The 72,089-nt window shown below is 39.5% G+C and overlaps 1 protein-coding gene across 1 annotated transcript; it reads left to right on the plus strand.

The window, feature by feature from the left end:
• The first annotated feature begins 9,637 nt into the window (after nucleotides 1–9,637).
• PLPPR5 (phospholipid phosphatase related 5) lies at nucleotides 9,638–53,167 on the plus strand. The gene is made up of 6 exons (XM_058808696.1): nucleotides 9,638–9,872; nucleotides 30,348–30,480; nucleotides 32,708–32,958; nucleotides 41,737–41,913; nucleotides 43,390–43,509; nucleotides 51,946–53,167. The coding sequence occupies exons 1-6, from the start codon at nucleotides 9,642–9,644 to the stop codon at nucleotides 51,976–51,978; spliced, it is 945 nt and encodes a 314-aa protein (XP_058664679.1). The 5' UTR covers nucleotides 9,638–9,641; the 3' UTR covers nucleotides 51,979–53,167.
• Nucleotides 53,168–72,089: the final 18,922 nt, after the last annotated feature.

Below are 72,089 nucleotides of genomic sequence, written 5' to 3' on the forward strand. Positions count from 1 at the left end.
CAGGCAGTGCAGGAAGGGCCACCTCCCCCTCTCTGCTCATCCTCCCCTGCTGGCCCTGACTGATTGGGGTAACCTATGCAAGAAGCAGGTACCATCTCCCCTGCTTTTCACAGCGCCTCTTTTATTTATAAGAAATTGATCAAAGCGCAAAAAGGTGAGAAGATAAAGTGTCCAGGACAGTAGGATCCAAGTCAGCTATGCTCTGATGGAAACTAATTCATAAATGGTTTTTTACTGGAATTGTCTTGAAGCCTAAGCAAGCCTTTTGCTCTTCTCTGTAATGTAATGACTTTTTCAGCCCTCAGAAATAAAGGGAGAAGAAAATCCCTGGTACCCAGTGGATGCACTGTGTTCACCTTTCCTGCTCTCCTAGAAGGGAGGGCACAGTGATTTGTGTACCTGTAGGACATGAACATGTAGTTGAACTTTCCTTTTTTGGGGGGTTATTTTTAGTGTGCTTAAGGAATATTTTTAGACAGTGGAAGTCTTTTTTAAGAACTCGCATAGCATAACTACCCCAATTAGTTTAAAAGCTTTATTACTCTATAGTTCTTTAAAACATCCACACTGGTGGTATTTTTCTTGGAAAATGAAATGAAAAGATTGTGTAGAAGTATCTATTCATTGCATAAAACTAGTGAGATTCAGTTACTGGTGCAGAATTAAATTGCTGTGTCTCAACAGTAATGAAAAGATCTCCATCCAAGATTTTTTCTATCTTTTGGGTAGATTATATGATAAAATCTGCTCTACATCCCTATTTACATTATCCTTATTTCTGGAGCTGCTAGTTGCAATGTTATTGTAAATTGAGATATAAATTGGAGAGTGCACGATTAAAACCTGTCAGGATGATATGCATTGTTTAAAGTTGTATATAATACAACATTCCTGGCTTTCCCTAAGCTTACTATCGACTTGGGCTGAGTAATAAATGTCAAGGTGATCTAGGAAAAAGCTGATATTTTTCTCATTTCTAAGGGTTTACTTTTCCTTGTTTTGTTTTTGCTAGCTGAAAGTTTAATTGCTCTAATGGAATTAAATACTGGATATTAGGACGCCTAATAAGCTAAATAATTTACTTAAATCCAATTTGGATGCTGTCTAGTCACTGTAGAAGCAGCATTCACCATGTTCGGTATTGGCATTGCTATATGAAGAAAATTTTAAAGCCATAAAAATTATGTGACCTAAGGTAGTTGTATCTTTTTAGCAACTGTCCACTCAATTTCCTGAAGTCAATTTTTGTGCCAGCTTAGGGAAAATAGGATTCTGCAGTCCTTATGTTCTGTTCTGAGGTCTCCTAGGGATTTTAATTTCTCTAAATCAGCAGAATTCCTATAGGAGGGGGGAGAAAGACCAAACACTAATAATATTTTAATGCCTTTCTATTTCAGACCTAGTTGTGTACCACATTTACAGCTTTACCACATAGCAGTCACTTCAAAGGAAATGAGCCTTATTTGCCTGTAAAAATGATAGTTTCTGGCAATATGAAGATGTAAAAACTGCATGATGCTTTAAGGGCATAAAAGTACTCATTAGGCAGTCATAACAAAAATGATATATGAATTTTAGTTCTGATAAATATTGTTTAATGTTTGTTCAAAATAAATCCTGAAGACATTTCATGTTCCTTGGTTCTGTCCCAGTGATTCATCTTCTTCTCCCTCAATCACCTGCCAGGCCTGTGCAGAGTCAGGCAGCCCGTGCAGACTCAAACTCTCCTCACGCTGTCCTGCTGCCACATTGGTCATCAGCTGCCTGCATGAGCTGTTGAGCTGCTACCTTCTAATCCTTTTGCTCTGGCAGGAGCCTCCAGAATCCCCCACTTATTGCATTTTCTCACAAGAAACCTATAATTTCAGCTTCTGATGTTCTTGCCAACTTTGCAAATGTACCCTTGCACAAATCCCTTGCTCTCCACCTTTCTTTTTCTAATAATTTTTCCCGCATGATCACTTGCCATTTCTTTCTTTTAGTCCAGTCAGTTGTCTGTAGTTAAGCTGGCCAGCTGGATGAATAAGGCACTCAATGAGGAAGGATTTTCAGCAGCAGTGAATAAAGAGTTGTGTATTAACCAAGCAAGCATATATTTTGTTACATAATAATTTGACAGTGTTCCCTGTTATATCAGTGGTAGACATATTCTAATCTAATAATTTTCTTATCCTTTAGCCTAACAATTTGTTAAACAGAATATTTTTAAATGAGGAGAGCAATCCTATGTGAGTTAATTTAACAGGGCTTGAAAGCTTTGGCTATTAATAATTCACAGTGCCAAGTTACCACAAAGAATCTTCAAAAGCTGGTTTAACTTATTATTTTATTATTGTTATTACGTCTCTTTAGTTTTCCAACTGTTACTTTCAGTTCAGGCTTCACTTCTGAAAGCTGCAAAGGCTGCTGCCTTCTCTCAGAAGTAACTTCTTGATGCTTTAGTTACTTCCTTGCTGCCTTCATTAGTCTTTTGCTAATGCTTGACAGCTTGACAATAGAGTTTTTGCCTGGAAGGTAATTATGATGAGAAATTATAATTAGGTCAAAGGCATAATCTCTTAAAATATGTGTAGCACCTTACTGGAGCACATACATACATACAAATATATAGATATATACACACAGAGTACTGTCTCTTTAGAAAGTGCAAAATTAAGAGATATCTTTCTGCTACCACTTTAGGTAAGTGGATGGGCAGCTTCAATTCGTATCAATTAAGCAATTTACAGGAAATATTATTTTATTCTTAGATATGAATTACAATAATCAAGTGAATTGCAATAATTTCTGTGAACCACCATTAGAACAGATTGTAACAATTAAGATTAAAGACAGCAAATTGCTGTTGGAGTAAATCAAATGTAATTCCCAGAACCACAGAAAATTTTAGGTTCAAAGCAGGGCTGACCTCACTTTTTGGTAAGGTTCCTCAGAGCCTTGTAAATGAAGTTTTGAATATATCTGCAAGGACAGAAACACCTTGATAGGAGGAAAGTATCTGAATAATGATTGATGGAAACAAATGCTTCCTGCAGAAATTGTTTTGTAGGAATCCAATCATTTGGAGAAACACACAGCTTTCCGTGTGAGCATGCCTATGCCTTAAAAATGTTTGTCTTTTTAGTCTTGCTCTGAGCTTAGCCTTGTAGCCAAAAGGACAGTGTAGAGGGGATATCTGCAGAAGGTTTCTTAAAGTGCAGAGGTGTCTGTCCTGCAGGGAGTATGAAAAGTCTGGCTTTAGGAAACAAACCAGTGCAGGAAATTCCTGTGAGGTGTATCCTCAGTGGCCTGGTGATGGTGTCATTCATGGCAGAATCCCAGGGCTTACAAATGCTTTGTGTCTTTGTAGCTGACTTTTGTCACTTGGGTTTTCTGCTTTCTTGAGTTTTCTGGCTTTGCTGCATCCTCATGAACTAGCTACAAAAGAAAGGGCATTTTTCAGAGGCACGTGTGTGAAAACATGAATGTAACATGAATGTCTTTTGAATGGCTTGGTGTCAAATGAAATGTAAGACACACATTTCTTGGATCTCCATGGATCATGAATGTGGAGGGGGGATACAGGAGGGTACCAAAGAGCAGGTCTGATGAGTATGGTGAACTGGACTTAAGCATTTTTAATATTTAAATTTTTAAAAGTAATCTAAGAAAATAATTAGCACTATATCTAGTTTTTTTCAACAATTACCTGGATACTGTTTGTAATTCTGTTTGGTAAATTCTGTGGGCTTGGGGTTTTTTTTCCCTATTGTCCATTTAACCACTGCCTATATATCCTGAACTTGCTCTTTTTATGCTTTTGATTGTAATTTTATGAAGTAATGGATAATGTCCAGCTCAGGAATGGGATTTCAGGTGTAAAGCTAAAGAGAAATGTCTGGTATAATTTGTAAGAACATAAGTCCTTCTATGGCACAACTGTGTGTGAGCTTACCCAGCAGAAACAGTTACAGAGGAAGTGTGGGACTCCTGCCAGCATGAGCTGCATACATTAAACTACAACCAGAGCTGGAAGCATTCTGTGACTTTGGTGCATAATGTATTATATTAGTCCATTTGTCCTTCCCTTCTGAAAGAAAGCCAATACGTGGGTTAATTTAATCTTACGTCCAGCCTTGTGCTTGAAAGTGAAATCTTGTATACCTTCCCTGTCCAGGATACAACTGCTAGGGGCCAAGCTGGGGTAAGAAAAGAGGGAACTCTGCAAGTTTTACTCTGTAACTGCCACTGGGGAATCACCAGACATGAAAGGAAGACCACACAGTTCCATGCAGAGTCCCATGCCAAAGTGACGGTCTAATTTCTGTACACACTTTTGGATGGTTTTATGGCTCCCCTCCTTAGTATTGCAAAATATTTTATTCTCCAGTTCTGGAATTAGCAAAAGATAGTGATAGCAAGAATGCAAAGCTAAAAATTAGTCATAATTTTGTTAAAGTGTGGAACTTAAAAATGAGAGGGTGTGTTCATCCAGGTATAGACCAGCAATGCTGACCACTAATACAGCCTGTGAGTAGATAAGCACTGATTCATCGTACAAGTTTTCCTGCAAATGAACAAGGTCTCCTTCAGTTAAAACAGAAGTTCATCTCCATCTCCCTGCTAACTTCAGCTGTTGTTCATAGATCCTTGAGCAATGTCTCTATAGTACCTGTAAAAACACTGGGGACTTCTAGGGTGCATTTCCTATAGGCAGTTAAACTGGGGACGAGAGCATAAGGTACCCCAAAAAGGTCTTTATGAGCTCACCATTTCCTTCCTTCACAGTTTGGATTTTCAGCTTGATGAGAGCTTTATACTGACAACATAGAACCTTGAGGAGTGGGCAAACATTTACTTTCAGTGTATCGCCTTAATGGCAGTACAGATCCTTAGTCAATAAATTATCTTAATTAGTCTGACTATTTATAATAAAAATGTACAAAGGAGAAGGCAAACTACAGTGCAGAAAACTGTCATATTCAAATGAGTGAAATTAATTCAGTAATATGTAAAGAGAGTTTTTGAACTGGTCTGTAGAACCTTCAGGCATTGTTCAAATGTCTGAACTAATTTTAGTTTATGTACAAAACCAGCTGTACTAATACATACAGGGTAGGTCTGTGTGATTTTTCTTTTTCCCCACTTGAATACTGCACCATGAATAGGCTAGTGCTATGTCAAATACTGTGCAGTAATCTGCTATGTCAATCTTTCAAGGGATCATTGATTACCTTCGGAGGTGGCTTTTTTCATTACAAGAAATTACAAGAATTCTGGGTAAATGAGATGAGGTAGCTTATTTACATATTCTGAGGCTACTCATATGATTTTTATTGAGCCAATTATGCCAAAGATTGCCAAGTTTACAGTCAGTTTGTATAGCATTGCAGTTACCAAAAATGTGTCTATCAATGAAAATAAATTTGCAGCTGTGGTTGTAATTTTCTGAGTGGTAGGCTTTTTCCTAAATTTATCTTAGGAAAGATTAAACAATTATTATTTGAGCTTTCAAGTACCAGTGATTTATTTCATTTCACACTGATAAAATTGTGTCTGTGGTTTTTTATTATAAATAGTGGTAGATATGCTAACACAGGCTTTAATTCTGAGAATGTACAGGCTTTAGGTACATGGTGTCCCACTGGTATCCCAAGACTCTGTGATAACCTACAAAGAACTATACTTCTTAATTTGAATACAGAAAACAGTTTAAAAAAGATTAATTATATTACTGATGTAAATACTGACTAGGCAACTAATGCGCCGTGACTGCTGCTCATTATATCAAACTCAATCATTTCATTGCTGCCTTGTCCTCCTCCTCATTTGTTTCATCTCCATCTGCTCACTCTCTCATATTACTTGCATTGCATCATATGAGGTACCCAAGCTTACTGGGCAAAATGTTGTCTTCTATGAAAAATATGGTCCAGTTCTACAAAATACTGCACTATAAATACAATAGTAATGCTTATGCTGCTACTAATTTGACCATTTTTCTCCCTGTTTGAGTCTTGGAAAGTACAATTCCTATTTTGGAGCTAGTTTATCTATGTGTCAGTGAAAGTTAAGAGTAGAATTGATGACATCTCACTACAGCTCTTTAAAAGAAGGGTGCTAGTCTAAGCTAGTCATCAAAGCTCATGTCATTACTCTTAAAAGTGGTATCATAAGAGGCTGGTAATTCTTAGGATGCTATGAATGACATTTTCAGAAGATGATTCATATTGCCCTAATGTAGTAGAGCTTAGTCACCTAATGGAGTTGTCTTTGTAAACTGTATGCTAAGACCATAGGAAAAACTTAAATTTTGTGCCTAACTTGTTTGAGTCATACTGGAAGTGTTCTGGGCGAGCCCCCATTTCTGATTCTGGGACGATGCTGCTCCAGCTGCTAGAAAATTTTTTTATCTTGCATTATCATGGTCCTACAAGCATAAATTTCAGCAGTAAATGTCCTGGGTTTTAGGACTTAGATCACAGCATATCATTAAAAAATTTACTGTATCAATTAAAATGTCCTTTTAGTTGTCTCTTAAAAATACCTGTAGAGATTTTTTTTTTATTCATTCTGTCTTTTACCTACTGCTGTGCCATCAACACAGATGCAATATTCCTCTCAGAAAGGGCTGGGTTAGTGTTTCAGTGTAGCAGTGTGGAGATCTAACAGTGAAAGTCGTAGGGCTTCAAGCGTCTGACACTCTGATAAAGCATGAAAGAGGTAAACAGGAAAGATAAGATAAAAATAGTGGGATGATTTGATATCAATTCTTATTTTCCTTCCTATTGAGAAGGCTTTGTTGGGTTGGCTCTGTTTCTTTACTGCCATTTGCCAGGGCAATGTTTTATAACTAGAAAATACAATAAGCAGTGGTGATGTAAGCACATGAAAGGTTAGTGAATGGAATTGGTTTGGTTTGGAATTTGTAATTGGTTTGGAATTGGAAACACCTCTTTGTAATAAAGGTCATGATTTCAAAATATTGCAAACTAGTGTGTCTAAGGTTTCTGTTGGTCTGCTCAGCTCTACATTGTGTCTCCTGAGCTAAAAATTCACTTAAAATTAAGTAGCAAATGAAAAGAACAAGATAAACCTATGAGGAACATCAGGGGAACTCTTGCTCTGAAATCAGTGGCACTATTCCCAAGGAAGTTAATTTCCAAACATGTCTGTCAGTTACCTCAGTTTCAGCTGACAATTTAGTGTATGAATAGCCTTCTGAAACAAAAATTGTGGGTTCTGGGCTTTTCTCTGCCTTTCTTCTGTCATGCATATCACTGTGGTTGCAGAATATATTTAGTTGGTTGCATTAGTCACTGGGGATTGTGTTCTTATGCTTCTATATGTTTGATTTAATATATGTTTGCATATTCAACTCTGCAGGCAATAAACATCATGTTCATTATAATAAAAAGCTATCTCTGCTTATGCTGGATCAGCTAACTGTGGTACATTGGTACATTTATAAACAGAAGTGTATAAATGGTTTGTGATAGCAAAATGCAAGACTATTTTATCAGCTGCTTTCTGGAGAAAGATTGATTTTCCTCCATGCAAAAATTTGAAAGATATATGCCACCAGCATTTCTATGGGACATGCACTCAAACAGAACTGAAGAGCTGAGTCTTGTGCTCACTGCAGTCCAACTGTTGACTTTTGTCTTTGGATCAGGCCATACATCCTAAAATGAGGGTGTCTCTATGCAATTTCTGGGATTACAATTTTTATGTGTATGGTGATGTGTATTAGACAGTGCTAAAGAAATGGGGAAAATAGAATTTGTGCTAGGCAGAATTCACCACAAGATGTCTCATGTCTCACTACAGATTTTTCACAAAGGTAGGGAGCTATCCAGCTAAGTCTGGTGAGTGCAGTGCGAATTACATGATTTAGATTCTTCTGGAGAGTGTGTTAAAAGCACATAAAAATAGACTGGATGTGGAATCCAGACGTGACGAGTGTGTTCTTCAAGGGCTGATTAAAAATAAATGCACGGAGACTAACATCACTGAATATTGAAAAAATTCTCAAGAAAGGGAGGAAAATGAACAGTTAAAGCCAAAGTACAGCACTAGAAGGATGATTAGTCATTATAAAACAGGGTGATCTCACTCATTTGTTAATTTTTACTGCCTTTACTATGTAAGATAAGTGGACTCTATGGCTGAAGTGTCCATTAAGAGTGTTTGTAACATTTGGGGTGGAGTGTGTACCTTTAAGGAACTGTTTTATCTGCCGGCTCTGGGGATCCAGACTAGAGCCCACACATGCGTGATTCTGTACAAGCCTTGGGCACAGCTGTCTATTCTTGTGTGTATTGCTGTATATGTATTTTTAAATAGAACTCTTTTGTGTTCGTATGTGTATGACATCTCTCAGCACTGGTGCAGACTCTCCTCTTACTTTAGGATGTTACTTGAGTGAGGATAGATTCAAGGCCAGCTACCAATTTTCTTTATAGCTGTTAAAGAAAAGCTTTAAGTGTTAATTGTTTTCATAGCTACCCATATATAAAAGATTACTTCAATTCCCAGTTTTGGAAGGACTGGGGGGTCAGAGTGGGTAGTTGTGGGACTGTAGGGAACTGTAGGGAACTTCTACTGGGGCCAGAAATGAGCCAGAGCACAAGTTGATTGTATAAGTCAAATGTATTTCACATATCTGATCACCCAAACAAGTAGATATGCTCAGGATAAATGCTATATGTTGACAAGTTTTTTAATATAAATAAATACACTAAACTTATTATGTTGGGCGTATGTCAAGGAATCTAATTTTAAACTTTATTATGGACTCTTGTTAACATGTAACTACAATGTATCTCCAAAACTGCTGCCATGAAACTGCCTGGCAAGCCATAGAGCAAAAATAAAGAATGATTTTCTTGTAAAATCACAGAATCACACAAGAATACATGGAGGTGTTTAAGGAAAGACTGGATGTGGGAGTTAGTGCCATGGTTTAGTTGACGTGGTGGTGTTAGTTGGATTCAATGATCTCAGAGGTCCTTCCTAACCTGACTGAGGCTGTGCTTCTGTGATTCCATGTTGAGATCTTTCACACCCCGGCCAATGGTGGCGATCGGTGTGCCTGCCCGGGCCCGTCCGAGCTGCGGCTCTTGGCAGTGCCGGGGCCGCTTCCCGCCGGCTCCGTGAGGGGCCGAGCCGGGCCGGGCCGGGCCGGGAGTGCGCGCACCTGCGGGAGCTGCCCGTCCCTGTGCCCGCCCGTCCTACAGGTGTGCGTGTCGTCGCAGAGAGGAACCCGCGATGGCCCCCGTCCCGCAGGAGAGGAGGGGTTCCCTTACTAATCCCGGCTGTACCGCAGGAGCCGTACGGGGATCGAGCAATGCCCTTCACCGCCCGGTCCGGCGCGGCCGCTGCTCCCGGGGCGGGGCGGGGCGGGGCCGCCCCTGCCGCCGCCACGCTCCGCCCGCCCGCCGCATGAGCCGGTGCCCGCGCTGGAGCCGCTGCCGGAGCGGCGGGCCGGGTCTCCGCTGCCCTGCCCTGCTGTCCTCCTGTGCCCGGGCCGCGCTCCCCGTCGGGCTGACCGCGCTCCCGGGCGCCGCTGAGCCGCCCCCGCCCGCGGTGGATGCCGCCGGGGAGCGGGCGGAGCGCGCCGCCGGGGAGAGGGGCTGCCGCGGCCGCCGGAGCCCACGTACATGCGAGTGCCCTCTCCGCTCACCAGCATGCTTTACTTCCAGATGGTGATCATGGCAGGGACCGTGATGCTGGCTTATTACTTCGAGTACACGGACACCTTCACCGTCAACGTGCAAGGCTTCTTCTGCTACGAGGGCGCGTACCGCAAGCCCTACCCGGGCCCGGAGGACCGCAGCGCCGTGCCGCCGGTGCTCCTCTACTCGCTGACCGCAGGCGTGCCCGTGCTGGTGGTAAGCAGGGGCCGCCCGTGCCGCACTCCGGTGACTTGTTGGGCTGGACCGGGCCGGGCCGGGCGGGCCGCGGGTCCCGGCCGGAGCGGTGCCGCCGGCGGGCGGCTGCGGGCCGGGCCCGGCGGGCAGGGACCCTCCGCACTGCCGGGACTGCGGCCCGGCCCCGGGCCCCGGCGGGCAGCGCTGCCGCCCCCAGCCCCTGCCCCACCGTGCCCACCGCGCCTCTCAAGTTTATTTTTAGCACCGGTTTATGTAACTGCCAGTGCCTGTATTTCCAGCCCCGTGCGACTCCTTTTGGTAAAAAATTATCTTTTTCGAAACGACCGTCGCTTGCAGTTAGATGGGCAACCTGAGGAAAACCCGGTTTACAGCTACCACTTACTGGTGTGTCATCCGGTACTAATTAGAAAATCCCTCTGTCAGTTTTGTTTTCTAAAAGTCGACTGGTACGTGCAAGGAGCAGGGAGCAGTTTTACTTGATTTAGTTTTCTCCATATGTCACAGTTACTGATGTGTGTGCAAATGAAACCTGTGTCTCTAATTGAACATGATCTGCCGTCAATCAGTTTTAAACAGGTGTGGCTAAAAAGTGATCGATTTTCTGTGGGGATCTTTTTTCGGGAAACAGCTCAGAGAAAGCTTTTTGGAAAAGCAGTGAGATTCCTTTCAAGCTGTTGAAGGTACTCTGTGTTTCAGATATCGAGGGCATTAACATCATTCAGTGATCCCTCACCATACTAAGGAGGAAAGACCTGTAGGGGAACATTTGACTATTGGGGATGGATTATATATAGACTTACCAGGTGCATGCACAGTTACACATACAGAAAGCCCTTGTAAAGAGTTGATTTTAATCAACTGTAAGCATTAGAATAATAAAAGAATGCATTAAGAAGAGGCCTTTTGAGATAACAATTATTTTTTTTATCGCAATAATTGTTTTTCAGGAAAATGTAACAAATTAGGAGTAGAAAAAGCCTCATCAGGGTAAGGCTATGGTAATCCCAGGCACAATTTCTGCTTTTGTAGCATCATGAAATCTCAGATGGTATCAAATATAAAACCTTATGGTCAGTATCAGCCTTAGTATTGAGACTTGGTTCTCTTTTTAATTGTTTTTTTTCTCCCAAGGGATTAAATTTCTTCACCTGACAAAACATGTTGTGTAGCATTTTGGCTTTGTTGAGTTCTTTTGATTTGAGCATCAGTTATTTGACTACTTTTACCTGTTTGGTCTTTTAAACCCATAATCTGTTGAGATTCAAAAAGGGAGTTTTGCTGGTTTTTTTCTGGTGATGTTTCTCTGATGTCAGTGTGTGATGTTTGTTTTGCTTTTAATTCTGTTTCTTTTGTTTGCCTCAGGAAGTTATAAAGATTATGTCAGATATTCATGTTGAGTATCTTTTTCCTGTTTTGTGTCAGCAAGATGGATTGGTAGTTTCCATTCATTTCCTGGGTGCTAGATGATTACGTCAGAGCAATCTCCATGACATTTTGGGTTGGCAGTCTTGTAATTAGCCTTGCTAAAAAGCTAATAATAGAATTTAATGATACTTAACTGTGGTTCACCTTCCAGTCACCAGTCTTTTAGGCAGATGACATGCTTTGGGATGTCAGGACATGGAAAACCACATTGTAGATGCCTGTGTTTCAGTTTTAAAAAAGTATTTTCATTTCATTTTATTAAACAAAAAATTCAACTCCTGGGAGTCTCATGAATTCAACAACATTAAGTCTAATCATTAACTTTATTAAATAGATGGATTTTTCACTTTTTGCATAGAGTTTTTTTCTGATTTGCCTTGAGCAATCCTCGTGGAATTAGTGTTTTCCCAGGATGGCATACTCAGTTGTGCAGAGCATGTACATTGCCTTTGCTTGTTCCTTTCATTGAAAGGAGTGGTGAAAGTAAGATTTCTTCACCAAAACAACTTGTATGTTTTTAGTTGTCATAGGTTTCAGAGATCAGATTCTCTTCTATTTCATTTGTTTCTTGCTATGGCATTTTGGACGTGCACGTTCTGTGTAATTTTGTTTCTGTAGATGAAATATAAAAATGAATCATGTAACATAGCCCTATTTTGGTCTGTAAAGTCTACATGCAAATGTAGGCTAGTGAAGGAAATAGATTTCTGTGAATGCAATTTTTTCCCCACAATGAGTATTGTCCTTGAACATAGGATATTAAGTGATACAATTTATGATTTTTTAAAAATCCTTTTCTTTCCTGCTTGTTTGGTGAATGGGGTTAATGCTCTTTCTGGAGTTTTGAGGTAGAGCAACAGAACCTTTACCTTGGTGTTCATAGCAACTGAGGTTTTCTTAAGTGATTGGACTTAAACGTTTAATTGGAGCCATAGAGTGCTTGCTTCAAGTTATCTTAATGTGACTCAAGCTCCATTGCACTGAGCTTGAATGAAGTTGCTCAAAAATCATAAAAAAAAAGGTTTTATAATGATTTTCCTTTCTCTATGCCTGCTAGTAGAAAACTAAAAAAGGAAGAGTACCAGTAGCAGGATCTGTCTTGATGAGCATCTCATCAGCAGTGGGTCTCTGGCTGCTGTGAGGCTGTAATGTGGCTGCTCATCCAAAACCCCTGTGCCACATCAGAGTGTCAGGCCATGGGAGTGAGCTGAGTGTCTGCTCACAGGGCAGCCACAGCCATGTGCAAATAACAACCTGTGTCATCTGTCAGGGATGTTCTGGGAGAGCTGTGTTCATCCTGGAAATTTTCTGGTTAGTCTTTAAAATGCTGCTTCCTGCTCGTATGTTCCTACAGCCCTGGTGCAGCATTGCTGCCAGGCTTTCATTCCTGAGTCAGTCTGCCTCCCCCGAGGCATCCAGGGACAGATGCAGCTGGCTGGCAAGGCACAGGTGCTCAAAGTGTGATCTGAGAACTGCAGTCCCAGGGCTGAAGCAGAGACTGCTTGCTCTACTGGAATGCTTGACTTTTTGATGGGGTTTTCGCTTTTTTGTTTGGGTTTTTTGTGTGTTGGTTTTTTTTTGTTTCCTTGTTTTGTTGGGTTTTGTTTCTTTGTTTTGATTTTTAGTTGTTTGTTGTTGTTGAGGATTTTCTTTCGTTTTTTGTTTGTTTTTGTGATGGCTTTTTAAAAAAAAAAATCTCTTTGATTCAAGTGCTCTTGGGAAAGGGACACTGACTGAAGGAAAGAAGTTTTGTACTCTGTACTTGAGACTTTCTGGGTTTGTGTATCTACAGTCTTTGGTCAAGTAATTACCATGTGTTTACCAAATATTTAGTCAGCTGTGACTTGGTGGGCAGCTGGACTAGATGATTAATGTAGGTCTCTCCCAGCTGAACTATTCTGTTCTAAATATCTCATAGGTTGTGTGGGATCTAGTAAGGAGTCAAAGGAGTCACTTTGGCTGTAACAAATTTACTGTCTGCTAAGATGTCTCTGTTTAAAGCCCCTGCTGCTTCAGAGTTGCCTGGAGAAGCTGTGGCAGCTGGCAGGTTCAAGGCCAGGCTGGGTGGGCTTTGAGCAGCCTGTGGAAGGTGTCCCTGCCTGTGGTGGGTGGACTGGATCTAGATGCGCTTTAAGATCCCCTCTGACCCAAACCATACATGGGATTCACAGGCATTGCAGCAACTGTAGGAAACTTGCAGAGGAGTCCAGCAACCTTGCTGTAGGATGAGAAGAGCTGCGCTTTTACAACTGCAGCTTAGCATGTAATAAAATATATGGTCCCTTCAAGTGTTAAAGTTTTAGTTGTGGATGTCCTAGGTCATACCTTTCGGCACCAGTAGTGACTTGAATGAGCAGATGTCTTTGCGTAAGGAGCATTAGGCACACAAGCAGTAAAATCTTTTAAAAATGGTGGAAATTGCAATCAGAAGAGTGGAAAAGCCCTAAGTATGATATTCTATGAGGGAAGACTCTGAGACTTGGGCAGAAGCAGTGCCCCTGTGGGCTCCCTTTTTCCCCTTTGTGAATCAGATTTGGAAGAGTACTGCAGGCTCTGTGCTCCTGTCTTTTTACTGTCCATAGCACTAATACCCTGAAATCTCTGGTATACTGAGGAATTCTCAATACATGGTTTATTTTTTTTTCTTCTTTTTTTAATCTTAAAGTCAAATGTGAAGGTGACAGGAAATAGGTTCTTGATTTGAGTCTATTCAAATATGTAATAAGCAAAAACTGCTAGTTGAGGGCTCAGTGCTATTTAAGCCATTTCCCAATGTGCCAGTTCTTGCTCAGTGGGCTGGTTGCTTTTTTAAACTTGTTATGACAGATGTAGCTTGGGAAATCCACGTCAGTCTAATCCTTTAGCTTCCAGTAGAGATGTTTTCTAGAACGGTGAGGCTGGTGTCTCATGTTTTCAGAATCTATAGAGTGATCAGTTCTGCATTGTTTCTTTCTGGTAGATGTTAATAATTTTAACCTCTTTAAAATACTGTGAAGTGTACTCAAGGATTCTTTTATTCCACGTGCTAATATGGATTATTTAAAATGTCAAAACTGTTAAAACAATAAATGGTATAAAATGTCATGTATTAGACCTGAGATGTATGCTGACTGCCATATAAAAGCCAGGAGGAGATACTGACATATTTTTATTAACATATATAAACAGTTCAATTATGCAAATGGTGTTTGTTTTTATTTCCAAGTAACAAATGTATGATTACAGTACGTATCCATAAAATACACACTTCTATTTGCTTAGGTGAGTTCCTAGCATATTTGTTTCTCTGCAAACCAATTAAAGAATAATTTGTTTTAGGATAATACTTCTAATGTCATCACTGAAAAAAATATTTGCCATTTAGACATGAAGTATTGCATTGTCTCTTTTTTTTTAAGTGGACTGGTGGAATCTCTAGATTTGGCACATACCAAACAAGGAGTGGATGTCAAAAATGAGTCATTCTGCCTTGAGTTTAGCTTTAGTCAGTAACTTTTTCCTTTGAGGAGGAAATTTTGAATCCTTGCAAAGGAGAGATTGTAAAGTGAAAGATGCAATACAATTGTTCTTGTATCAAATTTACTGTACCCCAGTACTTCAGAAAAAACAAGATCAGTCTGTGAAAATTGTAAAAGAGAAGCTACCTTTTGAAGTATCTGCATAGTTTTCCGAAGTCTGCTTTCTTCTTCACTGTCTTTGGTATCTTAATAGCTCCAGGTCTGAGTAGCTCAAGAGCAGTTGAAGAATATGCAGAGACCTGAAGGAGATGCACCACTTGATTCCAGCACATAGATCTAGGTGATGTGATTGGACACTTCCCATCTCAATCTTCCTTTCTGAACCTGCTTGGACCTATTTTGCTTCTGACATCTGTGATTCTATGTGCTGTGGCATCAGGGACTGATCAAATTTTATCAGGCTGAGTACTCAAAGTGCTCCTGGCAGAGAAGCTTTTAGTTAACCCGTAGTTCACTGAAACTATTCTACTAGTGTGTTACTTAGTGCCATACATGAAAAAGGGTTCTAGATTGTGATAGCTGGGACATCAAAATTCTCAGTTGTCTGTTATAATATGAGGAAAAGCATAATCTAGAATTAAAGTCCTGAAAATATTTTCTGTGAATTTGCTGTGCCTCATGCCTGAGCTGTTTCTTCATTCCTCATCTTAGTTAGAAAAAGCCACTACCTTCACAAATGTTCCTTCAATCTACTTTAGGCTGATGATTTTTCTACTTCATGGTTGGTACTTTGGCTTCTATGGGCACCTTGATAGTATTGGAAAAAAACTAAAGCACAGAGCCATTTCACTTTTGTGAGACCCCACTGCAGCACTGCATCCAGCTCTGGGGTCCCTAGCATAAAATAATGTGGACCTGCTGGAGGGAGTCCAGGGAAGGATCACAGAGGAGATCAAGGGTCTGGAGCACATCTCCTATGAACACAGGGTGAGAGAGCTGAGGTGGTTCAGCTTGGCGAAGAGGAGGCTTTGGAAAGACCTTAGAACACCTTCCACTGCACAAAGGGGGTCTACAGAAAAGCTACAGAGGGACTTTTTACAAGGGCTCATAGTTGTAGGATGAGGGTTTAAAGTGAAGGGGTGTGGATTTAGAATAGATATTAGGAAGAAATTCTTCACTTTGAGGGTGGTTTGACACTGGAACAGGTTGCCCAGGAAAACTCCATCCCTAAAATTGTTCAAGGCCAGGTTGGATGGGACTTTGAGCAACCTGGTTGAAGGATTGGGAGCCAGATGATCTTTAAGGGTTCCTTCCAACTGAGGCCATCCTGTGATGCTCAGAATTGAACAGACTTTTCTCCTGGTCTGCTACTTGAAGAAGTAGTGACCTCTGTGCATCCTGAAGGACAATAAAGTGTTATGTCATTTCTTCCAGAAAAGAATCAAGGAAGCTTGATAAATAATGCAAGGATGAACAGTTGCCAGCAGCTGTGTTACAGGGCAAAAAAATCCCAAGGGTATTAGGAAGGTATTCAAGTTTTCAGTTTTATGTACAACTTACTGAAAAAGTTAAGGAATTGCCCAGCAAGGTATGCAGTCTATCCTAGTGCTCTTTTTCTGGGAACAGTGAACTTTTATTATGATATTTGAACATCTCATGGTGCTGTTTTTGATAAGACAGTGATAGAGCAACAGCAGATTAAAGTTTTACGTCCTGACTCATATGAATTGAGTAGACTAAGCAGCCTCTGAAATCAAATGGAAATGGTTTTGAGACACTAATTAGCTAATCAAAGAAAATAATTCTTGGATTATTGAAATAGGTTATATATTAAAAAGCTAAAGCTTTTTAGTTTTATGTGCCTTTCTCTTGCTGGCACATTTTTCAGCTGTTAAAATGTTACATGAATAAGGAATTGCCAGTAGACTTTGTTTGCTCTGTGATCACATTGTTCTTGCAGGGCTCATTTGGTCCCTGTCATCATAGTCCTGTTTTAACCTGTGTGCACAGCTGCAACTTCTTTCCATGATAGGTTTCTTCTTCCATTCCCACGTGTTTGAAGGAAAGATATAAAACCTGTTGCCTTTTGTTTTGTTTTGTTTTTTGAAATATGCAAGTGCTGGGGACTTCAGGTAGCCACTTTTTTGGGAGGAGGAGTGCTCTTGTCTGGAATGCAGGAAAGTTTAAAGCTAAGGGACAGTTTATGTCATGCTCTTCCTTTGTGAATGGATAATTGCTTTGCAACTCTACTTAAGAATAAAAAAATAAATCATGCTGTTAGGTCTGCAGTAACTTTGTGTACCAGATGTCAGTATTGGCCTGCTGGGACACATAGCAAGACAAATACATGATTTGATAGTCTGATGCTGGTTTTATCTCAGCATTAAACCACTAATCCAACAGAGCTATAACCTGGAGAAACAATTAAAAATTCAGAACCACTGTGTGTTTTCTTGGGAATTCTTCTTTATCTGCCTATCTTCCTGTTGTGCTGTGATGGCTTACATGAGTGGTGCCTGCAGAAGTTATGTTTGTACTTGCAGTGGAATGTATTTCTGCTGTGCTTAGTATGCATGTGATTTACAAACACTAACAATATCGAGGCCATATGCTTCATCCTTTGATGGGTTCTCTGGAAGTAAAGTGGCAAGCAGATGTGAACAAGGCAAGCAGGCTTCTGTTTGCAGCAGCTGAATGCCTGCTTGTCCTACAAATGATGCACTTATGTTTAAGTGAGAAGTTGTTAATCCAACTAATCCTGAGCGATTAAGGAGTTTGTATCATTGTTTATAATCTAAAATAGGAGGCTTGAAGTAATAATCAGTTTTTCAGCTAAACAATTCTTGCTCATTGTACATCATGCAGGATTGAGGAGATGGGTGTCCATATGATACATAATAAATGACAGCCAAAGTGGAATTGTAAGTAGCTTTAGCTGTGTTTTTCAGCCTTAAAAGCAGAGTGATGTTTAAAAAGCTTTATATGCTCTTGTAGCATCTCTCAGATACACTGAAGTGCATGATGGCCCAGCTTTCGTCATGCATGGTTTTTTATTTAGCAGAGATGTGTGACCTCACAGATTGCAAGTAAAAAGTCTAGCTGAAGTGGATATACCATATCTCTGGCACTCAAAAAGTTGTGCATGAGACATACTGCTCTGAGGAGGAGTATCTATTGAAAACAAAGTCCTTTGTATTTGCACATAGTGCAGTGACCATGGTGTTGGACAGTGACTAGGAAAGCAGTTCTAGCACTTGCTATCTCTAGTGGGAAAACTGCCTTTACTAAGAGCGCTTCTATTTACCTGTGGATCAGAATATATTTATTTTCTATGTAAAATGCCTGCAGTAGAAAAATGACTGTATGTATTAAGGCTTTCTAAAATCTATTAGTGTAAAAAAATTCTCAGAAGTGATTCAAAACTGACTCTTAATTTTGGATTCCACTTCCTGGAGTATGAGGCACCATAAAAAACCTTCCTGGTTATACAAGATGAAAACTCGGGTTGTGGATTCCACTTCTGCTTGCCAGTCTGGACAACTTGTTGTCTATAGTTCTGTGTGAATTGTGTAAATGTATCATAAATATCCATTGCCTGATTATTATACATTGTATATTTATATGGCAATTTCATTAACCATATGCACTTGCTAATGTACAGCCAATTATAAATGTAGTATAGCTATGTTTTAGAAATATTATTTTTCTTTCACTGCTGTTATTTCTTGCCTCTCATCCATGTCAGGTTAAAGAGTATGTATGAAGGCATTCAGAGTTTTTAGTTTTCTAAATAATAATTAAGAAAAAAGCAGCTACCAAGAACAGAAATCAGCCTAACAGTATACTGCTATCCAGATTTTTGTTCTTTCTCTATACAGCATATTGAAACACCTGCTGTTTTAGGTTGGTAGGTTCCATGCTGTCTCTAAAAAGGATTTGTCATACATTTTATTTTTTATTGTCCAAATTTTGAGTAATATTTTGGGGATTTCTTCAATCAGTGTATAGTGAAGGCTCTTTATAAATCAGTGTATATTGGCTCTTATAAATCAAGTATTGAATATTAGAATCAGTAAGAGGAACTCAGCTTCCTTGTGTAGTTATTTTGGGTAGGAATAGGTATTTCTGTGACCTGTCTGTAGCAGTTTAGGGCTCAGACATGACTGAATTAATTCTGCTTAAAGAGTTCTTAATCACGGGCCAGCTGAGCAGTAACCAATGACATGAACTTGCAGCCTGTGGGGAGCATGAGGTGAAGTATTTGAGCTTGACCTGCTTTAATCAAGACTTAGCCCAGGATGTGTTCATTTTTTGGGTTTTACAGAGTGTGTGCACGGGCTGTCCATGACAGGCTGTGCTGAGCAGGGGGAGCCTCACAGGTGTGATGGCTCGTGGCTGAGCCTGACCACAAGGGGAGGTTCAGCTCCATGCAGAACGATGTGTGGACATGCCCAAGCTTTGGCACATACTGATAATAATTTGGTCATACTTACATAGAGTGAGCTGGGTGTCCAGAGCCTCTCCACTGCTCAGGTTCTGCTTTTCCTGTTCCTGTCAGGAGTGTCCTTGGCCCTGTTGGGTGTATCAAGGCTCTGCCATGAGGCCAGGCCTGAGGCTGCTGCCATCATGCATTAAGAGTGCGCAGACATGACTCTGAGCATCCGTGGGCTCAGGGGAGCACTGGGGAGCTTGCATTAGGCTGTAGGCCATAAGCATGTTCCATGTCAATGGTGTGGGGACATTCCAGCTGTTGGGATGGGCCCCTTTGCCAAGTGCTCACGCTTGACTCAAGTCAGCGCTTCAGTCGGTCGCGGGCACTCTTTCCAGAGCACTTTTGTACGCAGATTGACCTTGGGCCATGTGAGTGGTTTGAGGACATCTGCAGCAGGCAGAATGAATGTACAGAGCTGGGCTGTGAGCTCTGTCAGGCTTTGCCTTGGTAAAGGGATCTGAACACTCAAGCAGGATGGACACGTACCCATTAAAGCCTCACTGTCAAATGGTAGTTGTGAAATTAGGCTTCTCTGTAACGCACTAGGAGATTTTGCATGAACAGTTAGACCAGAGTTAGATTGTTAATCTGTTATCTTGGTATTGTTAATGAATTATCTTGGTATTGATGGAGTTTATTCACATGCTTCAGTGCTATTTGAAATCACTGAAGGCTTTCCTGAGGTGGAGTGCTGTGTGTGAATGAGTTTGGTGCTGATAGAATCTTTTTCTGGAACCACATTCATTTTAGTAGTCAGTACTGCATCTTTACTCAGTATTTCTTTTGTTTCTGAATTGTTATTATTGTGTGATTAGGAGTAGATGGAAATCATAGAGCAGAGACTATTTCTTTAAAAAACTAAGTATGTTTACCTATGCAAGTGTGTATGCACAATATGTTGCCAGAAAATGTCACGTTTACATGGTTGACTTCTATCCGTAGTTTAGTTCACAGGTACTTTTAATCTTGAATACCAATGGCAAAAATGTAATGCCTCAAATAATTTATTAGTTTACACCAGAATACTTATATTGTTATCACTGAACGTGTGCAAACACCTTTCAGCATACTTTGAACTTCTCTTTGTAGTAATTTAAATTGCTCCAATAATGATTGCATCCAAGACTGGCTAAAAAAGCATGTGTTTGTACATTTACATAACAGTATGTATTTTATATAATGTCGTTTATTCTCTTCACAGAAAAGACCAAAAACCAGCTATTATAAAGTCAGCCTTGAAGACTGTCAGTGTCAGAGCTTCACAAGATCTAAAAATTTAAAATAGACTCATTCATCCTTAAAACACTTCTCTCACCACTTGAGCTTTTTTCAAGATACTTGATAAAGCCAGCAGCATATTTAGTATTATTTTACAGATCTGTGCAAAGGAGATGATCCTTGTTAGGGTAAACCATTATGCACTATTTCATGAGTGGAAAGAGATACAGTCACATATTGAAGAAGAGTAGCTGGGTTTACTTCAGGCAATAGACTTTGCAATTAGTTTTGAGAATAGCATTGCGTGCCTTAAAGAGCTGTTTTTATGCTCTGCTGTCTTCACAGCAAAGTATACAATCTCCCCTCTGTCTTGTAGGCATTTCCTGTACTAGGAAATTTTTGCTGAAATTTCCCACTCTTGCTACTCCTGTTTCAGCTCATTGCCTGCTGTGCCAATGAGGGCACTTGGGACTTCCTCTTAATTCAAGCACTGCATTGTGTAAACTTCTAAACAGGGTCAGACAACATAGTGTTGCCAGCTGCACATCTGCAGCCATCTGGATTTGTGGCAGGAGCAGTAAAATAGACATTGTGCAGCAGAGTTAAAAGAGTGACAAAATTGGTGCAAATCATATTTGCAGAAAACCCACCATAGAGAAACCCACCATAAAGAAAATCCACCATATTTGATCTACAGAATTTACAGAATCACTATTGAAAAGGTCCTTCCACTTGTGTTTTTATCAGATAAAGAAAAATGGGATATGTTGTTGCTGTGCAATGTTTTGTGAAAAAGCTTGCTGGCTAATTCATTCCCATTGCATTGTTGAGCAGGGGTAAGTAATTATTAAAGCTTCTGGTGGTTATAAACAGGCCTCTACCCCCACTTGTATGACATCATTAAGATTCTGTTTCTTATAAACATCAGTATCTTAATTTATTATAATGGCATTCTTAAGGAGAAATAATTGCATACTGTGAGATTGCAGCTTTCAATTCTGAAGGAGGAGATGCAGGGGGAATGGTCACCAATTGTTTTGTGTATGGGCTTGCTAGTTGGTTGAGGTGAGGCTAGAAGAGGCCCTTCTGACCTCTTTTGGGTCCTTTCTCCCTGATCAGCATCTCTAGTGACTGTTCTGGGAATAACATAATGAGTTTGCCTGGTCAGTGAAGCTTGAAAAGTTAACTTCTGTATTCTCTTTGACTGTGTTACTCAAGGTTCAGTGCAAGGTGCTGTCTCTACTTTTCTCTACTTGAAAGCTTCTGTTTGGTCACTAGAGGGGCACTAGAAGTGTGGATTAATATTGTCAAGGTTTGTTACTGCTATTTTACTGCTGGTTTTATGCTGAATGCACATATTATGTAACCTAATGTGAGACAGCTCAGAATAAGTTTTAGTTTTAGACCAAGTACTTCTATGCATGGGCTTTTAAAGTGTTTTAAATTTATTTTTAATGACACCTGGATTCTTTGCAGTAATGCTTACTATGTAAAGACATAAAGTATATTAGAAGAATGACTTATAAGTTAATGTGTTCAGGAGTGGGCATTGTATTTTTTGACCTATCTTTCTGATTTATCTGACCTGTTAAACCTCTTCCTCAAATATTTGGTACCGCTTCTCTGTAAAATTGGATTGTCTTCTTAGTTTTATTATTCTCTTGGGATAGTATTCATATCTAAGATCTATTTCCAGACTTTGGATGAGGTGTTGCTCTTAACCTAGAGTGCCATGGTTTTCATAGCTAATCCAGCTCCTGTTGAAGTTATTGAGCTTACTACGTTAGATTTCAACTAAAAAAGGGTTCCCCACCTTAATGTATTTAATTTGTTGGCAGTTATACTGTAGCCTAAGGTAATTGTAAAGGAAGAGGTGCTTATACAAAGGCCATTATTAATAGGAGTGGAGCTACTTATGTGATTACAAAGAGAGCTATTTTATTTTGAAGGTAATTTCTAATAAAAAGCTTAGAATTATTTTATTGAGATGTCTACTTAAATTTATCATTATGAATCAAATATTAGTTTATAATTATAAAGATAAGTAATAAACTAGTTGTGTGTGTGTTTTGTAGACATACATATTTTGCCACAAAAATCCAGAAAACAATTTTTGTGGAATCTTATGGGTATTAATCTTACGTACAGCATGTTTTTCTCATAGCTCTATTGAAACACAGGGTACTTAGAATGTTCCGGTGTTTGGTCCTCCATTTTCCATTGTTTGATGGCAATGGCAATTCAGTGAAAGTGGCTTTCCTTGAATTGATCTCTGGCATAATATATCTGCAAAACATTGCTGGCCTTGAGTAGAAGTGAGCTAGAAGTAAGACAGTGGGAAAAGCAAGAAATACCAATATTCTCTTTCTTCTGAACCTCTGAGAACAGTTGGCTACAGTCATATACTGAGTGTAAAACCACTACTTTGTGACTGGAATCTTTAAGAGATGCCTTTTATGTAATCAGATTTTATTCAAACAGGGATGAAAGGCCGTTTATGCTGAATTTTGCAATTGAATGTTCATCCTGGGTAGAAAAGTGCAGTTGCATAGATCACCTAAGGCTTAAAATTCAGAGTAACATTGCTGTTGGAAATGATCACTGGTACGGGTGTCAGATGCATTGGTATTGTGTTTATCAAGGAATCACGTTTTCAATAGGCACAGAAGGGTTAGAAAACCAGTGTGCCTCAGCAGACAGAACAATGTACAGTTTTCTTGGCCAGGAAGAAACAAAGGGGTTTACCAAGGTCAGATCGTAAAGAGCCACAGTGTTCTCCACATGTGTCACTCAGAGTCCAGTGGAAGACTTCCTTGATACAGCTGAGTGCAAAGATGAACATATATGAAGTTCATCTTCTAATAGAGAAAATAAATTATAGAGCTTTGAACATTTCATTTTTCCTTCACAAATGCCACAGTATTTTAAATGTTGAAGTTAAGTCCTTGAGAAAAACTAAAATTTTTTTTGTTGAGTTATTTTTCAAACTACTTAATGAAACAATTATATTTAACAACAACCTTTTTCATGTATCCATCAGCAATCAGGACACTAAAATCAGTTGAAATCTGAATGATACCTGGTCATATTACAACTCATTTTCCTAAGGAGGTGTGCTTGTGAAGTGTGCGTTCACAAACTTACATAATGGCATCCTTGGTTTTTGTTAAAAGAAAATGAGAAAAATTTAAAAACTCTAAGAATTTCCTATGATAACCATATCTGGAGTATTAGAGCCTAAAGTAACTTCACAGTTTGAGATGTGAATTTATGCCTTTAGAAGGCAGTTTTGAATTAATTTTTCTCTCTTCCCCTCACCATTTACTAGGGGTTTTTATAGATGTAGAGATTTTCTCTAGATTAACATTTTTTCTCTGGTTTTTTGATGTTACTTTTTAAAATTAGAAAAGCTTGATGCATGGGTAAGAGTTCTCATGAATGTCTCTTGTCTACTACCTATTGCAATGTGTTCAGCAAGAATACTCATGTCAGTATTGTAAAGCTGCCAGCATTTGGATAGTTTTAGAGCCAGGTGCCAGACGCTTACTTGGCCCCCAGACTGCCACATTGGCGTTCCTGAGCGTGTTCCTCACATCCTGGCCATTTCTAATTGCCTGGAGAGCTGCAGTGCGGAGCAGCTGCATGTTCTTCATCTCACAGTGGTACGAAAGATTCAGCAGCCATGAGCAGGAGCTGCAAAGGCAAACACAGCAGGTGGAGAGGGCTGAACACAGAGCTCGGTGTGCAGGGCAGCCCAGCAGGGCGGGCACACTGCCCGGGCTGTGTGCTCAGTGCTCAATCCCGGAGCATCAAGTGCCATGCAAGGCCCTGCTGTCATGTGCCACCAGTTGCCCTGTGGTGATGGCACAAGGCTTTCTCTTAGTTACTGTGGGAACAGCAGGGCCTGGTAACTCTTTCTCTAAATGACCTTTTACGTGACCAGCCTTGGCTCTGGCATTGTGTGATTTCAGCCCTGGTGCTGTTCTGCAGGGGCTTTGCCCATCGGACACCACAGATGGGCTCCAGAGGAGGTGCCATTGGCACACATGATCAGTTGCTCAGTTAAGGAAAAAAGGAAGCTCTTAAGAGACTCTGTACTTCAAAATATTTCTTTTTTTCCCTCTCATGTGGTAATGAATGAAGATAATTCAGTGAATGGTGAAGTTGTCCATGTCTCTGTGATTATGTTCTCATGTGGTTCATTTCTGGCTTCCTGCTTATAAATGCTTGGCTACTGTGTGCCTCTTGCTTTCAAATACAAGTAAAGTCTTTGTATAGAGAGCAGCCTTTACCATTGTTACATACTGAGTATGTCTACAATGTATTAAAAAGGGAAATAAAAAATATTTGTTCCTATCAAAAGTAACATTACTGTTTAGTACCATATAGCCTTACTCCACACTGTGAAGAACTAAGTAATGCAGATAATAGTGCACTATTAGATATGTAATCTTTTACTGTTATTTTTTCTTTTGTAAGTGGACATGACCAAATATATTGAATTTTAGTATTTTTCTCAAAAAAATATGGGCAGTACATATTTAAAACAAAATTTACAGGTTCAAAAAGGCTGAGTTTTTTCAAAATCTTTTTTTGAGAAAAGTAGTTTTCTTTTTTACATCTTTTCTGTTGACCTTCAGAAGCTGCTATGCAGTAGGGTCCTATATCCGCATGTTAAATGCAAGAGAGGATATTTTCTATTTAATCAATACCACACAGATTTATCTAGGATTTATTTTTTCATTTTCTGCAGAACTACTGGTCATTTGTTACTGTAGAAAATGTACTTCTCTGAAAATTGACCAGGGCATTTGCTGTCAGTTTAAGCAAGCAAGAAGCAATGAGAACAAGAAAAACACAAAGAAAATGGCCTCAAGGGGAAGCTCTGCATAATGAGCTTGAAATTGCTACTGCTGAAAATACTGTTGCTGCTTTTCCTGCCAGGGCTGTCACCTCACTCAACAATTTTAGCTTCAAGCGGAGAGCAGAGCTTTACTTTGAGCATCACTAAAGGCCAAGGTTTCTGCTGCTGGATTTCCCAAACTGAGGCCACTGTGCTCATTGGTACATGGATGGCATTTTTAAAGAGAAAATAGGCCAGGAATAGCCCATGGTCTCAAAAGTTAAAAAGACAAGGTAAAGAGCAGGAATAACAAAGAATATAGAAGCCATATTTTTAGAAGAGGTCTGCACCACACTAAGTGGGAACTCATAAATTAAATGAATAGGGAGGCCATGCAATTTAATTGATAACAATTTTCCTAGAGGTATGTAAATCATTCCCAAGAATTTTAGCTCCATTTCCATCTTGCCTGATAAGGAAGAACAAGGAAATTGATTCTAGAGAGAAAAGCAGAGCTATGGACTGCCTGAGATGCTCATTCCACCAAGGTTGTTTCTTGAAGATGGTCTCATAGAAGCCTTGGTTACTGTTCAAGTCACGTCTAAATGAGAGAAACACAATGAATGAAACAAAGTCAGAAGAGAAACTACAATGCACAGTATTGTAAAATGTTCTTAACTTGATGAGTTGAGCACATGGATGAATATTTAGTGGTCTTTTTAATGCAGTAACCACTTTTCAGTGTTACTCATCTATCTAAGTGGTTGCTGTAGTTACAGCATAACCCTGAGAATTGGCAGAGAGGGAATCGTGTATTCTGTGATATTCTCTAGCCTGTATGAAATATTTCTTGAAGATTTGTGCAGCCTAAAGTAGGTGCTGGAAAGGTCTGTGACTGTATATACAGAAATTTAATCCCAACTAGAGATTATCAACCTTACATTTCAAGATTTATCTCGTTTAAACATAGTCATGTACCTTCAGATATCTTGTAATGCAAGTGAATATTTAAGTGTCACTTAAGTCCTGGGACTTTATAGGGAGTTATGTGAAATATATGAAAATATGGGTCACAAAGTAAACCTCATTATTATTTTAAGAAGTACAGATTTATGGTCATTTATTAATACAGGTGCTGGCTGTTGTAAAGCATAGGAGACACTAGGGGAGGTTTGTTTATGGAGTCAGTTTACTGGAAAATCAACAATGTCAGAGCTGCTCTAGCTCTAATATTTGGAATGAGTCAGGCTTGACATTTTGAGTTGAAAAGAACGCAGAATTTAGAACCAAGTTAAGAATATACTGGATGGAAGGACAAATTAGATTTTTAAATTGACATGTGGTGCTAAAACTAGGCACAGCTTGCCTGGATTCAGAAAAATGACTAATACAGAGAAAACCTGGACTTGGGTGGAGGGAATCAGTGTAAGGAATATGTGCAAAATGCTGTAAGAGTCCTGAGAAGACAAGGAAAGGGACAGGTATTAGATGATTGGCAATAAATGCAAAAAATGTATTAGTAGTATAGACACGCCATGAAAATCAATCAGCTAATATATTAATATGGAGTTAAAGAGGTGAAACAGGAAGAAATATTAATTTTAGATCACATCCCTTTCAGATTCTGTTCCTGGCTGTCAAATGGATTGTCACATCACAGACAGGATATGATTGCCATGGAGATAGTTTCAAGAATTTCTGTAATTTAATTTTTGCTGGGTTAATATTATTAAATGCTTCCATAAGAGTAAATGATCATCCTTATCGCTCCGTGTTGCAACATTATGTACACTGTTTTTATCTAAGGACTCTGCAAGATGTTTATGCATATGTCCTTGAGAATACTGGAGAGCCTGCACTTGGTACTGTTAGACTTCATATGAAAATTGTTCTTTTCCTTATAATTTATAGGCTGTAGCTGTATATCAGAATGGAAGGGTAGCCTTAGGGAAGGATGGCCTTCCCTGCTTTTAAAATCTGTTAAAATATCTGTGAGCTAAGAATTTTAATACATACCTTTGGGAAATTTGTACAGTGATCTGAAGTAGTATTACCATGGTAGAACAAGGTAAAATATACTTCTAATGTCCTCTCTTTTTCAATCATATTTCTGTACCTGAACTTGTGTAATTTTGTCCAGATGTTTATGTTGTCAGAACATTCAGATTCTCCGTTGCAATCTTTCACTGCCAGCTTTGGAATATTCCAAAAACTTTTTGCCCTATGACTTAGAGAAGAAGTACACAAATAATTCTGTTGAATAAAATGTCACTTGTTGGCTGGTTACAACTGGCATATGCAGTAGAAGGGGTAATGGTTGTTCCTGTGCCAGCAGGAATACAGAAATTGCTCTTTCCAGGAATATACCAGGCATGCAAATTGCTGTAAAGTGCAGGGGGGGTATTGCTCTCCTTTTCCTCTGCCCTGTAGAGCTGATTATTGCCAGTGATGCTTGAGAGAAGAAGGGGAAGGAACTGCACTGGGAAGCATTTCTCCTGGGATTTATTGAGATTGAAAAGGATTTTTCTTCCATTTCTGAAACATCAATAGGCTGATTATTGAGATGAGCAGTGCCTGTGCTGAAGGATGGAGGAAAGAGAACAGCTTTAGCTGAGCTGCTAGTACAGAAAAATAAAGAAGCTGTATTTATTGCCAAATTCTAGAAGGATTCTCTCGAAGCATAGAGAGAATCCACGGAAGCATAGAGATGAATGCCTTGTGTGCTCAATGACTCTTAGTGCTACTGACAGCAGAGCACTGGGCCTTCTGTAGCAGAAGTTGTCTTTAGCCAAATTCCACATCCTTCTGACCCTTGCACCTATGTGCCCACCTTTGGAGTATTCTTGTTCAGCTAAGAACTTGAATGCTGCTATTCTTGGAACAGAGGGGTTTCTTCATACAGGTCACCATCAAAGACAGGAAATGTAACAGGGAAAATCTCTTGGCAGCAGCAAAGATCTAGATGCAGCCGATGAAGACATTGCTGGAAGTGAGAATCTCCTTTCCTATAACTGAACAGGCAGTTCTCTCTTTAGTAAACGCCAGCTTCCCTCCCAGGCAAGAAGACAACCTTTATTCTTAGATCAGCCGATTCAGTCTCTGCTCAGAGCTGGAGAGTTGAGCTTGCTGGCACTCTGAGTGCTCTTGCAAAAGGTTGATCACTGTATCTCACAGATGCTTCCTTTGTGCTGAATTCTGCTCTTTCCTGGAGTTTCAAAATCTGCGAAAATTTTACTGCAATCTATTGAGTTTGGCAGAAAGCATTAAAGGCAGAATCTGGCTCTATTCAGGTTGCCTAGTCCTTGAGAGGAAAGAAAAGCATACTGTGACTCACAGTAAAAGTATTAGTGTTTCTGTTCTCACCTTTATGAATCACATTAAAACTGATATTTTTGGTATGTTTTTTTCACGAGAGCTTTAGGGATCACTGGCTTGAGTTCTCCTCATAATTTGGATGATCTTGAATTCAAGGTTGAATTATTTTTTATGTATACTGATCATTTACTAATTATAGTTGAAGAAATTCTACTTCACTGGGCTGGAAATTTGCTTGCATCACAACAGAGAGAGGATATTTGTTAGTTCGGGTATTGAAATTTCTGTTTTATCTAAAAATTCCACTAGGATCTGAAGCCAGTCTAAAGTAATGGATAATGACTGTTTTGGTGACAAATTAAATATTCCTTTTTACATACCTGCGTTCAGACTTACTTTTGTTGCTTGTTCCACATTATTTATAAGTAGCACTTTCCTCAACAGTTTAGCCCAAGGGTTTCTGCATAATCTACAAACAGCTAAGTAATGTCATTAATTGCATCCTTGCTGTTGACAACAAAATGTGCGCGTGAGCCAGTGCCCGCAGATTATTTTATTTATTTTGTAGATGTGTTCAGGCCTATTGTGATATATGAAAATATTTCTATTTTCCTGTTAAGGCAAAGGTTTAGAAAAACCTCAGCAGTTAATCAGATTGATGGCATTATTGGTTGTATTTGTGGAGTATTAAGATTTCACTTTGGTAGTCTTCATTGTAGTTGATCAAAGTGTGAGGTACCTGCCAATAAGCTTTAAGTTTTTCATGTAGAGGAGTGGAAGGGCCTTGCCTGTGAGTCCCACAGGGAATCGGGGTTAGAATCCAGTGGTTATTATGACCCTTTGCTCTGCTTTTAAATTATCCCTGCCATAAAGCTTCGTATCTGCCTAAAGTCTTGGCTTTGGCTATCAAGTCTCAATCCATAATTAAAGTGAATAAATCAAAGGTCATGCTTTTTTTGTACAGGTAAATACATAACCTAGAGACAATATTTTACATTCAAAATACATTTTTTTCTCATTTGATGATTTTGTTTTTTGCCAACTATAATGTGAATGATATATAGATGTGAGAAATTTATTTTGGTGGAGTGTATATGAAACAGGCCATTCTTAATGTTAAAATATCAGTGGTGACACTTTGTTCAAGCATGAGGAACAGAGCTAAAGCCAGACTTGATAAACTTAGCTAGTAAAATGTGAATTTGAACCTTGTTAAGTACTTCCTGGCAAACCAAACCTCTGATGTGAACAGGAGTTCTGTTATGATTTTTTTTTCCCTTTCTCTCTATCATAGTGCAAAATTTAAAGCTCAACCCTGTGAAGTGCTGGGTGTCAGTGAATGCATGTGGGGAATGAAAGGTTCAGCATCTTGCAGGATTAGGCCTTTACTGTGGTCCAGATCTTGTGCATTATGTGATCTGTTGTTCTTGAACTAATAGATCTTTCTCTTTCCCCTCATCCTGAAAACTAGGTTATGTTATGTTGAATACAAATCCTGGTTGTAATAATTTATTCTCTTTTAAGGCAAATAAAGTGAAGCAAGCCATAAGGCATATTTCCCTCATAAGTAGATTAATGTACAGAACTTGATTCACTTATGCTGTCTTTTGTACTGGTTTGGTCTTGTTTCTTTCAGATGAGATGTCTTTCTCTGTAATATTAGTGTATTTTACTTGCTGTAATCTGATGCACCATTTCTCTCCCCTTTTTTCTCCTCCCCTAAGATTATCGTTGGAGAAACTGCAGTCTTTTGTCTACAGTTAGCTACAAAGGATTTTGAAAACCAAGAAAAAACAATATTAACTGGAGACTGTTGTTACATAAATCCACTGGTGCGCAGGACCATCCGATTCCTTGGTATGAGCAAAATTACTGCTTTCATTTTCTGAATGGTGAGAGTGATCAGTTATGTCTTCATTTTGACCTGGGGAGAATATTCAGATAACCATATAACATTTCATGTGCAGTCTTGACTCAGGTGCAGTTTTCCTTTTATGTAGCAAATGAAGCTTTTTGGAATTTTGGGTTAAAAAACAGTTGCAGAAACAGCAGTAAAAGTAGGAAGAACTGGGACCACTAGAGGGGAAAAACAAGCAGCAGGCCTGAAGTGGGGTGAGGTAGAGAAAGGTGATATCCTTGTGCCATATCTATAGCTGATAGTAAACACACACACTCTCCAAAGCTGAGGACATTGGAATATAAATGTGTGTTTGAAGGCAAGCCAATTTAGCTGCTTTCTTAGCCTGGATATTGTATTATATCTCAGTCTCTAGCAGAAAACTGTGCAAAATCCATGCTACATTGGTTTTAGCTGAAACTCCCCGATTGACTTTAGTAGCTATGAGATGTCATCTTTTCTATTTAGTCCATTCTAAATATGTTTGGAGGGAGAAGTCCCACCATTCAAAATGTATATTGGTAACAGCACATTTTCAGGTGCTGCTCTTTAATACATGTGGGGATGCCATAGCAGGGCTCAGTTCTGCTGTTGGCTTCTCTCTCATGACTGCATCTGAAGAAAACAGCTGGAGGGATGAAGCCCTGGGGCAGCTAATCCTGCTGTGTGCCCCAGTCTCAGGGGGAGGGAGGGCATGTGCAGCTGTGTCTGTATTTGCAGTGTTTGTGTAACAACTGTGCCTGCCTTCCCAGAGTGCGATTGCTTCCTGTAAGGAGACTTTCTTGTATAGGTCTGGAGGAGGTGCAGACTGATGTGAGGAGCTTCTCCCACTCCACTTCCTCTCTGTGTAATCAGTGCCTGAGTTTTCTTCCCACTAAGTGGTCCCTTCTTTCCTCATAGAAGCCAAAAAAAAATTGGTAGGGGTGGCAAGAGTGGACAGAAACTCTCTGCTGTTGCAGCAGATGAAGTATTACTGCCCATTATGCTCCTCCTGAGTGATGTGTCCAGCTGTGTTGTGCAGTGCACACCCTCAGGACTGGCTGAAAGGTCTTTCTGTGAAGTGACATGGCCAGGCACAATGTGCTGCTCACCAGAGTCTAGCATCTTGGGAGGAAATAGCATTAATGTGACATTGCTGACCAGCCAGGATCCCAGAAATCACCCTTAGTCCTCTAGCTTTGCTAAGAAAAATCCTGACCTTTATAACTGTATCTTTCTGTGGAATTATGTCTGCTGGGATGTTGATCCTTTAAAGTTCTCATAGTGCCCCATGAAACTGGGATTTTCCAGAGCTCACCCTATATTCCCAGTGAATTGGAGTGTGAGAAGGGAAAGGTGATTTGCCCACAGAAATACAGGGGGAAATCTATAGCTCAGGTGGAATTGGAATAAGCATGGCTTTGCCTGCTGGTCAGGCTGCTGTGTTTGCATGTTCTTCCAGAGCTCATTTTCTATTTACAAAAGGGTAGAGAGGGACCTCAGAATAGCAGAAATCTGTTTTCCTTTAAGTAATCAGATACATGCATTTACATTCTAATGAATGAGTACATGTACTTAATGCTTTGCTGATATGTCTGATTAAAAAAAACTCTTTAGCATAAGTAGTTCCTCAAATATATAAATCTTTAGCTCACTGTGTTGATACTGTGATTAATATGCCATGCATAGAGATTTACCCAGTAGCAGGCCAATGAAGACAACTGGTGCATGGCAATATTGAATTATTCAGTACCTTAGATTCTTTACAGCTGCAAGGGAAAAAAAGTTTTTCCAGTGTGTGTTATGGCTTCACAAGTTACTTCTCCACCAGGATCTGGCCTTGGTTTTCAAGCAGATTTATTGAGTGGAGAATTTCCCTCTGTCACTTCTGTTTAGTGAACATGGGCAAAAATTAGGTACCAGTAAAGCTAACTACCCCAAACAGGGGATTTGCATGGCTATGGGACCTAGGAAAGCATGCTGCTTGCACAAGGGGTGAGTGTTCCTGTGAAAGATGGGAGAGCCATCAGGTGTGTGGGTACATTTCAGTGTTGCTGCTGCAGTTTTGTAGGAAAATACCATCTCCATGGTCTTTAGGGTGCAGTATGTGGGAGGGTTTTTCATGTTCTTGAATGGAAGAAGCTGCTCTATTGCTATGATGAATACTATAAATTTTCAGGAAATTTAACTCTTTGTTTCCCTCTTTAGGAATTTATGCATTTGGACTGTTTGCTACGGACATCTTTGTAAATGCTGGACAAGTAGTAACAGGGAATCTTGCCCCCCATTTTCTTGCACTTTGTAAACCCAACTACACAGCACTTGGATGTAAACAGTACACCCAATTCATCAGTAGCGTACATGCCTGTACTGGAAATCCAGACCTTATCATGAAAGCCAGAAAGACTTTCCCATCCAAAGAAGCAGCACTAAGCATATATGCAGCTATGTATCTGGCTGTAAGTATATTATATTCTTTAATATCACTATATTTTTGAGAGCAAATGGCTGGCACTGTGAGGGGGAGGAGGGAGGAATGGGCAGAAGATAAGGCCCAAAATTGGCTGATTTTCTGCATGCAAACCTTCTGTGAGTTACTGTGAGAAAGATTCATTAGGATTAATTCTGACAAGGTGTAGTGGTTTCTGAGCCTTGAAAATCAAGACAATGCTAAGAGAGGACTTGTTGTCCATAAAGGTTATAATCTATGGATTTAGGATACCCAGTTCCTTTTTACTTTTCCCCTATTTCCAGGGTATGTGGGACATTCATTTGCTGGGTGCTAAGGAGTAAGGGAAGGGGTTTCCTCTGACTGGTAGTGGTACCCCTCTGTGCTTTAACCCCGTGCAGATCAGTAAAATCACACATGGCCATGTTCTTTGGTGAGGTGAAACAGAAGGGTGAGCTATGTGTATGTCTGATCTCTGCATGTTTCTCAATATCCCTGAGTCTCTTTTGGTACCATAATTGGTATTTATAGGTACCTCATGCAAAGTCAGTTTGGCTCTTATTATGCAGTGAAGTGGGCTACAAGACAATCCACCCTTTTTTCCCCTCTTTACTCTCTTGTACAGGCAGTGTTGAGGAGCACTGGGGTAAAACCTGATGTTGGCTGCCTGAATCAGAGCTATTGTATAGACTGGGGAGAGGAAGAGTCACTGTATAGTCTCACTCAAGTAACTCTGGCTTAGTTTGGAGTGCATATCATTCTAGTCTTAAGCAGGAGCAAGAACATCTTGTTCCTTTGCTGGGGATAAGTTCCCTCCAGCACATGCCTATGGGAGTGTCTTAGCTGACCTGTGCTGGTATCACAGCCCTCTGCAGCCCTTTGGATGAGCCCAGGACTGTCTTCACAGGGCCAGTGGGAAACTAGGCAGGTGTGTGGAGCTTTGTGGTCATTGCAGGAGTCAGCCCTTGTGTTCCCTCAGTATTTGAGCAGTGGCCTGCCCATGGGTGTGTGTGTGTGCATGTATACACATGTAGATATACCTGCGTGTGAGTGTGTATTGCTCTTGAGCACATACCATTTGAGCCAACTTTTAATTCCTGACTGATCTGGAAGCTGATCCTTGACAACATAGCAAAGATCTCAGTCTCAGTGTGTCAACTCAGTGCTTCTACACAGGGTTTTAGAACCAGCTGCTTAAAATCTGCAGCACTGATGGTAACATTCACCAGGTTCCTTGTGAGCAATGTGTTTAAGAGATGTTGATCATTAGTTAGCACAGGCAAGTGTTTGCAAATAAGACATGCACAATAACATTTTATTCTAACTTGAGGCAAGTGTAAGTGTTCTACTAGTAATGTCTTTATTTGGGGAGATATCTAAGGATGAAACACTCTAAATTTGATGCAAGCTATTTTAGAAAATACTCAGAATTTTTCATTGTAATTGCTCCTATATTTCTCATCCATCTGTAAAGTTGGATTTCTACTGTTACCAAGAGTCAGAGTAACTAGCAAACTAGCTATTCAGCTACAGCAAAGCAGAAAGTAAAATAGTATTATTACATTTTTAAAACAAAAAGCAGACATCAGTAAGGTTTAATACCTAATATAAGTGGCTTTTGACATGAGCAAGAGTACTTTATGCAGAGCTTGTCTGTGGTCAGTATACAGTTAGCAATATAAAAAATTAAAGCTGCTGAGATCCATTTCATTACTATTTGCTCTTTCAGTAACTATAGAAATGAATATATCCTGTGTCATTATTCTACTCCTGCATGGTGCTTGACACTGCTATCATTTAACTAAAGCACTATTAACTACTCTTAGGACTTCGTGTAGTAGCTCCTTGTTACAATATTGTCAGGTCATTTTTTTGTTTGTTTTTTTTTTTTTTTTCCCTTAAGTCTAATCATGACTGAAGCGAAAAATACTGTTTATTACATAACTCCAAAGGAAAAAAATTTCAATGTTCCAATATTTGGGGTCATGTCCTTACACTGCCATGATGTTTATCAGGATGGTTGGCCCTAAATAACAATTTTCTCATCACTGTTCACTGGAGTAGAAGATTTATAACAGTAGCCTAGTCTTTCTATGAGCCATGCCACAACAGTTATTGAGAGCATGGACATAAAGACCTCCATATATTACTCACTTTTTCATTAGCATATAATCTTTGGTACAATATGTGCTTTCTTTTTGGTTAACAGAAATTTTGGAGTGAGGGAGAGATTGTTATGGAATCGTCCCTGGTTATTTCAGCCAGCTGGGCATAAACAAAACCAGCCTAAAGGAAAAAAAAAACACCCAAGAGCTGGCCCAAGGGTCCTTGCTCTCCTAGATGGTGAAGTAAATGCTTTTAGACTTGTGTGATTTCACCATCAACCAATTTAGAAACGTGGTTTCTAAATGCTTTATCTAATAATTCCCCTATCTCGTTCCATTTAAGTGCAGCCACATCGTTATCACCTAGCATCTGTGCATATTGTCTTGTTAACAATAGCTTCTTTTTTCTAAGTTCTGAGTCTTCATTTCCCCCCTTTCCCCCCTTTTGAGAGTGGGTGGCTGCTATGGTAACTCAGAATTCCCTTGAAAGTACAGTCGTTTTCAAACAGTTGTTGTGCTAGTATTTAGAGCTTTGTAATGTTTGCCTCCATTACTTCCAGTGTCTATCAAGAGAGATTTAGCAATGGAAGTGTTGAATGGCAGTGCTGTGGTTAGGTGTTTTCTCTACCCTGCTCCAAACACAGATGCATTGCCTTTCTTCTTCAGACTTTCAGGTTTCTTCTTTCCAGTGTACCAGTGTTTTCAAAATGAACTACTGTAAATCTGTTCTGAAACTCTAATTAATCAGGCTGGTGCCTGTTTTTTTTTCCTTAGATGTCTACACCGATCTCATTGGAGATATTTTGTTTGTTTTTGGTTGAGTTGGGTTAATAAGTTGACTGTATCTACTTTCATTTCTTACCAGCCTTGCAATTCACCCTTTCTCAGATGAAACAATATTTGCTACATAGGCAAACACTGCAGCATTATTAAACAGTATATAATTGTACAAGACACATTCTAATATACATAAACTGACATAGCCTGGACAATTAGAGGTTTGAAGCTGTCAAGTATGCACATAGTTGGGGTGTTTTCTGCAGTTGAGACACAGGAAGTGGAAGTCATGAGTCTTTTTTTGTTAGGATTTCAAAGTGATATATGAAGATTTTGTCAGCCTAATCCCATAGATTTAAATTTAAGATTTGTGACTAACAGTTATCCTTTGGTACTGCAGACCTGGGGGATTGGTCATGGCTAGCTGTAGTTTAAGGGAAATTTTAATTCTATGAAGTTTTGCCCTTTTTGTGTTGTTCTTAATGCATTGCACAGAAGCAGCTGGGTAGGGTAGTGTTTGAACTTTGTGTTACTGCACTCATTTCAGGCTTGCTTTGGGTTTGTAATGATAGAGGAACAGGCTTCATGTCTTGAGAGTTGACACAGCCCCGAAGTCTGTAGGCAGCTTTTGTTGCTTTGTACTCTGACCCCTTGGCCTTAACTTTGACTTCAGACAGGACTAGCAGATTGTAAAGCCTACCAATAATTTTTTCTTCTTTGCAGAGCTTTTAGTTGGCCCATGATCATGTTTTCTGCAAGACTCTTGCTTCTGGCATTTTGCTGCATTGATTTTGCTGTTCAGTGTATTTATAAGTCACTGGGAAAAGACAACAAGACAGTCTGGGTAACAGTGCTGGCAGCATGGTGACATTCTCTTCAGTGTCACTCCTTGATCCAGTTGAAGGTGTAGTCTCACCTGTCCTCTGTCTTAAAGTGCCTGTTAGATTCCAGCTAAATGGGCAGCTGGTGAAGGCATGATAGACTTCTCAGCCTAAAGGGAGTGTTCAGGAGGAAGAGGACGAGCAGAGCCACCTCACTGAATTGACTTTGTTCTCCTTTTTTTGTTAGAAAATAAAGGATTCTTCTGGCTGCTGTTCAGGAACAGTGCTAGGAATGTGGAATTTCTTTTCAGTATCTGGTGCAGCAAGTATCCCTTAATACTGATAATAAAACATATGTCATGAGCTTCACAAATTGAGTGCATTGGTTTCTTTCAGACCAATAATAAAATAATGTTACTGTCTGATCCAGGAATTTGTCTAAAGACCTGTATAAATTTCATGTTAGTCAGCTCTTCATTACAATTCAGATCCTCAAGAAAACAGCCTTTGTAATAGATGTCTTATGGTCTTGGTACAGAGAAAGATGCCTCTTACCTGCTCCAGTTGTTTTACAGTTACAGCTGTGGGGAGCTTATAGTGGGAAAATTAATAGTAAGGTCCAGAATTCTGGAGCTTTCTTTGCCTTTTGCCAAGCCAGCCCCTGACTTTGAAAGCTAATTTTGGTCTAACATCATAAATAATTAGATCAAAACATATAGAGAAAGCTGGAGGAGGCTTCAGAAACACTACTAGAAAGCTTCAGTGGACAGTTGCAGAAGGACCCAGATGATTTGAGAATATGACTTTGGTTTGCTCTAGAAATAGTTTGACCCGCTAATTATTACCAAGGGAAGCTTAAAACACTTTTTTCAGATTTTCAAACTGAATTCTAACTAAACACTGAACCTGTTTATAGACTACAACAGCCTACTATTTCTTCAGCTTTTAGATGAGAGTGTCTCTTTTCTTGTAGGTCTGATGAACATTGAAAATTCCTTGGGTGGAATGTTTATAACATTACTTATATTACTTAAATAGTTCAAGAGAATTTCTTTAATTCTAGCCCATTGTAAAAGCAAACAAAAACATGAGATAATTTATGTTTGAAGTGCTGCCTGGGATGGATGCCTGTGCAATAGTTTCTTCCTCATTCTTCTCACTGCCTTTAGTCATTATTCACTGCCCACTGATGGACTGGTCTTTGTCAGTCTCCCAGGCCATCTAAATCAGGGAAAAACAAATAGCAGACACAGAAGGGATCTTCTTCCCTGCCTTCCCTGGCCCCAGGCTGATGAGATCAGCGAGGAAAATTATCTTCCCTCCCTAGCTACAGCCGATGTGTAGCTCCAATGTAACTAAAATGAGATTGTGAGACCTGTTGCACCTGTGTTTGTGTGCATAGGTGTTGGTGTGGGTGGGCCTAAAGATAGCTGAAAGATGCCTAGAAAGAGCTTGCAGCATAGCCCAGGAATCCACTTTGTCCTGCACTTTACATACAGCTCCTGTTCTTTTCTTAACATGTTTTGGAATTATTTTATTCATGCTAGATTTAGGATGAACTTCACATGAGACTTGCAGCGTGTCATTTTTGAAGTACTTTCCCAGTACAAGCTAAATGCCAAGACTGATTGTTCCTTACACTGTGGCCTGAGCCAGTCACATCAAAACTTCTCAGGTAGCTTGCTTTGTCTTTGGTGGTGATGGTGATAATTTCTTTCAAATTCATATTTTCACACCTGCTTCATTTAAAGGTTTTATTTCAATTCATGAGGTTCTCTTACAGCTTCACTTCCAATATCTTGAAGACTGAAGGTCAAATGTTTGTGTTTCTCTTAAAATATGGTAAATATTGTTATATTGTGCAATCAGGTAACAATCCACCTTACATGACTCTCTGCCTGTGTCTGCTTAGCGGTGACAGCTCTGTATCTTTTAATACTAAAATCTTATTTCAGGAAAAAGGAACAGCAGCAACACAAGTTCTTTGAGAGAAGATTCACTACAGTTCTGATGTTGCAGGAGAATGTGCAGCCCGCTTTATTAATTCTAACTTCTGATCAGTCCTTGACCTTACATACAAAATCTCTGCTGCTGGTCTTGCTGTTGACTAATGTCAAAGTTTTCTTTCATTAGAAAGTTCCTCCCCCAATTTTTGTTCTTAAAAGGAATGGAGATGAAGTTGTTCAGTAAACATTTTTATCCCTGTAAAAAGTTATACTGTCATTCCTTCCTACTAATGTTTTAAATCACTGCAATATTTTCCTTTGTTGATTCTGCATTTAATATTTATTAAAAGTGAGTGAAACATCCTGTCATCTTTTCAGGTTGTTTATTCTTTGTCAATTGCTGAGTGTGCTAGTTTATAGTTTTTCCACCAGAATCAAGAAGAAAACAGCTGCTTAATTGTACTTTATTCTTAGTGTAAATCAGGTAGTTGACTGTTAATATTTTACACTAGAGCTGCAAGGGGCTAAGTCTAAAAATGGGTATCTATGAATCCTGCCTTGAGGAGGCTGTATTTGCTATATAGAGTTTTGCAAATACAGACTTTTTGTCTCATTCTTTCAGGAAAGTTTGGCCTGCTTTTATTGATTCTCTTGTATTGTAATATAATGCTGTTCCTTACATTAGTACCTGTTCTTTAAAGAAAACATAGATTTGATACCTATGCTGGCAGAACCCTCAGGTTATTTTGAATAATGAGCTGGGCATGGGAAGCATGACTGCTCATAGGAGGAGGGGGCTTGGCGAATGGAGGTCTCTGTTTATGTGAGGCACAGCATGAATCTGTGGTTGTTTTTCCTCAGTGCTTTGAGTAGGGATTTGAGGGACATGCTTGGTTGTGAGAACATTCAGAGAATTTTATGCAGAACATTTTTTGGTTTCGGCTTTGTATTAAAATGTTGAAATTTGATTGAAGTAATGCAGAATCAATCAATGTTTTGTCTTATTAAAAATAGAGATAATCTTAATCTTCTTGGGCAATGACCAGTTGTTATAGATAACTGAAATATGTCACCGTGACCTACCTTAAGCAAGTTGTTCCTTCTCAGTAGTCATTTCAATTTATATAACACAATACAGAATTAAATGCAGGTGAGCTTCCTGCTAACTCCCCTGTGTAAACTTCACCCAAGCTGTATTTAAAACTTGATTTTCTTATTGTGTATTAAAAATAATCCAGTGTTTTTCCTAGCACCAGCTGTCCTGACATGTAGTGTGAATATGGATAATGGTGGCAGTATCCAGTAGAACAGTGAGACTCACTAAAATAGATGGTTGCTGAATTAGTTCAGTGTGCAGTACTCTGTCTATAGCTTGGAGAAAATCACTGAGGCTAAAAAGCTGAATATTAAAGTTGCAGCTCTATTATCACCTTCCTGCGTGGTAAGAGTAGCTCACTGAAGACAGCCTGCAAAAGTACAAGGAGCTAAGATAAAAGAAGAATCAGCAAATAAAAATATCAACTGTTTCTGAAATGGTCTAGGAAAAAGAGAGGAGAATATGGCTTGAAGATAAACTCCAAAACTCTTTTTTCCAAACCTTTGCTTTGTCTGAATTAGTGGAAATCTTTCTACTAGTTTCCTGTTGATCATATAAAGTACACTGAAGGTTTGTGTGTTGCACTTCTCTGATGTTATTTTAAGATCAAGCTTTGTTTCATCCTCTAAGCCATGGATCTTTTTCTAGTGTTTTGAACAAAGTTACTGTTAGATGTTACTTGTTTTAGACAAGCAGTGACCACTACCTCTTCACTTAATTTATTGTGAGTATAACCCCACTTTCTAAACTGCTTCTTGGTTGGATTATTGCAGCACTTTGTAAACTGATTCCCTGGTAAATTCCACCAAAGTTTCAGACAGTACAAAAAATCTCCAAACAAACCCAAAGGACTGCCCATTTGATGGCCAGAGAAGTGGTATTGGTTCTTCAGTGCAGACTCATGTGTTTTCCTTTGCAGTCCAAAGTGATGGCATTACAAATTTGGAATTTCCAGTGAAACCCCATAGGAAATATTGGCATTCTTCTGTTCAAAAACTTAAATCCTGTTTAAAATTTGAAGATTTAGGGTTTCAGTGGTTTGATTACAGAAACATTTTCAGCAGAGTAGAAATTTTTTGGTCAAAAATCCTATTAGCTGAAGTATATTTTTTTTTTTTGAGGATGGGGAGGAGGGGTGTTGCAAGTGGTCTCAATGCTGAGATAAGAGAATGGAAAGTCAAATATTGGTATTGATTTCTTCTATTGGTTCATCAGAGCTTGGGAAGTGCTGGGTGGGTTAAACCTGATAGTCAGTAATGCACTCTTAGGGCAGAAGAGCTGCTCTGTTATCAGGCACTGCTTTTAATTCAGTAGTATTACACAGGGAGAATTAGACTGCAGCAGGACAAATGGATTTCTCAGTCTGATGCGTAAGACCCGCAGCATTTAGATTGGTTTGTGTGAAGCACGGGGTTGTATTAGTTCAGCACTGGTTGAAACTATTATTATAGTCACTGGTTGAAACTATATTTATGAAAGTAGATGCTGGCATTTAGTTCAATTTTCACTGCTCTTTAACACTTTTTTATCTTTTCACTGCTTTTTGACAAATCATTAATTAGTCATGTAAAGAAGTGGTATATAAGGAAGAAAGGCTTCTGCTAACAAAAATAAGGTCTGTATGTATTCCCTTTCTTACTCTGCCTGGCAGCTTGTAATAATACTAGTAGTACTTCAGGGTAAATATTTTTTCTGTTACTGTCAACACTGCTCAGTGAAAAATCAGTCTGTTTACTTCTATGCATTAATAAATAAATACATAGACTGAGAGTAATCGGATAGGTTTGTCCAATTTGTCTGACTTTCTGTAGGCATTTCAGGTTCATATAAAATGCAGTTTTGCTGTATGGTCTGATTCTTTTTCTATATCCCTAGGAAAGGGTTGTGATGACTTTATCTACTACTCTACCTCCTAGTTTCTTTACACCCTCCCCCACTTCAGAAAAAAAGTACCAAATACACATAATATAATATAAAGCTTTTATTCACCAATTAGTGGGAGACATCCATCAGTCTTACACTTTCTTCCTTTCTAATTTTCAGATGTATATCACCAACACAGTGAAAGCCAGAGGAACAAGGCTTGCAAAACCTGTTTTGTGTTTGGGTTTAATGTGCTTGGCCTTCCTTACTGGAATCAACAGAGTAGCAGAGTATCGAAATCACTGGTCAGATGTAATAGCAGGATTTGTAATTGGAATATCTATAGCAGTATTTTTGGTAAGTGTGTGTCTATGTCACTTCTGTTTGAAAAAAAATCAATGTATAAGTTTGTATCTCTAAAAAAGCCTTCAGATAACTAAATAACAAAAGACATGTTCCTCAGTTTTTTAATTAGTCGTCAGTTTCCTTAGTAGTATTTACATACACTCAGAAATGTGAAGTCAAAAAAGGATTGATTCAGTTATCTGTTTTGACTTCCATATAAACCAGATTGTAGTATTTCAAACAGTAATTTATGCAGCAAGGCCCACATGCAGGAAGCATATATTCCTCAGAATAACACATAGTTATGATTTCATGGATAAAGTATTAAATTCAATATAGTGGTACCGACACTGATCAGACAATAGGTAGCATTTGTTTTTCTGGCTTTACAATAACTCTAATGAATTTATTTCATAGTGTTAGTGTTTCATAGATTCAGGTTTATGTTGAAATTTCATTTTATTCTGTATCAGAAAATCTTTGTTCAGCCTTTTCCTTTTCTGGAGCTGTGTTCCAAAACCAGATAGTTTTAATTGCAGTTGCCAATGACTACTGTCTGTGTCAGAAAACTATTTCTAATCTATTAATCACCTTCACTCATATCTGCAGTGCAAGACTATAGAATAGAACAGTCACTGCTGTTAAATGCCTGTAGGTTTGTCTGCCTGGCAGCTTGTAATAGTACTAAATACACCTTTGATGTTTTTCCCCATGAAAACTCTTTTGAGCATGACCCTTGGATCACAGGGTCTTGGTCTCAAGGTCTTGGATCTGAAAGCATGGCTTGGCTGAGGACCCTCCCAGGGATGGCAGGGGTGGGTGTTTTCACTCCTCTAGACATGCAAGGGTAGCTGCAGGTCTCCTTTAAAATATATCTGCTTGCATTTCCAAATGTTCCCTTCCACACAAGGTGTCCAGTAGCATGAAATCAAATTTAGTTGTGTTTTGAAGATAATGCAGTTGGCAAACATTACTGCTCAGCAGAGTGTTGTAATTAGTAGAAGCACAAACCGTTACCCATCACATTACAAAGTCCCTGTGAAGTTACATTCAGATTGGGCATGGTCCTTGCCTTCTTATTCCCTTTCTTACTCTTCATTGGAGAAAGTCTTTGCTGATCAAAACTGAAATGGCACTGGCCTTCCCAGGAGTTAAAGGTTAATGCCACGTGATGCTGCAAGACATCTCTTCATGAAGTTGATAATACTTGGGGCTCTATTGTGCAGCTTCAGTAATGGATTTTCTTTTAGATAGGAGGTTTCTTTGGTTCTCAAATGATGCATGTACCAATAAATCACTTGAAAGTCGTTTGTCTTGAAATATTAATTAAGGATTTTCTGTAAAACATGAACTTCACATTTCAGTGTTTCTACTGTAACGTTGTGACTAAAGCTGGTGTCATTTCTGCCTAATGATAATTGTCAGGATCAAAGCTTGAAAATATGAGTTGTTCCTTAGGTATTCTGTTTATCTTCAAATCCCTTCTAGGTTGTTTGTGTGGTAAATAACTTCAGAGGACGTCAGCCAGACCATGAACATTCTCATCTGGATAATCTGACCCAGATGCCCATGATCAGCATACCCAGAGTAGAAAGCCCTTTAGAAAAGGTAATGTCTGACTTTTTAAAAATCAATTAAATAAAACATAGCTTTCCTGAAAGGATGATCATAAATTATCCTGACAAGAGTGCCAAGGTAATCAGATTTAAAATGATGTCAGTGTTTCTTAACAGTGAAAGAGAAAGAAGGAAAGACTTAAATTCAGTGACACCCCTTGGGAGACTCTTCATGTTGTCATTTCAGGGCCATAGCTGCTGCTAAGCCCATGGAGTCAGGCTGAGTAGATCTGAGACCCTCTCCCCTTGTGTTCCTCAAGTGAATGTGATTAATACTCTGCTTGATATTCCACAGAACATAGAAAGTTCTTAGAATGCTTAGAAAGAACGATTAACCCCTGGCCCAAGGGGCTTTGCAATTCAGGTACAAGTGGCATTTATCCCATTTGTGTGTGGCATGTCCTGAGCCTGGTGTAGAGCATGGGATGCAGTCCCTTCTGGGTCACCTGTGGGGCTTCTGTCATCAGACATGTGCTAGCCCCAGGACAGGGCACCCTCTTGGCAGTGAAAGGAGCGGTGGGCCATACAATAACTACACAACCCCATGATCTCTTGTCAGAGCACATGGGATTTTAGACTAAAACATGCTAGTGAGAGTCTCCTGGGTATGCCAAGACTTTTTGCTTGAGTATCACGATAAAATTTATTTTGGTTTACTGGGATAACCATTTATATTTTTTGAAGATGATGTTGAACTATATGCTAGGTAAGATTGTCTGACTAATTTTATGAACAAAAAGCTACTGAAATAGATAGCATAATAAAATACACAAAATATTTTAGACATTTTTACCAAGGGAAAACTTTGAACTAGTAATGCAAAGTTTAAAGAAAGGTTTACTTTTTCTAATGACTGTATCCGTCATAATTAATTAAAATCTATTGGGTTATGCCCATATTTGAAAATAGAAAACAATTTTACACTGGGTAGGGCACCAAAAGTATTTTTCTGTGGTATTATTTTAATTCCAGATTAATTATGATAATTTTTTTTCATGTTCAATATAATAAAGGTTTCCCAATCTGTCTTACTCACTTGAATGTGGTGGAAGTTGTTCTTTAGTAAGAATTTCTACTAGTCCTGGGTTTTTTTTTCCTTTCCTTGAAGGGAAAGAAGATTTCTTTTCAGAATGGTCTAACATGCCTTTTTTGAACCAAATATGTCTAAGCTACTTCTGCTGATGTCTTGTCATATGGAGGTCAGGGTCTCATTTGCTTGAACAAGCATTTAGATGATGAATGTGTATCTTCAAAATAATCCATTCAGTAAACTTTCTGTAAAATGTCAAAACAAAACAAGCTGTCAGCTGGTCTGGAACACACCACATTAATAAGGACATGTTTTATTTACATGCTGGGCTCTCATGCAATAAAAGTCATTTCTGTGACTCAAAAGCCATCATAGGTAATACATACACATTCTCTGGATATTGACATTTTAATTTTTTTTCCTGGGGACAAAGACTTCATGTTAATTTCATGTTTCTACCTGGTTTGAGAACCTCTCACTCATGATCAACAATGTTCTTTTCCTGAGACTTGGCCTAGTTTGAGATGCTGTGGGGAAAGCAATGGGAGAGTGTGGGAGGATGGTGGCAATAGTAGTGTTTGCTGTGCTAGAGGATAACCACTGCCATTTGTGAGCTGCCTAGGACTCTGTTACATGAATGAGCTTCTTTCCTTCTGAACCCATATTCTTATGGCAGTAGCTGTTTGCTGTCATGCAGCTTCTCTCTAGAGATAAATTTTAATTAAACTGGGGACTGACCACAAAGTGATACCACTTGCTGAGGTCCCATCTTTGTCTGTGTTGCAAAGCCTTACTCCTTTTCAGACAGAAAGGATGGGATGCAAGGACAATAAGGTGAAGACTTTGCTAATTGCTTGGAAATGCTTTCTTCAGTTTCCGCTTCCAGAAAGTTTAAAATTGAATTAGCAAATAATTGATGAAGAAGTTACTTACATATGAGTGCTTTAGATTTTGAGTTTCTATGGATATTTTTACCTTTTTTTAAATGTAGTTTTGTTTTGTTTATTCTAGAGTTTTAGATAGAAGACAGACCCTGTTAAATAAAAGGAATTAAGAACAGTAGTTCAGGGAACTAAGGTCTAAATAAAGTTAGGTATTCTCAATTTACTACCATTGCTACAAGAATTCTTGAATTAGTCTTTGCTTTTTAGCTCCCTTCTTATTTTACGTCATTTGTTCTCCTCAGGAGAGAAAGTGATGCTAAATAATTTGTGTGCTAGTTGCCTCTTCCTCCTTTAGACACATGTGTTACTTTTCACTACATTTCAGTGAGCACTATTCCAGTTCAATATTCTGAATGCTCATCGACTTGCATTTTTCTTATTTTAAAACTTTTTTTCCTTATTTTCAGTTCTACCAGTTTCTGTACCAATATTAAAGACAGGATACTGTCAGAAATTAACTGCAGGGAGTAGCAAAAATCCCAACTGTCTGAAGTTATCAAAGGCTAAGGCAGTGCAAGCTGGAAGCAATGCAGCTATGTGACTGGTACTAAAAATCAGTAACTATATAGGTATCTGGGATCAAGCAAGTAAAAACTCCTGCCTTGAAGAGTGACTTCATTAGAAATGCCTGCCAGACAGGACCCCACTCATTGCTATTTTGTAATAAATTCACCTGTGAGTAAGCACATGATGCATCATACAGCCCTGGAAGCACATTACTTTGCTGTTTCCAGGTCTGCTACTTGCTATTCCAGTGCTTTCTCCTTGGAGAGCAAATGCTCCTGGCATGCTCACCGTGCTGCTATTGTCTGAGTTCTGTTGGAGGTCTAGCTGCATTTGAAGTGCACTTAAATAGGCATAAGTTCTTGTGATACTCTGAATTGAGCTGCTGCTGCTTGGTGACAAGGTTAGATCACTGTTTGCATGGCACTTCTGTTGCATTGTGGTGCATGCAGATGATTTAGCTGTTCTGCACAGGTGCCCATGCAGTCAAATAAGCTGTAGTTACAGTGTCTCCTTGAGTGATCCTTGCCAGAGCCTGCTCAGCAGTGCAGACAGGGCTTTTACCTTAACTATAATCATCCTCAGAATTAATGAAAAGAATGAAAGCCAAGAAACCTCACCACTCACCCATCTGCTTCATTTTCTCTTCTGTCTCTGACCTTCTTCTCTCTTACAAGACAGTTGGGTTTCAGTTAGCTGGCAGTCTCCTACAGAGAAGAAGCTCTCATCCTACCACAGTCAAGACTGGAGAGTTCTGTTCTTTTTCAGGAATTACTGAGAAATGGGGATATTCTGGGTAGTACCTGGAAGAGTTTGGAGTTTCATCTTTATCCAAGTGCAGTCACAAATTATGTTTCCCGTTTCAGGAGAGACTGACGTTTTTTTCATGCAAAAGTCGCCTGAAATTGGCCAGGGCTTACAGAGATCTCCTACCCATGTAGTAGCTTATGACTCTGCTAGTCTTATTTATTTTTTATAAGTATTCTAGCTTTGAAAAAATCAAATACAAATACAGCATGGAGCATTTCAGGACTAATGGAGGCGGTAGATATGATACTGAGATAGAAGGTTTCAGAAGGAAGTGTTGGGTTAGGAGATGCACCATGGTTCATCTCTTGTGAGATGAGATAATTACTGTGTGTGATTATCAGTGCTTTCTGTAGCTATTCAGTACTACTTATTTGCACAGTCGGTTCTTGGCAATGCTGTGTTTGACAGCTAAACTGCATTTATTCCCCAAGGTTCTGCTTGGCATTCCTTCATACTGCTACTTCTGTCAGCAGTGCCCAAACCTTCCCAACACATTGAACATTGTTCTTTGTTCAATGAAGTTTCTTATACTGCCCTGTAGGACTGACTATCCAGCATGACTGAACTCAAAAGAGAGAGATTACATGCTCTCTCCTTCTGCCATTTCCAGCTTTTAGTGGTCATAAGGATTTGGAGTTCCTCTTGCAATATGTGACATTCTTGTTGCCCATCAGTTTTTAGTGACTGTCAGGGTTAACTGTCTGAGAAATCTTCTTGAGTTTGACACAGTAATTATTGTTCTGTCGTGTATGTGCCGAAGATTATGATGGTGATAAAGCATTCTAGCAATAGTAAGTGTAGATGTTGCAATGAATTCTGCTAGTATTTTTAAGACTGGGAAAGATTTCCTCTTCAGAATTTAAGGAGTATTTTTTTTGATTACTCTTGATTACTCATGAGACACAAAACAGCTTCTTCCCAACATCAGAAAATTTTAGTTCTCAATGTTACTGCTTTTTTCTTGGTCTTAAGCATGTTGGTACCAAGTCTTCAAATGTTATGTGCCCTGGTGTGCACACAGCACCATGGCTTAGGGAGCCCGGCCTGCTCCCTACAGCTCTCCAGGGAGATCACCTCTCACTGAGTTCACAGCTAAAAGCAAAATACAAAGATGCTTTCGCTCACCATACTGTGGGCAGATGTGGGAGAGGGTTGTGTCCATTTCTGCTGCTTCAAAATATTTTAATTGAGAGGTCTCCAAATACTGTTGTACTTGATGTCCAAAAACATTCATAGGTGTCCATACTTTTTTCTCCAGGATGGTTTGATGAGAGCCCATGTGTTTACATCAGCTTATAGGCAGTTGTTGGCATAATTGTTCTCTCTTGATAATACAGTCTATTAAAGGAGATACAATGCAACATTGCTTCACACACATATCACAGACACATACCCAGGACAGTCAGCTCATAAAAAATCATAAGCAGTTTTGTTTCAATGTCAAAAGATTTGAATTTGTATTCATGTCCTACTCTTCTGCTGAAATCTGCTTCTGGGGGATTATACAAAAATTGTTTCTGATTAAATGCAAACGGTGGTCACTACATCTAATGCTCAGATAAACTAATACTTAAACATGGGAAGTGGAACAATATCTTCAGTGTGACCTCCTCCAACGTGCATGTTGTAGGTGTTACAGGATCGAGGCGTTAGTCGCAGCCAAGAAGATGCTTTGCGAGGAGCCTCCCTCAAAGCGCGCATCCTTAGGCTGTTCTCGTGGCTGTGGGGGCCGGAGTGCGGCGAGCCCCTTGCTCTAAGGCAATAAGGCAATAACACCCCTTGCTCTAAGGCAATAACACCCCTTGCTCTAAGGCAATAAGGCAATAACACCCCTTGCTCTAAGGCAATAAAGCAATAATAACGTATGTGCACGGCAGCGCAGCGCCACAGGGCACGGCACTGCCCTGCCCTGCCTGCCCGCCTTCTGTGCAGGGTGCGGGACACTAACTCCTGCTCCAAAACTCACTGCTCCAGTAAAAGCAGATAATACACTCTGCTGACTCAGAGAGCTGCATGAGAACGTTATTACTATTATTGCTTGATCAATTATCATTTGCCTAAGGTACTACAGTAGTATTTTCTATTTTAACAAACTCTACCGTGGGAAAAATTACAAACAATTTTACAAAGAGAAGACTCTTCTTTTTAGGATGATGACTATTTTTGAATGTTTCTAACTGTATTGATAAGAACAAAGTAAAAAAAAAAAAAGAACTAAAAATATTTAATATATATAATGAAAACTGCAAATCACAAAAAGTTTAATGTATTTTTTCAACGCTTTGACATTATAGCATTGCTTATCAACAGAAATTAATTAAAACTTAACAGAAGCTATGCAGTGGATCGTTTTCCCCAGAAACCTGCACTCAAGGCTTAGCCCTTGGATTTACCTTTTTTGTTAGTGTTGTGAGAGTGCAGTTATGATGCATGCTTTGCTCATCAGCCTGGTACTGTCCTCTTAGAATGGATGGTACAAATGCTGGTCTGCCTGCCTGTGATACTGCTGCCATTGAGCAGACCCTCAGCATTTCTGATTCTTTTGGGAACTTGAGGGGAAAAAATTCCCATGGAATTGGAGAAGCTGAGGTCTTATGCATGGTTTTTTGCTTGTCTTCTTGCATCTGTGTGAATCTGTTTGCTGACAGTACTTAGTATCTCCCTTGTCGCAGCAAATCTAAGCAGAATTAAGAGTTGAAATGTAGTTATTTCAGAGGAATGCTGTTTGTTTTTTTTCTGCAGAGTGTCAGCAAGGCTTATTTGTAGTTTTGCCTGAGAGGGTAGCATGAAAAAGCACGAGTAACCAGACAGCTGCATGAATCTGTATCAGTGATTCTTGCCATCAGCAAGTGATTTGTTTTGACCTAGTTATGCATCACCCTGCTGAGTCCATTGGAAATGAATTGACAGGCCTTCAGTAGGGTCCAAATCAATAGGTCTTTGATCAGCAGCTTAGCAGTTCTCTTTGAGGGCTTATTGAGGAAGGAAGATTTTCTTCTGTGTTATTATATCCCATGCTCTGCGTGTCTTCCCAGGATGGTGACCTGCTCATTTTGGAAGTATAGCTGGCAGGAGTGTGAACCACATTTTCCTTTCTCTAAATAATCATTATCCACTCTTGCATTAATGCCACATGAAAGAGCATTTGGTTCTCTGCATCACAGACAAATGTGTGTCACTTAGAGACAGGGATGGCACATAGCAGGACTTGAAAGAATTGATTGAAATAAAGGGAAATTATTTTTTTTCCCTCAAATTCTTCATTTTTAAACCATCTTACGAAAAAAGTGAATAATTTTAGACTGAGAATAGTTTAAGTTGAGAGGATGACTTCTGAGGTCTAAATAAAGGAAATAAATACTGTGAAGAAAATGTCATCGTAGCCTCACAGCAACTTCAGAGTCATTGAGTTTGACCACTGTATTGCATACTTAAAACAGAATTTGGCCAGCCAAATAAAATTGAGTTGATTTTTTTTTCTAATTTAGGAAGTCTAATTTTGCAATTTTTCTGCAGAATAAAAATCTGCAACCAATAACATTTATTACTATTTTTTACTGAAAATGTTTTCATAGGAAGTTGTACTTTTTTTTTCCTAATGCTTTTTTAAAAAATCTGGCCATGCTTTAATAATTGTTGTTTATTTAAAATACATGAATTCTGGTTTTGGGAAGAATATACATAAGATGCTTGCTGTTAAATGTTAAGTAGTATTCTTTTGTGAAAGCTGTCATGAAATACAGCAAGAGCATTGCTAGAGCTAAAATACATTTTGTAGGGGAGGTGGAAGAGAGCTTCTCCCCCTGGACTCAGTACAGTTATGGCACAGTGAGAGAGGGAGCAAAGCTGCCAGCCTGGCTGGGAAATGGGGGTATAAGGGGCAGCTCTCCAGTTAAAGCATTTCTAATTTCCTCTCTTTAATATGAAAAAGCAAAGATACCTGCCTATCTCCCCCTGCTCAGACTGATAGACAAATATTCAGGCAGTTTAAAGAAGAACTTAGAAACTTGCATGGTGGACTTTGTTTCTCTCCAGCATTTTTTATGCTGTGTGATAAGAGATTTTCTGAAAGACTTCCCTTAAGCAAAAAATGGGAGGTCCCACTCTCCCCAGGTTATCCACATTCCCCTCTTCTTCAGCTCACATCTCCTCTCTTCAGAGTTTAATCTGCCCCAGGAGGCAAAGTGATGAAAAAAAATTCGCAGTGCTTTGCTTGGTGTTTTACCCTCTGTGCACTTTTGTGCTTGGGAACAAACACATGGCTTAACATCAAGGTTCCCTTTACTAATTTCACCATTTGATGTTTTGTGAAAAATGGTGGCAGTCAAGGGTGCAGTGTGCCCAAAGGGAAACACACTTCCTCTGGATCCTGCACTTCACTCCGGGGTTGCTTTCCCCTTCAGGTGTTTGCAGAGTCACTTGCTTAGGTTTGAGTATGAAAAAGTAGCCAAGCTCTTTGGGATGCTGCAGGGTTCTAGAGCTGCACATAGAATGTTTGTGTTCTAATACACGTCTCAGTGCTTCTAAGAATTGTCCCACTGAAGGAAAGAGGAGAATGTTCTTAGGTTGCAACTGGACGCTGGTGATTCTGAAAAAAAAAATTGAATATGAGTTCTTAACTGCCAAATGCCACTTGATTTCAAGCATTTTGTGACTTGATTCAGTGCCATTGAGCTCATGAGGAGAATATAATCTTTACAATTTTAATGTTAATTTTTTATTTACACTGAAATAGAGTATTATAATCTGTCAGAAACTGTCATTTTCATTTCTAGGAATTTTGTTTTCAATTATGAATAACATAGCAATAGAAGTACAGCTAATTCAATTATTCACATGTAATTTAAAATTAAACTTAATTAAAACAAACAAAAGCCATCTGAAATTAAAATATAATGGAATCATCACATATAATTAATTTGTTCAGCATACTTCCCTATCCAGTCTTTCAGCAGTTAAGAATTGCTATGGGAGTGAGAGCACTGCAGTGAAAGTCAGTTTTATTTACATCATCCTGCAATAGTCTCCAAGTACAAGGCTGCCCTTCAAACACAGGAGGCAAAAGTTTTCACAATGGTGACTGCTGTCTGTCTGTGTGATTTTGTGGTTTTTATCTGTTTGTTTTTCCTTTAACTTGTAGAACCACATCACGGCCTTTGCAGAAGTCACATGATGTTGACGCTGATGTATATTCACTCCACTGGACTTCATCTCTTTTCACAACCCACACATGATATTTGCAGTGTATCAAAAAATAAGAAATTTTTAGAAGTCCTATTTCTGACTTGATTTTTACATCACTAAAATGATAAACATTTTGAAGAATTCTTAAATATTAGAACGTCACTTTACTTTCTAGCGAAAATATTAACTGTTTACTTTTATGACGGAATGGGACAAACTGAGCACTAATTATCTGACATTACCCTCTATTTTGGCTTCTCATTGTTTTCAATGGTTTATGTACCTATTCCAACAGTACTTTGTATTTTGATTTAACTTTGATTTTTATAATCTACATTTTTAATTCAGCATGAACTTGTTTCCATTTGAGGCAATTTCAGTGTATAAAAACTAGACAAATATTATGTTCTGTATGAAAATGCTGTTTGCACATTGTATTACGCTGTATTCCATGTAAGATATCATTCAAAACAGTATGTTATATGTAAGACTGGTGCTTCTGCTTTTGAAGAGAAAAAAATGCCAATTTTTACTGTAATAAGTATTGTATCATAATTAAAAGTTTATTTATTTGGATATTTTCCTGACATAATTGTAGTTGAATTGTTGTTTTGTAGTTCTTGAATGTCTTGGATGACATATATGTATCTAGGTTAAAAGAAGTGAGAATAATTTAGAGAGTTTGATCTTTGATATATTCTTTACTACTAATGATATCCCATGAGAGGTTAAGGGCTCTGTTCTTAGCTTAGCATATCTGATGGGAAGCCGTGCTATTCATAAATCATTTAAACAAATTACTCAAGGCAGCCTGCATCTTCTCGTGATTGTTGTACTCCGTGATACTATGCTGGGAGAATGAGTGCTAAGATAAGAAGACGGTCACCAGCTTAGTGAGGAAAGTTCAATTGAGTTTCTACTCTCCATTTTCATGGAAGACTCATGGAAAAACCAAAATGGCTCACTAAATTTTTTTCAGCCTAAGTGACCAGGACAGGCAGACTTTCTTTCTACAAAGCTTTTTATCTTTGTGTTTGAGGCTCATATTCTTTAAAAAAAAGGAAAAAAAAATCCTCTGCCAGCCAGCATGGTGTTGACAAATTGATTTTTCTTCAACATCAGACAATGTTACCATATCTCTGTTATTGCTGTGAATATTCAGATTAAGCCCCCCCCCCCCCCCCCCCCTTTGGAAGAGTCTTGCTGACTATTCATAGTGAAGTTGTCCTATAAAAATTGAGCACCAAATGGATCTGAATATTGTGAATACTGAAGACATTCTTAACATGTGCCAGACAGTGTCCCTGTGGCAAGAGCTGATAAAATGCTATCACTATGGAAATACTGAGAATACAATTGGTCATTGCAGGCTGTTGAGCATTTTAGGCCTTAAATTTTCCAGAGTTCAGTGTATTTCCTGTACATTAATCATTGTTAGAGTATGTTTGAAACACAAGGATGTAGAATCAGGTCTGTTTTTTCTATGATGAATTTTAATGCATTCTCACATAGTCATCAGGTACTGCCTGCTTTTACTTTATGTTTTACCTCTCCTTTCACTAAAATATAACTACATAAAGAGTGCTTGGCAAACAGGGCAAGGCCAAGTTGTCTCTGAGTGCAATAGAGCATATGCCACGAAGTCATTGTGCTAAGCTGAGAATTAAGAGATTGAAGAAATATATATGTGGGGAGAAAAGACCTAGAATAGAGTCCTTAGCTACAGCTAGGTTATTTAGGTGATTGCAAATCCACCTTTATTAGACTATCAACTGTGTTTACAAAATTGTAGTAGATCCAAAGTTTGTATCACCGTGTTAAACTCACCCTGCTCTTAGTCTAGCTAGTTAGGTTCCAAGGTACTAATGATTTCTCTGTGTGCAGATTTAAATGAAATGTTCACTCATTTTTGCATGGTAGCAAATCTGCATTTTTTTATATCTGATTTATAAGATTACCAAGAGATTCTTTTATGTTAAAAGAGATGACTCTTTTTCAGTGTACTGTATATCATCAGCTTGTAACTGGTCTTTCTCAGGATCTTTCCCAGTCAAATATTTGGGTTAAAATTATCATACTATCTCTGTGAACCAGCAGTGAGAAAACAAAAAGAGAGACACTCTGCTGTATAATGTATTTTTAAATAAAATAATTTTTCATTCATATGTAGTGTATTTTTTAGGTGTCTGCTTTATATATGTTTTGGTTGATGATGTGCATGTAATGAAATTGTGATTTTATGTGAATTGCATTTGGTGACATATTCTCACAATTAACCAAGAATCCCCACAGTTAAGGGTTTACCCTTAGAAGTAGTTCTGGTGAACTTGAAAATCATGAGAGGAAGAGCTGTGTTGCAGTCTGCAGCCTGTTGGGAAAGGACTTTCCCCAGAATGTGGATCAGCCAAGCTCCAGACACTGCTTTGACTGATTTTCAGAAGTAGCCCTCCCACATCTGTAGCTCTCCACTGCCCTGAAGTTTGGGCGTTAGCTCTTCCATTCTGAACTCAAAAAAGCTTTGAGTAGGAAGAGTTTGCCAAAACAAAAGTAAGTTGGCACTTTTGTACTAAAATGGCTTTTTGGTGATTGCTTTTAAAAAAATCCCAGTGATGAGCAAGCATCATTCCTCATTCAGGGAATATTCTGGTACAGAGTGGTTCCTACTGGAAACTGTGTGGTTGAACCATTTCAGTGGTTTTGAATGCAACTGATTTTATTATTCTTGTGGACCTTTTCTGTGTGTACTTCAGTGAAACAGCTCTGCTCCATTTATAAATGAGATGTTTGAGAAGCATCCCTAATGTTATGTGCTGCTGTGTTCCTAAAAATGGAATTTCTAAGGCATATAGGGACACCAGCTGGGCTCCTATCCATACCATTTTAGATTCTCTTATATGGATTCTGCTGTTGGTATAATCAGGGACTGCGTAAGACATACGGTGATGGCACCCAGGCTCACATTTCTTCAGCTTTAAAAAACTTTCATTTTAAGAATATGTATTAAAAAAGGATAATGTTGGTATTTTTTAGCTGCAATTTTCTTTGATGTTTGCTGTGGCCTTCTGATTTTGTTGCTGCCCAAGATCACAGTAAGTGCAACAGTCCATTTTGCACATTATGTTAGCAGGGAGCTTTTTATGTTTTTCTGAAGTCTAATTTTGGTATTTCTGAGGCTTGCCATCAGAAAGGAGAGTGCATTACATTTTAGGAGCAGATAAAGTGATTTTGTTTTGATCAAACACATCCCTGTCCATCTGCATAGCCCTGCCTTGGGGACACTCAGGAACATTTGCAGGCGGAAGGGCGAGCACACCTCCAGACCTCTGAGCCCTGCAGCACCTCCCTCCAGGCACATCAGGAGCATTTTTACCCAGCTCTGCCTCTGACAGCTGCCTCAACCCCAGCATACTGGATTTCCCTGCTGTACACCAGCATGAACAGTTTTTTTCTCCCCTCAAGCACCTCTGAGAGACTGGACAGATCATGAAGTGCACTACAAGCATGACTGCAGCTGGAGCCAGCAGCTGCCTGGTTCTCACTTGGACAAGTGGAAAGCTAAAGGAGAACCTAGTATGGCTTCAGCTTTTGCCCTTCTCCTCCACTTTCTCTAGGGCTTTTGGTTTTCGAGCAAAGCAAGTATTTACAGTCTGCCACTTGAACTTCTGCTGCATGCCTAGGGTTGTGAAAGCTTTACACCTTACACCAGTAGTGCTGTTGACCACTAGGGACTTTCCGGTGTAAGTGTTGCCTTTTTGTCATCCTCTCCTGTGTGAAAATGGCTGATAAAGCTTCTTAGAGTTTCTAGGTTTGACCTGATGTTTGGAGAAGAAGACACTGTGAACAACCTAGAAAGACCCTGCCAGGGTGGGAATTGAAGCCCTGGTGTGACTGTGATAAGCCTGGTTTTTGCTGAGCACTTGCCAAGTTGCCACACCAAGGTATGACTAACAGGTTTGTTGCTCATAGTAAGCTGCCTGTGTTTGCCTTATCGTGAAGTCTCAGTTCCCTTCCAAAACAGGATTAGGTACTTGGTTCCATGGTCAGATCTGGAGCTTGTTCTTTCTCTGTAGAGAGTCCTAGGAAATACAGCATATCCTGCATGAAACTTGTCCCCTGTGTCTGCTGATGCTCTCCTAGTCAAGCTGGAGGTAAGTGGGGTATCATTAAGCCTTGCAAGGGCTTAGCTTCCACTTGGCTGTAACTGTAGGTGCACGGTTTGTGGTAATTGGGAGTGAGTGGGGCTGTGGCTGAGCCTCATCCCCAGTGGGCACAGCTGTGAGCAGCAGGTGAGCAGCACTGACAGCAACGAGCCAGGGAGTGCCCAGGGGCACTGACCAACCACCAAAGGGAACAGAAGGCACACAGGTGAAGGGCATCAACAGGAGAGGATAAAAGGCTGGGACAAAGAGCAAGAAAGGCAGAGTTTGCAGCCTCCTGAAGTGATCTGATGTTGCTCTGTATGGGCAAATGCCTGAAGCCTTCTGATGAGGTAAGGGTGTTACTCTGTAATGAGGTGAAGCTTTCTGAACTTGTTTGATGTTACTCTGTGTTTTGGCTGTCTGAACTGTGACATAGGCTCTGGTGTGTGCTGGGACACGTAACCATCCCGTGCTGCAGGCGGTTGGTGATTGCTGGAGCTGCCAGCACTGTAACTGGCCTGTGCCTGGGCTCCAGCTGCATGTTTTCTGAGAACTGACGGCCAGTTCTCTGCCTGTTGTGTCCTTTAACTCAGTTTCTTCTGTTCCAGTTGTCAGCTCTTGCTATGACGTCCTATTGTGAGATGTGGTATTCATGAGGCAGAAGGGGAGCACAGCTGTGTTCATCAGGAAAAGGTTTTAGATACTCTTTCAGGCCTTCTACTCTGGTCTGTTGTCACTGGCTGTGTTAAACATTTGGAAGGTTACTCTAGTTTAAGTACAAGAGTTTAATTCTGAACAAAAGTTTGCACCCAGAGGTTTTATTTGATTCTAACTAATCCACAGCAAATCTCTAGCTAATTCAGATAAACTGTCCTGAATTGTCTCTTGTGTGGCCAAGTCCCAAGCTTTCTCTTTTTTTCCCCAGAGTAGGTCTGCTGTTTTAGAATCTTCCCCTAGTGAGTACAGCCAGAACAGTGTGCAGCAGTCAGCTTCCTAAAGAATTACTGAATCCATCCTCTAAAATGGAGATGTAGAAGCCCCAGTAAGAGCTTGGGTCCCCAAAACCAAATTCTTGGCATCAGTGATCTCATCTGACAATGTCCACAGCAAAATAAATAAACAAAAATAAGAAACCAAATCCTTTTTCTGACAAACTTCTTCCTACATACCAAAATTAAACCTAAATACATATGTTCTGCAAGTACAGGGAACTTGTAGTCTTGGTGGTAATCTTTAATGCTACCAAGCTGTGACTAACCTTAAGCTGTGAATTCCTAGGATTGCTCTGAAATAGGCAAATAATCCTAAAAAAAGGGAGTGAACATGTCTACAACTGTAAAAGAAAAACTGGAGGGGATCATATTTCTATGTTTTTGAAATATGTTTTCTTCACAGTAGAAGAAAAATGCTACTTTTTGTCTGCTCTTTCGGCTAAGAAATCATCTGCTGTTCATGTTCTTTTGCTACTGTTGCTTAAGGAAATGCAGCTACTGTTCCTTCCTTAGCAACCTCTATTTATAAAGTAGCAACTGACAAAGATATTCTAGTCAAATATTCTAAAAATAAGTATGATGTGATGAGAATAAAGTGCTTATTTAGCAAAACAAAATAAAATGCCCATTTCTTCTTTAGCTAATCTTAGTAGACAACACAGGGAAGAAGATAGACCCTTGTCTTTTGGCAACAGTTTACAGTGTTACCAAGACAAGTAGATAGATCTTCTTTGACTTCTTTGATTAATACTTTTTTTTTGTCCTCTGAGAATTTAGAGAAAACATTTTTAGGATGTTGCCTTGAATCATATAATCTTACAAAGCAAAATGTAGAATGCCTTTGATTTTGTTTTATGTGTATTTTGTGGAGTCTGTCTCAAAGCCAGTGAACACCAGCCCAGTAGAGGAGGAATAGAAAGACTAAACAAACTACTTCTTGTCAGTTAGAGGGTGAGAGATTTCCCACGCTGTGTCTTTTCAGGAAAGAAACCAAATGAGTCGGGAGACTTGCTATCAGCTGATTATGTGACAGAATTCTGTCATCCTGGGTCTCCTGTGGGAACGCTGCCTGCTTATAGTGCATATGTTTCATTCAGTTAACATTTTGCTTACAGGAACAGATAATTGTGAGATGTTTGAACCTTAGTTTTTTGTCAGATTAAGAGAAGTTGATATTCCCGTGGCATTGGACATTATGCTGCTGCCTTTTATTTTCTGCCTGGTGACCTGGCTTCCCTCCATATTGAGGGTAAAAAGCTGTATACTGCATTTTAATAAAATGAATAAAACGGAATTTTTCTTCAGGAATCTGGTTACCTGTATATAGATCTTAAGAAAATCTCTCTCATGGATGCAATTTCTTTTGAAATTTGGCATTGTAAACTCACTTCTACCTGTATGTTGCTATAGACATGACAGTAAAGGCTTTTTATAGTTGAGAGGAAGAGTCACCTCTGTGGGCTCAATGGAAGAGCTACAGATCTTAAGCAGTGTGGTGGAAGAGATCACAGACATATGCTCACCTAGGAGTCTCTTTCTGGCTCTCTTGATCACAAGTGTTTTTGTTTTCAGATGTCCCACTCTCTGCACTGTGGCTGTGGTTTCAATTGGAAGGAAGGTTGTTGAGAAGCATACACATTAACACAAAAGAGAACAGTACTATGGCTTTCTTCTTCATCCTCATTAGCTTTTAACATACCTGCATTACTGCCTTTTGCTACATGGCTCTGTGCCCAATGTTCACTTCCTGAGTCTGCTTCTGGCATTTTTATTTCTCAGTAGATGTCACATACTCCTGTGTCACATTGTGTAATAACCAACGAGCATATTGGACTTAGGCCTTTGCCAACATAAAATTGCTTTTTCAGATGCAGGTATGAATATAAAAATAGAAAAATGTGGTGTGGTACCAATTATTTTAATGGGAGTAAAGCAACAGCAGAAAATGAGATGGTTTCAGAAGAAGAATGAAGGGTGGTGATGAAAATTTGATAATAAATGTGAGATAATTTCAGCTGAAGAGAACTCTGAATACAAGTGAGATTTCAAAGGATACAACTGGCAATGACTTTATAGACATTGAATAAGAATTCCCTACACAGCTGCTAAAGCAAATAGATCATACTAAATTAATTCCTGACACTGCATATTCCAGCAGGAGTGGTCTGACAGGCATGTTGATAGGCACAAATATGGCCTGAATTTGTGACTAGTCAAAAACTCATGGGAAAGCCAAGATGTTCAGGACTGTGTGAATCATATCTTCAGCTATATAACAGGAAAGAAAATTGATCAAGAAAGAGCACTGTCTAGGCCTTGTTGATTCTGGTTTGTTTAACTCCAGGTGGGAGTTGGAGAGGGGGGATGCTGGTTTTGTATCTTTCTGTTGTGTGCAATTTGGACAGCCACATTGTATCGTCCTGCTTTGAAAAGCAACCCGTACCCCACCCTGATGTGGTTTGAATTGGATCTCAGGTGCAGGCCACCTGCTGCACATCCAGTTGTACCTCCTCTGCTGTGCACCTCTCCTGCACATCTCTGCTCTTGCCACAACTCCAGCCTGTGCTCACAGACCATCAGCAGAGCTTTGGCATTAGCCTTCAGGAGGACATGGGAGAGCTGCATCTTCCCCTCTCACTGCTGATCTGTATCCAGAGTTGAGATACACAGCCCTGCTTCCTCCTCCTGGGGTAAAAGGATAGAAGTGGCCTCAGCAGGACAGCGTGCTGTGGGAAGCCATGGCGTGGTGTCAGCCGCTGCTGAGTGTGCATTTGTATTGTCACACTGGTATTCCTCTTCCTTACATGCTTGGTTATTGCAAGAGGCTGCAAGCTCACATAGGGGTTAGCCCTGGAGTGTGGAGAGACTCTTTCACTTGCCAGATGGAGACTAGAATTATAATGAGAATTTATCAGCTGTGGATCCCAGAAACTTCCAGATGTCCTGGCATAGGCCTTTTCCAGGACAGTATGTTATCAGAATAGGCTTTCAGTTTTCCTTACTTCTGGAGTATGAGATAGATGTGATTTCTATGCATTCTCTGTAACAGATGACATCTTGTTTTTCATATGCCAGTTTCTTGTTCTTGATTAGTTTTTGAACTTGCTCACTCTTCCATGTTGTGTTTTTATTGCTGTTATTTCCAGATGGCAGCATACAATAACCTGACATTAAAAAATTTCCATTTCCTTTCAATGCCATTTCTCTCTGCTGAGCTTTACACTTCACCAGTGTTTAAGCATTTCATCTTTGTCATTTTTTGATGTTGGTTTGCAGTTTATAATTTCTTAGAATATATCAGAGACAAATACATATCTTTGTTTTGCGCTTTTCAATGCCTGGGCTCCCTGCAGCAGTGGTGGAACCGAAGTTCTGCCAGGTGCTGTGTTGTTGGTTGAAAGTGCTGGTTTCAGTGCAGAGGTACAGGCAAGGACAAATGTGACACTTCCCAGCCGCAGGGAGAGACCTTCTGGCCTGGGCAGCAGTGTCCTCTTGGGTCTCATTGCTGAGCACAGTATGTGCAACCTGGAACAGTGGCTGTAGCACAGGATGCTCCAGCGAGTGTGGGAACTTGAAGGAGCAGCCGGGATGTATGCATGTCTTTTATTCTGCTGGAGGCTTGAAATTGAGACTTCTGTGGAAGGGAGAAGGCATTAAAATTAAATTAATTAACTAAGTTAAAAAGGAGCAAGAAATTTATCTAAATATTTAAAGAGATATTTAGATATTAAGATTCTGAAGGGGGAAATTTGCTTGCTGGTTCCAGGTGGGAGAATGTTAATTTTCTGCCTACTAACTACTGCTGCTGACACACTGGTGTTTAGTTAGTTGTGTTAGAAGCACAGCTGGTACAGCTGACCCCAGCTGGCCAGAGGGACATTCACACCATGGAGTGTCATGGTCAGTAAATAAACTGGGGAGAGTTGGCCAAGAGCTGCTGATCACTGCCTGGGGATGGGCTGGGCATGTCACACAGTGGTAAACAGTTATATGTGCATCACTTGTGTTTCTTTTGGTTTAGTCCTCTGTTTTTTCATCTCCATTCTTCTTTTTGTTGTTATTATGTATTTGGGGTGTTTTTGGGCTTTTAATTAATTAAAATCAATTTTAATTATTAAGTTCTTATCTGAGCCCACAGTTTTACCTTCTTCTGATTCCCCTCACCAGCTCACTGGGGAAGACAGAGTGAATGAGTGGGTTGAGAGTACTCAGTTGATAGCTGGGTTAAACCATGATAAGCATATCAGATGAAAAATTACCAAAAAAATCTCTGCCAAAAAGGGAGTTTTCCAACTATTTTACTGATGAAACAATGTAAACTTGGAAAAATGCAAATAGGTTTCTCCTTTTCTGTGAAACTGAGCTTTTTGCTGTGCCATCCTATGCAGGAAATTGCAGTATATGATCAGTACACAAAAGTATAAATTGACTGTATTTATAGATTATAGTTATGTAACAAGGGTTTGTTTTCTGACCCGCTGTTCCCTGAATGGAGCTCATCACGATCACTATGAGCAATCAAATGGAGTTTTGCTGAATGTGGTTTTGCAGGCAGGACCTCCTGATGCCAGCTAGATAAAAACCAGCTTAGCAGCTGGGGGTGATGACTACTGAATCCATCATTCCCTGATTCCCTTATCATGTACCCATGCTCCTACAAAAAGTTATAACCAAATCACTCAGTTTATGACCTGACCAATAGGAATTTTGACTGTTGATAATAGCATTAGAGTTTCTAGTTACAGCAGTGGTTGGAGGCTTCTAGACAATCGGACTGACAGTTTGTGTGCAGTTTGACTTTAGCTGTCAGAGTCCTGATGCTTCTTGCTGCTCATTTATTTCTGGAGAGGTCTAGAAGAAAGATCTGTCAGGCAGAGAATAAGGGGACATCAGGAAAAAGTTCACCAGCCATGTGAGTGCATTTTGAGTAGTAACATAGGGCTCCATTTACTGGATAAGGTACTCAGCTTTAAGGGACTCTGTAGCTATGAGAAGGTGTCACTGGAGGATTCACACTCATCATCTGTTGAGGCATTTGTTTGCTGTGGAATGTAAAAGCAACATCATGGTTTTATTTTCATCCTAGCATAGTCATCTGCTTCTTGCCACACCTACCCAGCCCACAGATATTTCTGAAGCACTTTGGAGACTCCAGGGAAGGAAAAGTTCCATTTGAAGGAATTGAGGAATTCTTTTCTCTCTGCAATAGTTGTCTTGTACATCTTTCAGTAGCTGCCCTCAGTTAGCCTAATGAACCCAAGACTGAGAAGTGGAAATGAAAGATCCTGCCAATGGAAAATCTTGGCTTGAGTTGGCAGATAAGTAAACCATTAAGAGTTGGAGGCAGACAGTAAAATTACAGGATATACATTGAATTTTCCTGAAAATTTTAAAATAATGCATGTCACCTTTGTGTTGATATACTGGATACTCTTATGACAAAGACTAAACATAGAACACATAAAGCTGTATTTCCTCAAAACAAAAATACCATTTAAGAGTTGTTTTATTTTCCTGTGTTCTGATTTCTTTCACCTAACACGATCCTAAAACAATTGAAAAGAAACTGAAATATATGCTTGCTTATGATGCTTAAACAGATGGTTAAAATGAACAGGGGATTTTGGTTGGTCAGATATGGACCCAGGTAAGCAGAACACATTACAGTTTGACTTGTTTCTCAACAAAACCAGCCAGTTTGATCCTTATGCATTAGTTCTGATAGCAAAGGGCCTGGTCCTTTGGCTGGTCTCCCCTGACTCTCATTAAAAACTGCTTGTTACCTTGGGGACTGTACTCTGTAAACTTGCCCTTTTCAGCAGCAAAGAAGCAGCTGTTAGAAATGAGCACTGCTCTTGTTTCTGTTTCTCTCTTCTCCTGCTCTCCACGTCCCTCCTGCTAGTAACAAAGAAGCAGGATGCTGCAGACAACAGTGAAGAGGTCTGAGCCCATCTCTCTCTTCCCCTTTTTTTTCAAAAATTGTGTTTTAAAGGTCACCTTAGTTGCATATATGTTCGTAGCTGTCTTATTCCTTTGCTGAATGGAGATGAGCCTGATTTGTCATCCAAGATCTTACTCATTTGGATGGGAAAATTTGTAGTACATTTTGTATTCTGGATAAGCTCCAGGTATATTCTGCCTGGCTTATTTACTCAGTGCCATCAACAGACTGATAGTTTTGGCTTCCTGTACTTCAGTTTGGTATGGTGGTGTTGTCCACCACTAAACCCACCAATTCTGGGTGGTCACTGGGAGAATGGTAGTGGCTGGAAAGGCAGGCCCCTGGCCAGTCCCACAGCACCCAGCGGCACAGTGCTGCCTCGTGGTCTGGCCTCACTAGCTTAGGGGGGATAGTGTTGCCAAGGTCCCTAGCAAGCTTTCACAAGGATGACAGGTGCGTACAATGTGTCCAGACTGGTTTTTGAACATGCAATTTGCCTCATGTTTACCTTGTTTGGAAAGAGTTTCATAAAGCAGGAAGAAGAACTGTAAGAGAAATATTATAAGGAAAGCTCCGTCTATGGGCAGGAAAATATGAAAGCTAATTTTGAAAGGCATCAATATTCTACTAGGTTTCATGTTTGCATATTCTGTAGCCCATTCAGTGATGCTTCTCAGGGTTTGGCTGAAGTCTGTGGCAGAGATTCGTGGCTGAGATTTCTCACACCTTGGTATCTGTCTTACTGTAGAAAATAGAATGAACTGAAGAACAGTGAGGTGAATACATGAAATGTTATTATAAAGTGTGAAAGAACAAGGGGATAGATGGGGAATTCAGAGTTGGAAATACAGAAAATGTGTTTAAAGCAGGACATTTAGTCTGGAAAACAGTGCATATAAGAATGAGATGCCTTTGAATGATGTACTTTAAAAGTCCTTCACAGAAAAATCACGTTCTGATTGGTGTTTTGTATGGAGTTGTTTTCTATTATTTTGTAAACTCCAGAAGGTGCTCTAAGTGCTTATAAGAAGTTATGTTACTTCTAAAAGTGCTTTATTTCATTTCTATAGCTATTTTTATACCGATAGATCTCTTTTTGATTACTGTAAGCTTGAATTTACGCCTGAACAGATGGTAGTAGAGCTAGCTTAGGTGAGTTACAGCTGACTGTTGGTAACAATTTTCATTTTTTCTGTCTTTGGACCAAAGTTTTCAAACGCATTTGAACTTTCAAAAGTTAGTCTTTTTTTTTTTGAAGGTATTAACTGCCTGTATCTACTTGAATGTGCTTATGTCTGGTTGAAGCAGTCTAATATTAGGCTAAAAACTTGGATTTGGGCTTAACGTGCTGGCAGTTATGAGGTGAGGCTTGAATGATCCTACAAAGGTCAGCTTGAAAAGCTTCATTTTTTTTGGCTTTATGCAGTGAAGTATGATTGCATAGAATGCTAAGCTGTGGAAATACATTACTATGGGACAGGCACAGTGAAGGGCTTCCAGACATGCTGAGGAGCTCAGCTTGAGGTTTTGGATTTCTCTCAAGCTCTTGATGAGCTCATTGGCCACAGCCAGCAGGAACTGAAAGCAGTGAGTGCCTCATCACTTAGCTAGGAGGGGAGAGGTGACCCAAACAATGCATGCAGAACAGATTAGCCTGGAAAGATTCCCAGGAATGGAAAGTATAAAAGCAGAGATTATACCTCCTTCCAGCAGGGTGGTGGAGAAGGCAGGCCTTGAATGCCCCTTTCTAGCATGTGCTCCAAGAACAGACATGGCAAGAAGTGCTCTCCTGCATGGAGTGGCCTTGCTTCTCCATCTGAGGGGTTTGTCCTGGCCAGTGTCAAGACTACCCAGCCAGCTCCTGCTAAGCCATAAAATAGTCTCTGTAGGGGGATGTTTCTTTAGGCCAGGAACAGGTGCTTATATACCATAGCTGAGGGATTTGCTAAAGAGGCTGTAGAAATCAAATGTCAAATGCTTTAGTTTTGGGAGTTCAGAAGATTTTGTGTGCCTATTGAAAGCACAGTCTGTGCTATTCATTTGAGAATTTGAAGTGGCAGATTCACGGGTTCTGAAGAGCCCTTTCTTGAAGTCATAGTCCATGGATTTTTAAAAGCTCTTATATTCCATATTGGAATATTGCTTAAATGAAAGAAATCTTTGTTTTGACTCTGGTGTGCATTAGGAGATTTCCCATGCTTACAGGAAAGAGCTTTGCAATGTTCTTTTTGGGAAACTTAGTTCTGCTGCACTTAGCACAAGCAATTTAGTAGTATTTCTGCCCCTGCTTGGCTTTGAATAAACCAGAATGAAGAAAACACAAGGCCTAATTTTTCAATATCTCTGATGTTGACTTCAAACTTCCAGTTTAGATAAATATCTTCTGGAAGGAGAAGAGGAGAAGAAAACGTTTGGGGAGCTGAGTTGTTTTTTGTTATGTAGGCTGGAGGTTGAAGGTTTGGAGTTTTTTACCTCTGGGCAAGTCACTGGGAAAACAGAAGGCTGTGACTTATTCCACAGCTACTGAGCAGGCATCTAAGAGGAGCTGCTGGAGGATGGCTGACCCATCAGGGGATAGAGAAACCTTTCTGCTTTGATTGCTTGCATGTCACAGCATGGATTTTCTCATTCACGTTTTCCCAGTGTCAGTTGTTTCTCTTGGTGGTCAAACGAAGCAATGGCTCCTACAGGCAGGCATGGTGATTTTCAGGGCCAGATTGGTAACCCTTGTGAAGCTGCAGAAAAGGAAGTATTTAACCTGCTCTGTGGCTGTTGACCATCCCTATCAGTTTCCTTTGCATCCTCAGTGGTTGTCACAAGCTATTAGGATCCAGTCACTGAAAATGTTTTTCCACTATTTAAAATATATATACTTAAATGTATTTTGTTAAATGAGGTCCATACCAGTGGTTCTTGAGAACCATGTTTTGGTCCAGGGCAAATTAATCAAAGTACCAACTATAGAATAAACGAATTTGAAATAAAAATGCAATGAAGTATTAACTTTGAAAGCACCAATGGTTCTGCTGTAATAAGTTTATCTTGGTGCCTGCAAGCAGTCCTCTAATGAAAAAAAAATACTAAATTATGTTTATGACATATTATGGCATTTCCAGCATTTCATTGCATAATAATATTCCCATGTTAGAGAAAAAATCTGTGTCCTTGCATTTAAGCATGAGAATGTTTCTCTGATGTTCAAGAGTTCATTTTAAAATGAAGTTTTACAGACCTTACCACCATTAATTTATAGAGCCTAGCAGGATTTTATTAAAAATACTTTCTAATGTATTTTTGATAATTTATGCTGCTTTGTCCAAACAATTGAACATGCAATTTAATTTAGAGAAGCCTGTGATGATTAAAATATAAAAAAACCAAATCATGCAAAAGCTGAGTTTCTTCTGTAATGAAATTAATATAATGGAATTTGTTCTGAGATTAAGGGTAGATCCTGTATCTATTTCTCATTTTTATAATTTTTTCAGGTAATGAGTTAAACTTGATAAACTTTATTAAAATATTTTAGCTTCATAGAGTTTTTCTGGTTATAATTTTCTTGATTTTATGCAACCTCCCCACAGTGTTGTAATACAATGTTAATAATACATGATATTTTCATTTCATTTGGTAATGTGTACACATTTAAATTAATGGAAGAACAGTTCTCCAGGACTCATCTATGATTCACTGAAGTGCTGCACAGTGTACTTGCAATTCATTTCTAATATCATCTGCAGCTGTTAAAATGGTGCATTGTACATTTGCAGGCTGAGATCACTTGGAAATAAAAACAAGATTTAAAATATTTCCAAGTAGTAAATAAGCAAAGAATTATGTTCGTCATGCGCTTTACTGCAGATGCTTTTACAGTTACTTCAAAACACCTCAGGAGCTACCTGGTAGTTTATAGGTAATAATATCCAATTAAACTGTATAATTTCCCTCCACACATCACCTCCCTGAAATATTCTTGTGGATGGGGAACCAAACAGAGCATGCAGAGGTTTTTTGTTGATTCAGCATCAATAAATTCTGTCTGGTGCTGGATTGCTGCCAACTGAGTAATTTTTTTTTTCCTTTTTCTTCCTTTTCCCCTTCAGGAATTGGAAAAAAAAAAATTTTAAGGGGACTGGGAGTACAAATAGCTCTATATGCTAGCAGTGATATAGGAAAATTGCCCTTACTCAATCATGCAGCTTGCACAATTCTTACAGGTATTTCCAACATATTAGTGAGTATTTATTTTAATGGTGATTGCTGACACTTGCAAGAACTGTTCATAACCACTTGCAATTCTGTCCACAGTACACCTTCTGTGCGTGTGGGTGTTACCACAGCCTTATTTTTAATTCTACAAATGTCATTGTGGGCTTCTGAGAGCTAATTTTTCTACCCTGGTGATTTGCTGTGCCTCCTGTCTGCTCCTGCTGGGTTTGGAAGCAGACATGAGCCACGACTCAAGCTGTCACCCATCCGCTGTCCCCTTGTCCTGCCGCGGCAGTGCAGGGAGTGCCCGCCGTTCAAGGGACACCCTCGCGCTGCTCCTCGCGGCTTGGCGCGCTCCTGGCACTTCCCAAGGAGAAGCTATTGTTTCAGCAGCACCTTTGGCCCCCACAGTGTTCATTAGATGTTGTATTGGGAAGATCTAAAATACTCTATTGCAGGAATCACCTGCTGTTGTGGGTAAGAATGGTTCAGAAAAGTTTCTGATTGCAAGTTAAGGTTTCTGGACTTGAAACTGGGCTCTTTGTAGCTGCCAATCTCTGATGTCCACATTTTGGGACAAAAGTCTTTGTGCTCTGAGGCTTTTCTCACTAGGGACTTACCTTGATGTTTAGCAGTATTTACAGTTTAAACTGTCCTGATTGGAAGTGAGAAAATCAGGAATGTGGCATTGTTTCTGCTTTCTGCCTGACTAAATATACAGACACTTTATTAAAGCAGACCTGTGGTGTAAACTGTTTTGTTAAAGTGGATTTTGTCAGTAATAAAATGCAAGGTGAAGTCACTTCAGTAGGGGCAATAATATTGCAAGTTTGGCAAAGATGATTTGTGCAGACAGAAAATAGTGTGTGGATCATAAACAGCTAAGGAAAATAACATAAGTCAAGGTAGGGCATAATGTAATGCGCTGCAATTTCTTACATGTTGTTTTCTTCACCTGCCAGAATTCCTTCTAATATTAAAAGCTATGGGAAACCTTTTTTTCCAAGAGTACTTTGAACAGCATGGAATAATAAAGACATGATAATACAGAGAAGACATTATTTATTGCAGTGCTAAATAAAGATAAATTAATCATTGTGCAGATTACGAGAACATGAATGACTGAAAAGCAGCATATAGAGACTGTGGTGCACTTATTGCAAGTGTGGTTTCAGGGCTAGAGCTGTTCAGCTGTAGCCAGAAATAAGGTATAATATTAAAGTTTTGAGGTGTTTTACTTTAAGTTGTATAACATTTACATTTGCTTCATTTACACTTGTGGAAAGAGCCTGGATTGATTTTTATATTGATTAGCAGTTTACTCATGGGTTTTGACTGTACCAGGCTGATGTTTTTCCAATATTTCCTACATTAAAAGTAATAAACTGCAGTAAATCTGATTACCTCCAAACTTAGCTCTCTGAGAATCAGTAGTATTTTAATAAATTAAATATATTTTTATCTCTTCCACTGGGGTTTTTTGTTTGAGAAGACACAGCTGTCTGAACAGACTATGAACTGAGCAGATCTGACTGTAAGATTTTAAGCTTATTGTATATCATATAGTTTGCCCCAATATGAGACGATGTTTTGGGGCAGACTATTGAATTCCTGTGGGTTATCATTTGGATGTGGTTAATCACATACACAGTTGTAAGCTTAAGATATTCTGTTCCATTTGGCAAAGATTCATCAGTCCATGAAATTCTTGAGAGCACCCTGGATTTTCTTGCATGAAATTTCCTTCCTTATTTACTGCATTTCAAAAAACCTTCTTCACTTGTATTTCCTTTTGTAATTCTTTTTGCCATAGGAATAGTAGTGTGTTCAGAGGCAGTCATTTAATTGTGATAACATGACAACTGTAATATTTTTTTCTTGTGAGCATATCAGTCTGTTTCTCTTAGGTTTTCAAAGAAGTACCTTCCTGTAACAAATGCCACAGGCTGCAGAATCCTTAATGTTAGATGGTGCTTCAAGAGGTGGGCAGCCAGTGAATTTTAACAGTGATAACAATGTGAAAAAATCAGTAGTATTCTGAACAAAATATAGATTCACAAGAGGCCTATTTTACAGTTTGATTTTCATCCTTAACTGCTTGATTTACTGTCTATTTAATAGGAATTCCATCATGTTCTCAAAGAGCAAGGACTGTAAATTTCGAGACAGGGTAAAGAAGGAAACTACCTCATCCAGAGAAATAATGAACGTGAACCCCTGCTTTAAATTTGAAGCTTAATTCAGCTGAAACTATAGAGCTGCAGCTGGCACCTTGTAATGCTTAAGCAATCAGTTCAGTTTATCCTCAGTGTCCACAATGCAGTTATAAACTTTCTTTAGAGCTTCATTTTTCTTCAGTGCCTGCCCCTGGGTTTAGCCCTTTTGCAGACTTCCCAGTACCCTGTTTCCCTGGGTGTGTGGAAAGTTCAGTAGCAAACCTGCAAACATCCCGTGTATTCATTGCTCTGCAGCTGTGCAAACAGCACAATGAATTTCCAATACTCTGCTTTAAACATGCTCATGGATAATTGAACTTCAAAGCAACAGCTCTGCTAATTCTTTTATGAAGATGCAAATTACTAGTGTGACTTCTCACCAGACTGGGGACTTACTGGAACAATCAGTCTGATCTAAATCCTCCCGAAGGCATGAGCACAGTGGGGATATTTCTGCAAGTCTAATCCATACTTTGCTTACTGGCGGGGTGCAAAACTAATAGTAGCCTGGAGAAAGCAAAGTTTTCATGTTTAAATCCCAATCCTTGAGTTACCTCCTCTAATAATCTACATTATTCTGCTATTATGTGCAGGGATCAGGCATCAAGATAAAAGTTTAAACACGAAAAAGAAACCAAGGTCTTTACAAAGATTTAGTATGGAAAGATGGAGTATTTAATAAATTCAGTTTTTTCTTTCAGCAAAACTGTGCTTAATGGTTGCTAAAATATGTGACATATTTGGCTCCGGTATATGTATTTTCTGGTATATTTTTTAAAATTATCCTTAACTTGATAAATGCTTGGCATCTTCTTCTCTGACCATTACCATTGTACTGCCAGCTTTTAAAGGAAAGGCTGAAAAATACATTATGTTCCTCAAAGGCAGCCAGTGCAATTTACCATCTTGCTTTCCAGTTCACCAATATGAAAGTTTAACTTCTAGCAATTGGGAAGTCCAAGTCTAATTAATTTAATATAGAAAATTAGGTCCCAAGAGGAATAAATAGCTTTGGTTATGTCTTCACAATTATGCCTGTCTCCATACATGCACCTAAAAACAGCTGAAGTAATGCTTTTTTTCAAAGCAAGTTATTGTGAATACTTGTAAATGAGTGTAAATTTTAACTTCAAAATGCAATTTGAATTTCTCTGGAAGATCACATGAAAACTTATTGCCTAGATTTCCAAGTAGCTGTTTATTTGTGATATGAGAAGAGAATCTTTTCTTTCAGTCAATGGTAAGGATCTGTGGGCTGAAATTTTGCACCTTTCAAGGTCTTTCCATCTGAAATGCACATGTGTGTGTAGAGGGAGCTGTCTGTTCTCCAGTCTGAAACATGGCTGGGTTTTTTGCATGCTTTGACAAGATGGGAAATTCTCAAAAGAATTACATACAGAACAGCTGTGCTGGTTTTGGGCAGGGTAGAGTTAGTGTCCTTCACACTAACTGCTCTGGGGCTGTGTTTTGGATTTGTGCTGAAGACAGTGTTGATAACACAGGGATGTTTTAGCTATTGCTGAGCAGCACTTACTCAGCATTCAAGGCCATTTCTGTTCCTCACCTCACCCCACACCACCAGTGAGGAGACTGGGGGTACACAAGGAGTTGGGAGAGGACACAGCCTGGACAGGTGACCCCAGCTGACCCAAGGGATATCCCAGACCAAATGGAGTCATGCTTAGCACATGAAGCTTGGGGAAAGAGAAGGAAGGAGGGGACATTCAGGGTCATGATGTTTTGTCTTCCCAACTCACCGTTATGTGAGTGATGGAGCACTGCTTACCTGGAGATGACTGTACACCTGCCTGCCCATGGGAAGTACTGAATGAATTCCTTGTTTTGCTTTGCTTGCCTGCATGTGTGCCTTTTAGTTTATTTATAAAACTGTTTTTATCTCAACCCATGAATTTTCTCAGTTTTACTCTTCTGATCTTCTACCCCATCCACCAGGGAGTAGTGAGTGCCCGTCTGTGGAGTGCTTAGTTATCATCTAGGGTAAAACTACAGCAGCCCTTTTTGGTGCTCATTGTGGGGCTCAAAAGGTTTAAAATCATGGCAGGTTTGATTGGAATGTGCTAGATGGAATTTACAGCTGTTACTGCAGTTTGGCCAATAATTGACAGGCTGCTGTGCTTGCCGTGGGGCTCACTGGCCTCACTGTGCATTAGAGTCGAGGGCTCATCAGCGGCTGCTCTGTGCTTGGGCTGCAGCTGCAGCCTGTGCTGCTGATCCCCTGACCCTGGGGCATTCTGATCCCAGCACTGGCCATGGCCTGGGCTGGCACCTGAGGGACTGCAGGGTCTGGCTAAGTCTAGGCCAGAGCAGGGGCAAGGGGAGGAATTCATTGCAACGTTAAACATGCTGGTCTAGTCCAAAGGAACTGGGAATGGACATTGTACTGGAAATACCTTTAACTTGTTGAATTGCATTTTATGGAACTACTGCCACCTGAAGCAAAGGAGGACAAGCCTTACATGAAGCAGCCCAAGTGCTTAGTTGCCATCTGAGGTTAAGCCGTGAAAATCTTGAAGGGTAAAGAATGGAATGCGAATTTTGTTTCATGAGGTGGATGTGGCAACAGAGGTACTGCTGGCAGTTCA

This window comes from Ammospiza caudacuta, chromosome 7 (assembly GCF_027887145.1).
Source record: "Ammospiza caudacuta isolate bAmmCau1 chromosome 7, bAmmCau1.pri, whole genome shotgun sequence".
Taxonomy (NCBI): domain Eukaryota; kingdom Metazoa; phylum Chordata; class Aves; order Passeriformes; family Passerellidae; genus Ammospiza; species Ammospiza caudacuta.

Bases quoted from the DNA above. Each gene is read 5' to 3' on its own strand.
- PLPPR5 (XM_058808696.1), top strand. From the start codon at position 9,642: ATGCGAGTGCCCTCTCCGCTCACCAGCATGCTTTACTTCCAGATGGTG. The intron at 30,481-32,707 runs GTATGAGCAAAA...TTCCCTCTTTAG, and splicing joins CAGGACCATCCGATTCCTTG to GAATTTATGCATTTGGACTG. The intron at 32,959-41,736 runs GTAAGTATATTA...TCTAATTTTCAG, and splicing joins ATGCAGCTATGTATCTGGCT to ATGTATATCACCAACACAGT.